General features: G+C 36.2%; 2 protein-coding genes across 2 annotated transcripts; one reads left to right on the top strand and one right to left on the bottom strand.

Annotated features, from left to right (window-relative positions):
• The first annotated feature begins 40,968 nt into the window (after positions 1–40,968).
• On the top strand, positions 40,969–47,699 carry LOC113287320 (UDP-N-acetylglucosamine diphosphorylase 1-like). The gene is made up of 15 exons (XM_026536037.1): positions 40,969–41,327; positions 41,554–41,608; positions 41,696–41,847; positions 42,454–42,493; positions 42,986–43,078; positions 43,146–43,258; positions 43,353–43,427; positions 43,710–43,749; positions 43,877–43,959; positions 44,051–44,128; positions 45,321–45,464; positions 46,242–46,309; positions 46,490–46,604; positions 46,748–46,907; positions 47,175–47,699. The coding sequence occupies exons 1-15, from the start codon at positions 41,154–41,156 to the stop codon at positions 47,270–47,272; spliced, it is 1,488 nt and encodes a 495-aa protein (XP_026391822.1). The 5' UTR covers positions 40,969–41,153; the 3' UTR covers positions 47,273–47,699.
• A 523-nt stretch (positions 47,700–48,222) lies between these two features.
• On the bottom strand, positions 48,223–51,613 carry LOC113287319 (urease accessory protein D-like). The gene is made up of 8 exons (XM_026536036.1): positions 51,428–51,613; positions 51,262–51,327; positions 51,098–51,172; positions 50,958–51,002; positions 50,042–50,275; positions 49,534–49,616; positions 49,253–49,412; positions 48,223–48,593 (listed from the first exon to the last, which is right to left on the bottom strand). Exons 1-8 carry the CDS (start codon positions 51,524–51,526, stop codon positions 48,480–48,482), a joined length of 876 nt encoding a protein of 291 aa, XP_026391821.1. The 5' UTR covers positions 51,527–51,613; the 3' UTR covers positions 48,223–48,479.
• Between the last annotated feature and the right edge of the window lie 20,476 nt (positions 51,614–72,089).

Genomic DNA, 72,089 nt, shown 5'->3' with positions numbered 1-72,089 from the left:
TGCAATTCCAAAAACGCTGAAGATCAGTTTTCACGTATCCTACTTGAGGCAAGTCTTGAAAAGGATGTTTTGGAAATTGAACATCGCTTGAATAAACCCTCTATTCAAGGTCGTGTCAAAAAGTCCACTATACCATCTACTTCTATTGAAACCAAAAGAGCTCCAGTTTCAGAAGTTAAACCGGAATCCCTTCCTATTAAAAAGGATGTGCCCGAAATCTCCATTAATCAAGGATGTTGCACATCAAATGAGAGGAAGAAATCTTCAAACGATGATGTTAAGACGAAACCTTCTAATCAACCTCATGATCAGAAAGTATGTCTCTTTTGTGATTCAAAAGGGCCTGTTAGGCTGAAGAGAAACTCTAATAACAATTATATTGTTCAACTTCAACACACCGCAGACTTAATTCTCAAAGGTGTAACTGACATTCGTATGTCTAAACCAATTGGTTTTTGTAATTAACCTGTGTATGCTACCAAGAAAGTCAGTTCAATGAGTTCCTCGAATGCTCAAAAGCAGAACAGACGTCTTAACAAAAATCATCTAAAGAAAGATCAAGTCGTTTCCTCTGGAGATAACATTACCTTTGATGGGAACGAAATCCCAGGAGAAAGGATAAAAAATGATGATATGAGAAATAACCTAAAGGAGATAATTGAAGGCTATAAAGAAATTGTCAACAGGTTGTCAACCTCCTCAAGTCAAAATTCTTCTGGTAAGAACTCAAACTATGTTTCATATTTTGATAAAAATAAGTTTTATGATAATTTTTCACATCAAAAGAGATTTTTTCCTAAACTTGAAAGGAAAAAGAAACTCAACCATGAACTTCGTTCATCTGATGAGATGAAAGCTCATTCTTGTGCTAATTAATCACAAGGATTGAGAACTTACTCATAAAAATCCTGTTGGGTAAGTTGTGTTAATAATCAAGTATACTTCTGTCAATTTTTTTTCTCTGTTTAGTTGAGTTATCTTCTTATCGTTTATGACTCAACTATTGTCTGCAGGCAACTTTGTGTAAAGTATTGGCTATGTCTAACGAGGTTCTTCGTTTTGCCTTCTCTTTTTCGAAGAAGTTTTTTTTCTTTGCAACTATGTTTCCTGCTACTTTTGTGCTCTAATATTATTTCTCAATGGAGATATAAAATTTATTGAGCCAAATTTCTTGTGATATTTCTCACATAGCAGAAATTCTGTCTTGTCGTAAAAATACGACCGATTGCGTACCTTTGTTGTTGGGTCAAGATTGTGTTCGTACGAGTACCCTTGTTATGGTCACGAATCAATTCTTAGAAACCCTAAAAGTTACCTTCCATAAGAAACCATTTAAATGCGAAAACCCCTGAGTCTCGTACGCATACTCTGGGATATCTTTTTTTTTTTGGTTTGTCAAGGATGTTTTCTTCTAACTCTAGAGGTTTTGCAAAAGGGTTTCTTGATAAAGGTATTGGTTTCGAGTCCAAGGGAAGGAAAAAAAGAACCCTAGTTGCAACACCCGTAAAAGTTAAACTTACGTTGTGGGCTTGAGCCCAACCTGCTCTTGCTGGGATTGTGCAATGTGGGTGTGCAATCTTAGTGTCGAATGCTTATGGTTGTGGTGAGTGCCCAAAACCAGTATGGGTGTTTTCTTTTTTTTTTCTTTTTCTTAAAGTAGTTATCCCTTAGCAGTGCTAGGGAGCATGATTAGTAGAATAATGGAGAATTTCAGAAAAATTCAAGCATGCTGGACATCTGGCGGACAATAGTAGATAAGGGCATTTTGGCATTTTTCGCTTCAAACAAAATTTAAGCAGAAACTAACCTTTTCTTTTTCCCATTTGTCTCCGACATTCATTTGTTTTCTTCATAACTTCTTTTACTGATTTTCAAGACCATCTTTGGCAAGATGAAAATACTAATTGATTTCCGAGCAAACTCATTCTCTAGTTTTGGCTAAGAAGTTGGATTTTGTTAAGGTAGGGTTTTCTTCCATTTCTTTTCCTTATTTACCAATTTTAATCTTAACTGATTTTGGGTTTCATTTAACTTTTCAGAAAAATCCTCACATGTTCTTACGAAAGTTGGTGCTTTGATTCTCAATGGATTGTGTTACTTTTTATTTCAAGGTAGGGGTTTTTTTCTCTTGAGTTTAATTTGGTGTATCAGTCTTTTCCTCCCTAATTTGATTTGAATAAATGTTTTCATCTCATTTCTATGTTGTTAATTCTACATCATTTCAATATCCTGATAATGCTTAACATTTTTTTTAGTTCAAGTCATTCATGCAAATCAAAGATTGCTTATTTAGAATGTTTTCTGAACCATGAATTTGAGAAATTTCATGCAAAAGTTCTCTCATAATTTATGAATTCTTTTGAAGCTATATATGGTATTGGACTTGGTTAATCCTTATTATTTTTGTATTACCCTTGCATATATTTCTAAATCATTTTGGGAAGATTCAAAAATGTTTTGCTCGACGTCATTCCATTCCCATTCTCTACCACTAATCTAAGACTTGTATTGGATTTTCAAACTAGTCTATCACCTAATTGTTTAAATGGTCCAGAGAACTATGTGTTTGAAACTCCACTAGTATTCAAAACGTGATTGGAATTATTTGTTATAGTTTCCTTACTTCATCCTTCTCATTACCGACTTAAAATTTAAAGGCCAAGTATGGGCTGTTACATTTTAGAACATTAGAAAATATGAGATTTGTTTTGCGGTATGTGAAACTTGCAATGAATGGCTTGCCGAGTTCACTCCTTGTCTTGTGTACTGTTTGGTATTTGTATCCTTAATTATTTACTGTTTCCAGTATCGTATTTTCTGGTAAGTGATCTTCTCTCTATATTGAGTTCATGTGTTTAATAAAAAAAAATCTAATTTTGCTTGCGATTGCTGCCGACGCATTGGTGTAAACTCTAGTTCTGGATTTGCGAGGTTTTCATGACTTGGTTTGTGGGGGTTTCCCTAATAACGACTGATTTGATTCATTTGATTTGGAAACTAGTGGACTTTACTTTAGGAATGTCAGGCCCACTGGGGCACCCCACCACTTCGGTGGCTACCCGGAAGATCGTTGCGGTAACGATGTCTGGTAACCAGAATTATCCTGACGTTGACACTGGCCTATGTAAGGAGTAGAGTAATTTTATCTAAAATTCAAATGAATGGCAGCTTACAAATGTTTGTGAACAAAAGCTTTACATTTACTTATGAAATTCAGATTCTAGTTTTATGCTTTATTGATGCTTTAAGATTTTGGCATTTTATTTGTTTATCTTTTGGCGCTCGATTATCGTTATATCTCTTACTGGGCAGTGAGCTCACCTCATTTTGTTTTGTTTTGTTTTGTTTTTCCACAGATTTTGGAGCTAGCTCGATGCAGTAAGCTGGAAAAGCTTACGATAATGGGGCTATGGACACAATATCGTGGTACATATTGTCGTCCTTGTATATATATATATATATATCATGCACTATTTGGGGGATTTATATTTGGGTAGTTTATGTTTGTTGTCGTGTCCTTTTACCATATTTTACTGTACATATGTTGGGATATAGTATAAAACCTTTAGGTGGTCTGTAAGTGGAAAACTGGTTGGTGTCGATGCTCGAAAGGTCTAACTTTTTTTCATTGTCTAAAGGATTACATTTGAAACTCATTTTGTCGTCAAATCTAAAAATGAATTGGCATGTCTTACTTGTACACATGTCTATTTTCTTGGAATATCTTTGTTATCGAAACTTGCGGCATTGGCACGTCATGTTTTAGTACATTTTTTCTTAGTTTATGTCTTTTAATTTAGAAGTGATTTATGGCTATTGGCTGTGTTTGTTTTTATGTCCAAACTATAAATTTAACTTGAGTCCGTTTGATTAGATTTTTGAAATAAATAAGCACACCCTTCACTCCTGAAATGACATGAATGTTTGATTAGATTTTTGAAATAAAGAAGCACACCCTTCACTCATGAAATGACATGAATGTTTACTGTTGCCTTATTAAATTATACTACTGGGCACTAATTTTTATTTTTATTTTGATCGGTAAAGAATTTGATGCTGGCGAGTTTCGAACTCAGGTCACTGCTATCATCAATTAATGACTTTACCGCTGTACTACAGTGGCACCTGCACCAAAATTTTTCTTTACATGTACTAAATAGTCGTGCATTCATTTTCTTTCGAAACTCCTACCTGCTTGAAAAAAGTTTATGTACTCGATATATGGTATGCCTCAATTCATTTAATCACCCTTATCATTTTGTTTTTGGCTCTTTATATTTTTCCGGAGTTTGAATTCTCGTCTATATCTTATAACTTTTCTTATTGTGTTCAATTTTTTTCTTTTGTTATCAATTTTTATTTATTTTCGAGTAACGTGATGGGAGGTTTGTGCTTGCCATCCGGGTCGGATCCCGATCCGGCGGAAGTCCAAATTTTCTGTCCGTTACAGTTTGGTATCAGAGCAGTTCCGATTTACTTTAGACTGTGAGTTTTGGACTTACTTGTTTTCCGGTGCCGTGTACTGAACGATTTCCTTTATGTGTTTCGGTTGTGACTATTCAAGCGTTTTTTTTTTGTAAGATGATTAGTCTTATCTATTTTCCATTGCTTTGGGGTTAGGGTTGAAAATTTCAAAGCCATGATATATATACAGCTTGTTAAGAGTCTTAGACTCTTAGTTTAGTAAGTATTGGATATTATAGGACATAACCCTTCTGAGTGTTGTATTTTAGAAATGTTTCGAATCGGAAATATGGACGAACCAACTCAGTCGGAAAGGAAATTATCCTAGTTTTAGAACCAAGCGCATCAAATATAGTTTGGAAAAAAGGAAGGCTTTATAAGTGATCTATGTGGTTGGAATCACATTTACTTGAAGTATTGGCACTAATTAGGTTTCATTGGATGCTCGGGATTAGCATGAACAATCTGGTTTGGTTTCTTTTCCCTGTTGATTTCCATTTTATTTTATAATACTGCTACAATTAGTGACTGCATTATCATTTTACGATTTATGCATAATCAAATTGGTTTTAGTACATCCTGTATGGCAATTTTAGTTTTGTTAGTTTCAATCTGTGCTATCAAACTTTCTTGCTACCTTATGGGTTAAAAGTTTGTTTCTGCTGTTGAAAGAAAAAAAATGAATCTTTGTTTTTGTTTGGCTTTCTTGGTCTGACCAGTTAATTTATGGATAAAAATGTCTTGAAGTGTCCCATGCTTCATTTTGTTGACCATATGCGTCACCTTAACTTGGTATTGTTCCTAGCACGGTATTATGCCCCTACTTAAAATCATTGCTTAAAAACCGTCATTGCAGCATTACCTTTTTATATAAATATCGATCATTTTATTGATCTATCATCCCATATATTTCCTAACATTGGTTTAGCTCCACTACCTAAACATGAAATCATTTGGTGATAAGAAAATATTAGGTTTTTATATCTTCTTTTGTATATGAATAGAGACGTCACTCTAAATGTATCGAGATGTCTTACATTTCAGTAAATAGAAGCGGAACATCAACAACCGACAGGACCGTCATAACCGTTGTCAACAGCCGATCGATAGTGGTATTTCATCGTTTTGAGGTTTTTGTATAGTATTTTGGCTAAGTCCTAACAAGGAAATAGCAGTGATGGTGTGACCATAAATCCATCAACTGAGTAGGCTTATTTTATTTCTGTAAAGCGACACATTTTCACTCATTTGCAACTGTACCGGAATTCTTTCGTCAACCGTTTGTACCACCGAGACACGTTGTTTACATACAAGTACTGCCAAATCCTCTCACAAGCTTTGAGAATCAAGCTGGATACAACTTTTGCTATCCATCTTCGGTAGATGGTCAATCAGAGTTAACTATCCACGTTTTGGAAGAAATGATTTAGAGAAAAAGAAAATCGACTTCAGAGAGAATGAAGTGCACATATAACATTTATAAAGTTTGCTTACGAAAACATTCTCCACTCTATCGTTTGGTTGGAGACATATGAAGTGGGCATGGTAGAACATGTGGTACACCACTTTGTTACGGAAGTTACTGAAGGAAGTATTATAGGCCTAAAATTTTGAAGACGACAACAAGACTCACAATCGAACCATAACGTGACTTATGTAGAGAAGTGAATGCGAATCATCGGCATGAAAGAGCCAAATCCCCGGGATAGAAACCTTTAATATGGTGATGGTGTTATCGCAATATCGTAGCTTGGAGGAGGCAACTTAGGAAATGGAATTCCATCGCGACAATAGTATCAAGAGCCGAATGGAGGTAATCTTCTCTATCCTTAGTTTTGTTTTGATTTTCGAGGACGGAAATATTTTTTTGCGGGTAATGATGTAACACCCGTAAAAATTTAACCTACGTTGTGGGCTTGAGCCCAACTTACTCTTGCTGGGATTGTGCAATGTGGGTTTGCAATCTTAGTGTCGAATGCTTATAGTCGTGGTGAGTGCCAAAAACCAGTATGGGTGTTTGTTTTTTTTTTCTTTTTCTTAAAGTAGTTATCCCTTAGCAGTGCTAGGGAGCATGATTAATAGAATAATGGAGAATTTCAGAAAAATTCAAGCATGTTGGACAACTGGCGGACAATAGTAGATAAGGGCATTTTGGCATTTTTCGCTTCAAACAAAATTTAAGCAGAAACTAACCTTTTCTTTTTCCCATTTGTCTCCGACATTCATTTGTTTTCTTCATAACTTCTTTTACTGATTTTCAAGACCATCTTTGGCAAGATGAAAATACTAACTGATTTCCGAGCAAACTCATTCTCTAGTTTTGGCTAAGAAGTTGGATTTTGTTAAGGTAGGGTTTTCTTCCATTTCTTTTTCTTATTTACCAATTTTAATCTTAACTGATTTTGGGTTTGATTTAACTTTTCAGAAAAATCCTCACATGTTCTTACAAAAGTTGGTGCTTTGATTCTCAATGGATTGTGTTACTTTTTATTTCAAGGTAGGGTTTTTTTTTCTCTTGAGTTTAATTTGGTGTATCAGTCTTTTCCTCCCTAATTTGATTTGAATAAATGTTTTCATCTCATTTCTATGTTATTAATTCTACATCATTTCAATGTCCTGATAATGCTTAACATTTTTTTAGTTCAAGTCATTCATGCAAATCAAAGATTGATTATTTAGAATGTTTTCTGAACCATGAATTTGAGAAATTTCATGCAAAAGTTCTCTCATAATTTATGAATTCTTTTGAAGCTATATATGGTATTGGACTTGGTTAATCCTTATTATTTTAGTATTACCCTTTCATATATTTCTAAATCATTTTGGGAAGATTCAAAAATGTTTTGCTCGACGTCATTCCATTCCCATTCTCTACCACAAATCTAAGACTTGTATTGGATTTTCAAACTAGTCTTTCACTTGTTTGTTTAAATGGTCCAGAGAACTATGTGTTTGAAACTCCACTAGTATTCAAAACGTGATTGGAATTATTTGTTATATTTTCCTTACTTCATCCTTCTCATTACCGACTTAAAATTTAAAAGCCAAGTATGGGATGTTACATTTTCAAACATTAGAAAATATGAGATTTGTTTTGCGGTATGTGAAACTTGTAATGAATGGCTTGCCGAGTTCACTCCTTGTCTTGTGTACTGTTTGGTATTTGTATCCTTAATTATTTAATGTTTCCAGTATCGTATTTTCTGGTAAGTGATCTTCTCTCTATATTGAGTTCATGTGTTTAATAAAAAAAAAATCTAATTTTGCTTGCGATTGCTGCCGACGCATTGGTGTAAGCTCTAGTTCTGGATTTGCGAGGTTTTCATGACTTGGTTTGTGGAGGTTTCCCTAATAACGACTGATTTGATTCATTTGATTCGGAAACTAGTGGACTCTATTTTAGGACTGTCAGGCCCACTGGGGCACCCCACCACCTCGGTGGCTACCCGGAAGATCGTTGCGGTAACGATGTCTGGTAACCAGAATTATCCTGACGTTGACACTGGCCTATGTAAGGAGTAGAGTAATTTTATCTAAAATTCAAATGAATGGCAGCTTACAAATGTTTGTGAACAAAAGCTTTACATTTACTTATGAAATTCAGATTCTAGTTTTATGCTCTATTGATGCTTTAAGATTTTGGCATTTTATTTGTTTATCTTTTGGCGCTCGATTATCGTTATATCTCCTACTGGGATGTGGGCTCACCCCGTTTTGTTTTGTTTTCCCACAGATTTTGGAGCTAGCTCGATGCAGTAAGCTGGAAAAGCTTACGATAATGGGGCTATGGACACAATATCGTGGTACATATTGTCGTCCTTGTATATATATATGTATATATATCATGCACTATTTTGGGGATTTAAATTTGGGTAGTTTATGTTTGTTGTTCCCGTGTCCTTTTACCATATTTTACTGTACATATGTTGGGATATGGTATAAAACCTTTAGGTGGTCTGTAAGTGGAAAACTGGTTGGTGTCGATGCTCGAAAGATCTAACTTTTTTTCATTGTCTAAAGGATTACATTTGAAACTCATTTTGTCGTCAAATCTAAGAATGAGTTGGCATGTCTTACTTGTACACATGTCTATTTTCTTGGAATATCTTTGTTATCGAAACTTGCGGCATTGGCACGTCATGTTTTAGTACATTTTTTCTTAGTTTATGTCTTTTAATTTAGAAGTGATTTATGGCTATTGGCTGTGTTTGTTTTTATGTCCAAACTATAAATTTAACTTAAGTCCGTTTGATTAGACTTTTGAAATAAATAAGCACACCCTTCACTCCTGAAATGACAGGAATGTTTGATTAGATTTTTGAAATAAAGAAGCACACCCTTCACTCCTGAAATGACATGAATGTTTACTATTGCCTTATTAAATTATACTACTGGGCACTAATTTTTATTTTTATATTGATCGGTAAAGAATTTGATGCTGGCGAGTTTCGAACTCAGGTCACTGCTATCATCAGTTAGTGACTTTACCGCTGTACTACAGTGGCACCTGCACCAAAATTTTTCTTTACATGTACTAAATAGTCGTGCATTCATTTTCTTTCGAAACTCCTTCCTGCTTGAAAAAAGTTTATGTACTCGGTACGTGGTATGCCTCAATTCATTTAATCACCCTTATCATTTTTTTTTTGGCTCTTTATATTTGGCCGGAGTTTGAATTCTCGTCTATATCTTATAACTTTTCTTATTGTGTTCAATTTAATTCTTTTGTTATGAATTTTTATTTATTTTCGAGTAACGTGATGGGAGGTTTGTGCGTGCCATCCGGGTCGGATCCCGATCCGGCGGAAGTCCAAATTTTATGTTCGTTACAGTTTGGTATCAGAGCAGTTCCGATTTACTTTGGACTGTGAGTTTTGGACTTGCTTGTTTTCCGGTGCCGTGTACTTGAACGATTTCCTTTCTGTGTTTTGGTTCTGACGATTCAAGCGTGTGTTTTTTTTTTATAAGATGATTAGTCTTATCTATTTTCCATTGTTTTGGGTTTGGGGTTGAAAATTTCAAAGCCATGATATATATATACAGCTTGTTAAGAGTCTTAGACTCTTAATTTAGTAAGTATTGGCTATTATAGGACATAACCCTTCTGAGTGTTGTATTTTAGAAATGTTTCGAAGCGGAAGTATGGACGAACCAACTCAGCCGGAAAGGAAATTATCCTAGTTTTAGAACCAAGCGCATCAAACATAGTTTGGATTAAGGAAAGGCTATAGAAGTCATCTATGTGGTTGGAATCACATCTACTTGAAGTATTGGCACTAATTAGGTTTCATTGGATGCTCGGGGTTAGCTTGAACAATCTGGTTTGGTTTCTTTTCCCTGTTGATTTCCATTTTGTTTTATAATACTGTTACAATTAGTGAATGCATTATCATTTTACGATTTATGCATAATTGAATTGGTTTTAGTACATCATGTATGGCAGTTTTAGTTTTGTGCTTTAGTTTTAACTTGTGCTATCAAACTTTCTTGCTACCTTATGGGTAAAAAGTTTGTTTTTGTTGTTGAAAGAAAGAAAATGAATCTTTGTTTTTGTTTGGCTTTCTTGGTCTGACCAGTTAGTTTATGGATAAAAATGTCTTGAAGTGTTCCACGCTTCATTTTGCTAACCATCTACGTCACCTTAACTTGGTATTGTTCCTAGCACGGCTTTATGTCCCTACTTAAAATCATTATTTAGAAATCATCATTGCAGCATTTCCTTTTTATATAAATATCGATCATTTTATTGATCTATCATCCCATGTTTTTCTAACATTGGTTTAGCTCCACTACCTAAACATGAAATCATTTGGTGATAAGAAAATATTAGGTTTTTATATCTTCTTTTGTATATGAATAGAGACGTAACTCTAAATGTATCGAGATGTCTTACATTTCCATAAATACAAGCGGAACATCAACAACTGACAGGACCGTCATAATCGTTGTCAACAGCTGATCGATAGTGGCATTTCATCGTTTTGAGGTTTTTTGTAAAGTATTTTGGCTAAGGCCTAACAAGGAAATGGCAGTGATAGTGTGATCATAAATCCATCAACTGAGTAGGCTTATTTTATTTCTGTAAAGCGACACATTTTCACTCATTTGCAACTGTACCAGAATTCTTTCGTCAACCGTTTGGACCACCGAGACACGTTGTTTACATACAAGTACTGCCAAATCTTCTCACAAGCTTTGGGAATCAAGATGGATGCAAGTTTTTCTATCCATCTTCGGTATACGGTCAGTCAGAGTTAACTATCCACGTTTTGGAAAAAATGATTCAGAGAAAAAAAATCGACTTCAGAGAGAATGAAGTGCACATATAACATTTATGAAGTTTCCTTACGAAAACATTCTCCACTCTATCGTTTGGTTGGAGACTTATGAAGTTGGGCATGGTAGAACATGTGGTACACCACTTTGTTACAGAAGTTACCGAAGGAAGTGTTATAGGCCTAAAATTTTGAAGACGACAACAAGACTTACAATCGAACCATAACTTGACTTATGTAGAGAGGTGAATGCGAATCATCGGCATGAAAGAGCCAAATCCTCGGGATAGAAACCTTTAATACGGTGATGGTGTTATCACAATATCGTAGCGTAGCTTGGATGAGGCAACTTGGGAAATGGAATTCCAACGAGACAATAGTATCAAGAGCCGAATGGAGGTAATCTTATCTATCCTTAGTTTTGTTTTGATTTTCGAGGACGAAAATCTTTTTTTTTGGTTAATGATGTAACACCCGTAAAAATTTAACCTACGTTGTGGGCTTGATCCCAACCTACTCTTGCTGGGATTGTGCAATGTGGGTTTGCAATCTTAGTGTCGAATGGTTATAGTCGTGGTGAGTTCCCAAAACCAGTATGGGTGTTTGTTTGTTTTTTGTTTTTCTTAAAGTAGTTATCCCTTAGCAGTGCTAGGGAGCATGATTAGTAGAATAATGGAGAATTTCAGAAAAATTCAAGCATGCTGGACATCTGCCGAACAATAGTAGATAAGAGCATTTTGGTATTTTTCACTTCAAACCAAATTTAAGCAGAAACTAACCTTTTCTTTTTCCCATTTGTCTCCGACATTCATTTGTTTTCTTCATAACTTCTTTTACTGATTTTCAAGACCATCTTTGGCAAGATGAAAATACTAATTGATTTCCGAGCAAACTCATTCTCTAGTTTTGGCTAAGAAGTTGGATTCTATTAAGGTAGGGTTTTCTTCCATTTCTTTTCCTTATTTACTAATTTTAATCTTAACTGATTTTGGGTTTGATTTAACTTTTCTTAAAAATCCTTACATGTTCTTACAAAAGTTGGTGCTTTGATTCTCAATGGATTGTGTTACTTTTTGTTTCAAGGTAGGGGGTTTTTCCTCTTGAGTTTAATTTGGTGTATCAGTCTTTTCTTCCCTAATTTGATTTGAATAAATGTTTTCATCTCATTTCTATGTTGTTAATTCTACATCATTTCAGTGTCTTGATAATGCGTAACATTTTTTTTAGTTCAAGTCATTCGTGCAAATCAAAGATTGATTATTAGAATGTTTTCTGGACCATGAATTTGAGAAGTTTCATGCAAAAGTTCTCTCATAATTTATGAATTCTTTTGAAGCTATATATGGAGTTGGACTTGGTTAATCCTTATTATTTTTGTATTACCCTTGCATATATTTCTAAATCATTTTGGGAAGATTCAAAAATGTTTTGCTCTACCTCATTCCATTCCCATTTTCTACCACTAATCTAAGACTTGTATTGGATTCTCAAACTAGTCTTTCACCTGTTTGTTTAAATGGTCCAGACAACTATGTGTTTGAAACTCCACTAGTATTCAAAATGTGGTTGGAATTATTTGTTATATTTTCCTTACTTCATCCTTCTCATTACCGACTTAAAATTTAAAGGCCAAGTATGGGCTGTTACATTTTCAAACATTAGAAAATATGAGATTTGTTCTGCGGTATGTGAAACTTGCAATGAATGGCTTGCCGAGTTCACTCCTTGTATTGTGTGTTTGGTATCCATATCCTCGATTACTTACTGTTTCTAGTATCATATTTTCTGGTAAGTGATTTTCTCTCTATGTTGAGTTCATGTGTTTAATAAAAAAAATCTAATTTTGCTTGCGATTGTTACCGACGCATTGGTGTAAGCTCTAGTTTTGGATTTGCGAGGTTTTCATGACTTGGTTTGTGGGGGTTTTCCTAATAACGACTGATTTGATTCATTTGATTCAGAAACTAGTGGACTCTATTTTAGGACTGTCAGGCCCACTGGGGAATCCCACCACCTCGATGGCTACCCGAAAGATCGTTGCGACAATGATGGCTGGTAATCAGAACTACCCTGACGTTAGCACTGGCCTATGCAAGGAGTAGAGTAATTTTATCTAAAATTTAAATGAATGGAAGCTTACAAATGTTTGTGAACAAAAGCTTTACATTTACTTATGAAATTCAGATTCTAGTTTTATGCTCTATTGATGCTTTAGGATTTTGGCATTTTATTTGTTTATCTTTTGGCGCTCGATTATCGTTATATCTCCTACTGGGTTGTGGGCTCACCCCGTTTTGTTTTGTTTTCCCACAGATTTTGGAGCTAGCTCGATGCAGTAAGCTGGAAAAGCTTACGATGATGGAGCTACAGACACAATATCGTGGTACATATTGTCGTCCTTGTATATATGTATATATATATATATATCATGCACTATTTGGGGGATTTATATTTGGGTAGTTTATGTTTGTTGTTCCAATGTCTTTTTACCATATTTTATTGTACATATGTTAGGATATGGTATAAAACTTTTAGGTGGTCTGTAAGTGGAAAACTGGTTGGTGTCGATGCTCGAAAGATCTGACTTTTTTTCATTGTCTAAAGGATTAAATTTGAAACTCATTTTGTCGTCAAATATAAAAATGAATTGGCATGTCTTACTTGTACACATGTCTATTTTCTTGGAATATCTTTGTTGTCGAAACTTGCGGCATTAGCACGTCATGTTTTAGTACATTTTTCCTTAGTTTATGTCTTTGAATTTAGAAGTGATTTATAGCTATTGGATGAGAGTTTGTTTTTATGTCCAAACTATAAATTTAACTAAGTCTGTTTGATTAGATTTTGAAATAAAGAAGCACACCCTTCACTTCTGAAATGACATGAATGTTTGATTAGATTTTTGAAAAAAAGCACACCCTTCACTCCTGAAATGACATGAATGTTTATTGTTGCCTAATTAAATTTTACTACGGGGCACTAAATCTTTTTTTTGATTGGTAAAGAATTTGATGCTGGCGAGTTTCAAACTCAGGTCACTGGTATCATCAACTAGTGACTTTACCGTTGTACTACAGTGGCACCTGCACTAAATTTTTCTTTTCATGTACTAAATAGTCGTGCATTCATTTTCTTTCAAAACTCCTACCTGCTTGAAAAAAGTTAATGTACTCAGTACATGGTATGCCTCAATTCCTTTAATCACCCTTATCATTTTGTTTATGGCTCATTTGTATTTGGCCGGAGTTTGAATTCTCGTCTATATCTTATATCTTTCCTTATTTTGTTCAATTTTTTCTTTTGTTATCAATTTTTATTTATTTCCGAGTAACGTGATGGGAGGTTTGTGCTTGCCAGCCGGGTCGGATCCCGATCCGATGGAAGTCCAAATTTTTTGTCCGTTACAGTTTGGTATCAGAGCAGTTCTGATTTACTTTGGACTGTGAGTTTTCGCTTACTTGTTTTCCGGTGCCGTGTACTTGAACGATTTTCTTTCGGTCTTTCGGTTCTGACGATTCAAGCGTGTTTTTTTTTTTTGTAAGATGATTAGTCTTATCTATTTTCCATTGCTTTGGGTTTGGGGTTGAAAATTTCAAATCCATGATATATATATACAGCTTGTTAAGAGTCTTAGACTCTTAATTTAGTAAGTATTGGCTATTATAGGACATAACCCTTCTGAGTGTTGTATTTTAGAAATGTTTCGAAGCGGAAGTATGGACGAACCAACTCAGCCGGAAAGGAAATTATCCTAGTTTTAGAACCAAGCGCATCAAACATAGTTTGGAATAAGGGAAGGCTATAGAAGTCATCTATGTGGTTGGAATCACATCTACTTGAAGTATTGGCACTAATTAGGTTTCATTGGATGCTCGGGGTTAGCATGAACAATCTGGTTTGGTTTCTTTTCCCTGTTGATTTCCATTTTGTTTTATAATACTGTTACAATTAGTGACTGCATTATCATTTTACGATTTATGCATAATTGAATTGTTTTTAGTACATCCTGTATGGCAGTTTTAGTTTTGTGCTTTAGTTTCAACTTGTGCTATCAAACTTTCTTGCTACCTTATGGGTAAAAAGTTTGTTTTTGTTGTTGAAAGAAAGAAAATGAATCTTTGTTTTTGTTTGGCTTTCTTGGTCTGACCAGTTAGTTTATGGATAAAAATATCTTGAAGTGTTCCACGCTTCATTTTGCTAACCATCTACGTCACCTTAACTTGGTATTGTTCCTAGCACGGCTTTATGCCCCTACTTAAAATCATTGTTTAGAAATCGTCATTGCAGCATTTCCTTTTTATATAAATATCGATCATTTTATTGATCTATCATCCCATGTTTTTCTAACATTGGTTTAGCTCCACTACCTAAACATGAAATCATTTGGTGATAAGAAAATATTAGGTTTTTATATCTTCTTTTGTATATGAATAGAGACGTAACTCTAAATGTATCGAGATGTCTTACATTTCCGTAAATACAAGCGGAACATCAACAACCTACAGGACCGTCATAACCGTTGTCAACAGCTGATCGATAGTGGCATTTCATCGTTTTGAGGTTTTTTGTAAAGTATTTTGGCTAAGGCCTAACAAGGAAATGGCAGTGATAGTGTGACCATAAATCCATCAACTGAGTAGGCTTATTTTATTTCTGTAAAGCGACACATTTTCACTCATTTGCAACTGTACCAGAATTCTTTGGTCAACCGTTTGGACCACCGAGACACTCTGTTTACATACAAGTACTGCCAAATCTTCTCACAAGCTTTGGGAATCAAGATGGATGCAAGTTTTTCTATCCATCTTCGGTATACGGTCAGTCAGAGTTAACTATCCATGTTTTGGAAGAAATGATTTAGAGAAAAAAAATCGACTTCAGAGAGAATGAAGTGCACATGTAACATTTATGAAGTTTGCTTACGAAAACATTCTCCACTCTATCGTTTGGTTGGAGACATATGAAGTTGGGCATACACCACTTTGTTACGGAAGTTACTGAAGGAAGTATTATAGGCCTAAAATTTTGAAGACGACAACAAGACTTACAATCGAACCATAACTTGACTTATGTAGAGAGGTGAATGCGAATCATCGGCATGAAAGAGCCAAAACCTCGGGATAGAAACCTTTAATACGGTGATGGTGTTATCACAATATCGTAGCGTAGCTTGGATGAGGCAACTTGGGAAATGGAATTCCAACGCGACAATAGTATCAAGAGCCGAATGGAGGTAATCTTCTCTATCCTTAGTTTTGTTTTGATTTTTGAGGACGAAAATCTTTTTTTTTTGGTTAATGATGTAACACCCGTAAAAATTTAACCTACGTTGTGGGCTTGATCCCAACCTACTCTTGCTGGGATTGTGCAATGTGGGTTTGGAATCTTAGTGTCGAATGGTCATAGTCGTGGTGAGTTCCCAAAACCAGTATGGGTGTTTGTTTGTTTTTTGTTTTTCTTAAAGTAGTTATCCCTTAGCAGTGCTAGGGAGCATGATTAGTAGAATAATGGAGAATTTCAGAAAAATTCAAGCATGCTGGACATCTGGCGAATAATAGTAGATAAGAGCATTTTGGTATTTTTCACTTCAAACCAAATTTAAGCAGAAACTAACCTTTTCTTTTTCCCATTTGTCTCCGACATTCATTTGTTTTCTTCGTAACTTCTTTTACTGATTTTCAAGACCATCTTTGGCAAGATTAAAATACTAATTGATTTCCGAGCAAACTCATTCTCTAGTTTTGGCTAAGAAGTTGGATTCTATTAAGGTAGGGTTTTCTTCCATTTCTTTTCCTTATTTACTAATTTTAATCTTAACTGATTTTGGGTTTGATTTAACTTTTCTTAAAAATCCTTACATGTTCTTACAAAATTTGGTGCTTTGATTCTCAATGGATTGTGTTACTTTTTGTTTCAAGGTAGGGGGTTTTTCCTCTTGAGTTTAGTTTGGTGTATCAGTCTTTTCTTCCCTAATTTGATTTGAATAAATGTTTTCATCTCATTTATATGTTATTAATTCTACATCATTTCAGTGTCTTGATAATGCGTAACATTTTTTTTAGTTCAAGTCATTCGTGCAAATCAAAGATTGATTATTAGAATGTTTTCTGGACCATGAATTTGAGAAGTTTCATGCAAAAGTTCTCTCATAATTTATGAATTCTTTTGAAGCTATATATGGAGTTGGACTTGGTTAATCCTTATTATTTTTGTATTACCCTTGCATATATTTCTAAACCATTTTGGGAAGATTCAAAAATGTTTTGCTCTACCTCATTCCATTCCCATTCTCTACCACTAATCTAAGACTTGTATTGGATTCTCAAACTAGTCTTTCACCTGTTTGTTTAAATGGTCCAGAGAACTATGTGTTTGAAACTCCACTAGTATTCAAAATGTGGTTGGAATTATTTGTTATATTTTCCTTACTTCATCCTTCTCATTACCGACTTAAAATTTAAAGGCCAAGTATGGGCTGTTACATTTTCAAACATTAGAAAATATGAGATTTGTTCCGCGGTATGTGAAACTTGCAATGAATGGCTTGCCGAGTTCACTCCTTGTCTTGTGTGTTTGGTATTCGTATCCTTTATTACTTACTGTTTCTAGTATCGTATTTTGTGGTAAGTGATTTTCTCTCTATGTTGAGTTCATGTGTTTAATAAAAAAAATCTAATTTTGCTTGCGATTGTTGCCGACGCATTGGTGTAAGCTCTAGTTTTGGATTTGCGAGGTTTTCATGACTTGGTTTGTGGGGGTTTCCCTAATAACGACTGATTTGATTCATTTGATTCAGAAACTAGTGGACTCTATTTTAGGACTGTCAGGCCCACTGGGGAATCCCACCACCTCGATGGCTACCCGGAAGATCGTTGCGACAATGATGGCTGGTAATCAGAACTACCCTGACGTTGGCACTGGCCTATGTAAGGAGTAGAGTAATTTTATCTAAAATTTAAATAAATGGCAGCTTACAAATGTTTGTAAACAAAAGCTTTACATTTACTTATGAAATTCAGATTCTAGTTTTATGCTCTATTGATGCTTTAAGATTTTGGCATTTTATTTGTTTATCTTTTGGCGCTCGATTATCATTATATCTCCTACTGGGATGTGGGTTCACCCCGTTTTGTTTTGTTTTTCCACAGATTTTGGAGCTAGCTCGATGCAGTAAGCTGGAAAATCTTACGATGATGGAGCTATGGGCACAATATCGTGGTACATATTGTCTTCCTTATATATATATATATATATATATATATATATATATATATATATCATGCACTATTTGGGGGATTTATATTTGGGTAGTTTATGTTTGTTGTTCCCATGTCTTTTTACCATATTTTACTGTACATATGTTGGGATATGGTATAAACCCGTTAGGTGGTCTGGAAGTGGAAAACTGGTTGGTGTTGATGCTCGAAAGATCTGACTTTTTTTCATTGTCTAAAGGATTAAATTTGAAACTCCGTCATGTTTTAGTACATTTTTCCTTAGTTTATGTCTTTTAATTTAGAAGTGATTTATAGCTATTGGCTGAGTGTTTGTTTTTATGTCCAAACTATAAATTTAACCAAGTCCGTTTGATTAGATTTTTGAAATAAAGAAGCACACCCTTCACTCCTGAAATGACATGAATGTTTATTCTTGCCTAATTAAATTTTACTATTGGGCACTATTTTTTTTTTGATCGGTAAAGAATTTGAAGCTGGTGAGTTTCGAACTCAGGTCACTGGTATCATCAACTAGTGACTTTACCGCTGTACTACAGTGGTACCTGCACTAAATTTTTCTTTACATGTACTAAATAGCTGTGCATTCATTTTCTTTCGAAACTCTCAAGGTTATTTCCCTCAACGATGGCATGCTTCTTAGAATCGTATCTAGATGGCAGCGATCTGAGAGTTTTCATCACAATGTCCTTTTCAGGAATAATCTTACCCAATGTAAAAGATGCATTAACAATTTCAGACACTTTGTGATTAAACTCATCAAATGAATCTTCATCTTCCATACGAAGGTTTTCCCAATCGGAATTAAGGTTTTGAAGCCTAGCTTCCTTTTCACTGGTATTACATTCGAATACGGTTTCTAAGATATTCCATGCATCTTTAGACCTAGTGCAGTTTGACACATGGTGCTGAAGATTTGGGGGTAATGGCATGTTTGATGGCATTCAAACCGTCGGAGTTTTGTTTTGCAGCAAGTATCTCAGCAACATCGTATTCGCCAATATTTTTTGGAACATTAATGTTACCTACTGCAACAACGGGAGCATCATAGCCATTAACAACATATACCCATGATTGAAAATCATGCGCTTGAAGAAAAGCTCGCATAGCAATTTCCACCATACGTAATTAGAGTCATTGAAGACTGGTGGTACGTTAATAGAGATAGCACATCTATCCATGGAGTCAGATCGCTACAAACACAGAATTTTTAGGTCTTGAACGTGTTTACCTGCTCTGATACCAATTGAAAAAGCGGGGGTGTAACAACCTCACCCAATATTTCGATTAGCAATCTGTATGGAAAAACTCCAATATACTTTTATGAGAATCAACTAGACAGTTAGACTCAATCAATAGAAAAGTATATCAAGGAGTTTTATATCTCTATCTCTTGATTTAATTCTTACTCAAGCAAATCTGCGAGTCTTGATTAAATACAAGAGATATAAACTTGGATGGTACCAAATACCAATATCCAAGGATCAATCAATTTCCAATCAACAACCAAAGGTTAGATTTTACAATTGATCGATACAACGCACAACCTGTGATATTTCAATTATATAACAAAATATAATGCGGAATAGAAATAACACAGACACCAGAAATTTTGTTAACGAGGAAACCGCAAATGCAGAAAACCTCCGGGACCTAGTCCAGATTGAACACCACACTGTATTAAGCTGCTACAGACACTAGCCTACTACAAACTAACTTCGGTATGGACTGTAGTTGAACCATAATCAATATCACACTGATTCAAGGTACAGTTGCGTTCCTTACGTCTCTGATCCCAGCATGATACTATGCACTTGATTCCCATATCTGATCTCACCCACAACTAAGAGTTGCTACGACCCAAAGTCGAAGACTTGATAGACAAATCTGTCTCACACAGAAAAGTCTATAGAATTGAATAAATATGTTTCCCACAGAAATACCCAAGAGTTTTTGTTCCGTCTTTTGATAAATCAAGGTGAACATGAACTAATTGATAAACCGGTCTTATATTACCGAAGAACAGCCTAGTATTATCAATCACCTCACAATAATCTAAATCGTATGGTAGCGAAACTAGATATTGTGGAATCATAAACGATGAGACGAAGATGTTTGTGATTTCTTTTTATCTTGCCCTATCGGAGATATAATCTCAAGCCAATTATTTAATTGAACTCGTACGATAGAAAATGGCAAGATCAGATCGCTCAACTACAAGAAAAGTAGTTTCGTCTGGCTTCACAATCCCAATGAAGTCTTTCAATCGTTAACCTACAGGGTCTCGAGAAGAAACCTAAGGTTAAAGGAGAATCGACTCTAGCAAACCAACTATTATCACACAGGAGTTGTGGGGATTAGTTTTTCCAGATGCTAGATGTCTCCTTTATATAGTTTTCAAATCAGGGTTTGCAATCTAAGTTACCTTGGTAACAAAGCATTCAATATTCACTGTTAGATGAAAAACCCGATTCAACCAAGATAATATCTTTCAACCGTTAGATCAAAACTTAGCTTGTCACACACACAAATGATATGCATTCATTTAGGTTTGAGTAACCGTACCTAAACGTGTACACTTAGTTGGTTCACAAATAGTTAACCAATGGTTAGCCATATATATGAGCACTTTCATATTAACCGTATCCATCTTTCTCATAACTAGTTCAAATGACTCATAAAAACTAGTTCAAGAGTTGTTCAATTGCTTAGGTCTTTATTCATAGACACAATTGAAACAAAATCGGTTTGATCCACTTGAATCAATTCATGAACAATATAGCCACAGTTTGCAAAGATTACATTCCTTATAATTTATTGTTTTAAGTTCATGAACTACCGATTTGAGATATCACCAGCTTGAGTACGCGTACGTGTATGCGGTACCTTAGCTACCAGATTTGAGTTTATAAACTCAGCAGAAATTTTCGGTTCGGAAACTTCCATGGGTGCGCGTACCTAAGGTGACTGGTTTACTAGTTTGCAAACTTACAAACTCTAGCAGAAATTTTCGGTATAAAAACTTCCGTGGGTACGCGTACGCGTACTCAACCTGTCTCCTTCACCAATACCGCATGCATACATATGCACGCACTTGGCTTCCGGTACATGTATTTATACACTAATATACGAACACACTATATATGCTTATAAGTTATATCCATAGATGGTAATCTCAACTCTACATTTCAATCATTGAAACATTCTTCTATAATGTTATAACAATTGTTATTCACGACTATCGTCATCAAAGATATTTTCAATATTGAAACGTCATCATGACTTTTGTCACGGGTAAATATGAAAATGGTTAAAGCGAAAGCTTACCAACATATATTTCGAGAAAAAGATAGGCGAGTAAACTCCGCTCGAAATAGCAAATGTGTATGTATGAAAACTATCGTACTTAAACGACTTTGTCTCAAGAGTAGGAGATACAATAGACTTTTGAGTGCTTATCAAGTCTCCACATACCTTTTAGTTGGATGAAGTTCCACCAGTTCCTCGAGTAGTTCTTCGTCTTCGTAGATGATCTCCATGGAGTCTGAAGCTTCAACTACACTTGACTATCATAGACCGATACTTAGTCATAAGTAAACTAAAAATCAAGACATATAGTTTTGATCAGTAATATTGACAAACATGCTTGAGATAGCAACGCATGCGAGTTCGACCGAGCAATACTCTAACAGTCTCGATAGAAACCTAAGGTTAAAGGAGACTCGACTCTAGTTGATGCAACTAGTAACACACATGAGGTGTGCGGATTAGGTTTCCAAGTTGCTAGAGTTGTCCTTTATATAGTTTTCAAATCAGAGTTTGCAATCCAAGTTACCTTGGTGACAAAGCATTCAATATTTACCGTTATATGAAAAACCTGATTCAACCAAGCTAATATCTTTCAACCGTTGGATCGAACTTAGCTTGTTACATACAAATGAAATATACCCTCATTTAGGTTTATGTAATCGTACCCAAACGTGTACACCATGTTGGCTCACAAATAGTTAACCGAAGTTAGCCATATGATTACTCTCATATCAACCTTATTCATCTTAACCATAACTAGTTCAAATGACTCAAATGAAACTAGTTAAAGAGTCGTTCAATTGCTATATTCTCATAGAAGTATACAAGAACACAATTGAAGCAAAATCGGTTTGATTCACTCGAATCAGTTCGTGAACATTATAGAAACGGTTTGAAAACATTGCATTCCTTATTTTATAAATGTTGAAGTTCATGTACAACCGATTTTAGAAAGTAACCAACTCAAGTATGCAAATGGGTACGCATACTTAAGTAGCCGGACCGAGTTTGGTTACGCCAGTACGCGTACGGGTGCGCATACCAATTCACACTTCGAAACTCCAGCAGAAATTCGGACGTGAGACTTCCGCCAGTATGCGTACAGGTACACATACTTTCTCAGACATCCAACAACTGCCAGTACGCGTACGTGTACACATACTTCAGGTTCCCGGTTTTGGACTTCCACATAAATGTGAGAACACATTATGTTTATATCCAAACATGGTTACATGATTCTAAACTCTTTATTTCAATCATTGAAACTTTCTTAGAGGATGACAATAGACGTTTTCACACACTATTAGCATTAAAGCAATTTTCAAGATATTGGAATAATCATAACGAAACATTCCAAGTATACACCAAATGATTGTATCACGCAAACCATATAAGATGTTACTCGACAATTTTCATATGGTCATATTCTGACATTCGTCAAGAATATAAGATGAACTTGGTCGAAGCGAAAGCTTGCCAACACATATTTCGAGAAATATGTAAGCGACATAAACTCAGCTTTAAATCTCAAATTTGCATAATACAAAACTATATCGTAATACAACTTATGTCTCAATATAGGAGATAAAGTAGAAATACACTTTCCAAGTGATAGATGAGTTTCAGTCTCCACACACCTTTTGTCGATGAAGTTCCACAAGCTCCCCTTAGTAGTTCTTCGTCTTCAAATTATGAACGTCGTGAAATCTAAGGCTCAACTACACTGTAGCGCCCCCTAAGCTAGCAGCTGATTAATCCAAGAGATTAACTAAATAAAGAGGCACTACGAATCTAAATCAAATACTTAAACTTTCAATTAAGAAATCTGCTACAAAAACTTAATCCAAAACTAACCTCCTTCAGAAATATATATATAAGAACTCCTCTCAATGATACATATACAATAGTCATTTGGTTTACTAATATAGTATACAACATAATAAAAATATCAGAATATAACCAACTAACGAAGTCAACTTCTCGGAGCTGAAAGTGGGAATGGGTGAGCACATCATCCCTAAAAGGGGTGCCCCGCAGGAATAACATTTAACTTTCAAGTAATCATAAGTAAGAGTTGCAAAACAATACATGTTCTTCCGAAACATTAAACAGTGACCAAGTCACTGAAACAAACAAACATGTATATGGACAAACTCCTTCTTCAAACAATGTATATTATGGATGTGCAATTCCGAACTCGCAAATCCATACCTAATCATATGTATGGATGTCGACAGTTCCGAACTTCCAAACTGCCGACCAATATATCATAAAAGCTCTAGGTATAAATGTGAAAGAGCATATCTTATATACCACAGGTGAAAATTCTTATTTCCCATAAAAATTCATATTGACAAAAAAACATTACAGGTCCTTTCCAAACCATGGAAAGATCAACAGAATCAACAGAATTATCGTAAAACAAGTTAAACAATGCATAGAATACACAAACAGAAATGCATGAGGTCGTTAAACACAAAACTTTGTAAAAAAAAAACATCAATGGTTACAAGAGAGTCAAATGTATTCCCAACTCTTTTGATGACAAGCCACGCCTACCTCGAGATCCACGATCCACTGGTTCATCCTTTGAATTGATCGTTGTTAACACTAACTGTTAATCACACAAGAACTCTAAGAATCTAGCCAAAATGGCTCACAAAAGAATCATACCAGTCTATCTAATGGTTCTAAGCCCAAGATTCACTAAACTCAGTTCATTAGCACAAGGCCTGGTCCATCTGGGTCAACTAACGGTCAACCTAACAGTCCACGTCAGTTACAAGTCAGGTCCATAGTCAAAGGTTAAGTCAAAGTACAACTAGTCAGCTGAGTCAATTAGGCAACTCAGTGGGTTAACTCAGTCTACAATACTGATTCAGGCACAACAATTTGATTCACCTAAACTGAATGATTCATACTTATTCAACGGCACAAGCCAATGATTCTATTACACCCTCATTCTTTATACAATAACATCACCTTTATCAATTCAGTTCTAGCAATTCACAATTATAATGCATATCTTCATATCAACATTCATTTCATGACATCTTTTAAAATTGATATACAAATATAAACTCAGCTTACCTGCAACCAGAAGTTGCAAGCCATGCCATCACAATTCCAGGGCTACAATCACTCTACTCATTACATCAGCACTACCATTTGTATTTCAGACTACATCTACCTTGAATTCACAACACTAACACAAAACACATTCAATCAATCACCACTCTAACATATCTTCATTTAACAAACCCACTGAAGTGAATAACAATCTCACCGTGATTGCAGTTCAACCTTACTCCCTGCAACTTCAACATCCACTGCATTACTAATCACAGTACAACATACTGAAACATTGTCTCAATCTTATTTCATAAAACAACCCATCTTCTTTACAGACATTGTCCTGTTAGAGCAACTAATACTCAATAACACCACTACTGCAGTTTATCACTACCATCTGTAGTTCAATTCCTTACTCAACAAAAATGCGTAACTTAACTAAGTATACTGAGAAGACAATTACCTCAAATACCAACTCATAAGTCTTCTTCTTCCGTTAATTATTCAACATCATTCTCATCTTTTTCATCTGCAACAGTTATACACTTTCCCTGGCAGTCTGAGCAACTTCAGCTTCATCATTATACATACCAACACCACACCCATTAACAACCAAAGCATTTCCACAAATGTCCATCGAATATACCCACATCTTTGTACCTCAAGTTCATTATCACCATCTCTACCAGCACAGTTAGTTCTATCATCACTATCACCATTTTTGAAGCCTGCTACTCATAAACTAACACCACCTGCAACAGTACATCACAGCCAATTCCCAATACTCTTCATGCAAACAGAATCAAACCCCAATTCTTCAATTCACTAACAAAACATCTTTACAACCCTAATTAAATAATAACCCTTTTGTTCTGTATCTATTTGTAACTCAATAAACTTATTAATTCCATTTAAACTCAGAATCAATCTGAAACCCTAAATTAAATTTACCTTTTCTTTTGATTCTGAATTCTCCCTCTTGAATCATCACCACAACAATACAACTTTTAAATTAAACATCAACCCCCTCGTTATTTAACCTTCAACAACACTATATCATCGTCAAATAAACACAAACCCTAACTTCAGAAACTCGATCTTCATATTCACAGCAGCATCAATTCCTTCTTCTCCAAATCCTAATAAACCCTAATCGACACCACCACCATCTCTTATAGAACTCGAATCCTCTGAATAGAAATCGATAGAGAAACTAAGAAGAACGGAAAAAAAAGCAGAGAACAGAAGATAAGAAGAGGAAAGAAGGATAAGAAAGAAGAAGAAGAGAAAATATGAGTTTATCTTCTCGGTCGATTGGGGATAAGGTCGAAAGACAAATGGTAAACGCAATCACCCAAATGATATTGGAAGCCCAGGTCAGCCTGTCTGAGAAAAGATTAATCCACTCTTCATACACATCCGGTAACATCTTCTTCGTCCGGTATCCTACTGACATGTTCGAGTAGTCTATTATGTATAACTTTTCGAGATCTATTCAATGGTACTAGTTTCGTATCTAAATCGTTGTTAGATTAATTCCTATTAATTAACGTTCGTGCTAAATTAAACGGGATATTATTGGCTAATACGTCTCTTGACTAGTCTAATAGCATTGACGAGCTCGTGGGTCCTTACATTCTCCACACCTTATACATTTCCGTCCTCGAAAATCAAACCATCCTTCTGGTCTTCGAAAACTCCCCACCTTATAGAAAAATCTTATCTCTTGTCTAAGCGTAAACAACAAGAAACAAAGCACAAACCTATACGTCTTTCCACTACTAGAATTTGCGGCTCTAGGTTCAGATGACTAGTTTCCATTTCAACGAGTCACTAGTTCTAATTACGAGAGAAAATATTTTATAAGCTTCTAATTAAATTTCGGGATCTATTAGTTCACTATCAGAAGCAAGTCTCACTTCCATGCCTAGTGATACAAGAATGTAGTTACCCTGTCTAGGTTCGCGGCGCCTGACAATGCCTACCTACGTAAAAGTATCACCCGAACACATCAGAATTACCAACCTCACTATTCCCCAGTGCTGGATTAACTAAGTATTAATTTACTAATATTAACTAATCTCTAAACTTTTATCTTAACCGACGTAATTTAAAATTTTACTTCATAAATATTTCACGTCAGTTCAAGCAATTTAATCATCAAAATTTATTTTATTTTATTTATTATTTTTATTATTTATTTAATTAATCAATATAAGTAATCCCGATTCGATTTTTCGTCAATTTATAATATCTGATATTCTTGACCTTACTGTAATAACATATACAAATTTTCCAAATATTATTACTATAGATTTGCTACTAGTTTAATTACTTAAATATTATTATCCACTATGTCATCATTCTCATTATTCTTAAGTTGATAGTCTAGTTTGTTCGTTAAGCCCTAACCTTCTAAATATAACTTTACGTTCACGTAAAGATTGATATACTAGATTTTATTTATTTATTCATATTGAATCCGTATTCTATAACTTGTTAAATATTGGCATTGGTAATATATTATGATTTAATGTTTTGAGTCTGCATAAATTTATAATATATCCTAATAGTCTTTAGATTCTGCAATTAGTGTAAAGTATCCTATTAATATACGAATTTACTTTATTTTAATTCTAATATTACACTAAGTATTCGATTAATATTATTATTTTTTCATGTATATTTGTTTCCTTTTAAAGATTTACTAATTCATTTGTTAGACTAAAGATAATTTCGATGCAAGGTTACTAAAAGTTGAGTCTTTTTATTTTATGCATTATATCCTCACCTTCTTACGTCTAAACCTGATAATATTATATTAATTATCTAGTTTAAACGCAAACCATTTATTTCTAATTTGTCATTAGTTTATTTACAAAATTTAATCATAGATAAGCGCTATTAATTTTCCATAGTTTATAATTTATTATTTTCATCGTTATATATTTTTATTGCAATTTTAGTTAAGCTAAGTTCAATATGACACTAATTGATAAATGTTAATCATTACTTTATTAAAATTATTATTACATTTATGATCATCTATAATTACTATTATAATATTTTTATTACTAATATTAGTGGTCAAACTATTATTCTAACTACTCTTACAAAAATCATTGAATCCCAAACATATTGTTAACATTTATGTGATTATAAATTGTTTACTCTTCATTTAAGTCAATGCGTTCAGTAAGTTTCTATGTGATTTACAAGATCTATCAACAATATCAATCTCACTATTTTTATAGTATTAGATTGTCTACGTGTTCATACTTTTTAGATTAATTATTCTCAAATCCCTATTAACTAAAGTTATTGGTGTACCCTACAATTTTTACTTCATTACACAAATAAACAACCAAACAAGCAAATCAATCAATCAAATAAATCTTTTAATTATTGGTAGCTTTTAGTTATTAAGATTTATCTCACAACCCAACCCAGTTCTAAACTAATCTAATTCTCTAACTGGCAGTGGCTATATCTATCTTTTCCCATATAAGATCTACTAGTGAGCTCTGATACCAATACTATAGCGCCCCCTAAGCTAGCAGCTGACTAATCCAAGAGATTAACTAAATAAAGAGGCACTACGAATCTAAATCAAATACTTAAACTTTCAATTAAGAAATCTGCTACAAAAACTTAACCCAAAACTAACCCCCTTCAGAAATATATATATATAAGAACTCCTCTCATATGATACATATACAATAGTCATTTGGTTTACAAATAGAATATACAACATAATAAACATATCAGAATATAACCAACTAACGAAGTCAACTTCTCGGAGCTGAAAGTGGGAATGGGTGAGCACATCATCCCTAAAAGGGGTGCCCCGCAGGAATAACATTTAACTTTCAAGTAATCATAAGCAAGAGTTGGAAAACAATACATGTTCTTCCGAAACATTAAACAACGACCAAGTCACTGAAACAAACTAACATGTATATGGACAAACTGCTTCTTCAAACAACGTATACAATGGTTGTGCAATTCCGAACTCGCAAATCCACACCTAATCGTATGTATGGATGTCGACAGTTCCGAACTCGCAAACTGCCGACCAATATATCATAAAAGCTCTATGTATAAATGTGAAGGAGCGTATCTTATATACCACAGGTGGAAATTCTTATTTCCCATAAAAATTCATATTGACAACAAAACATTACAGGTCCTTTCCAAACCATGGAAAGATCAACATAATTATCGTAAAACAAGTTAAACAATGCATAGAATGCACAAACAGAAATGCATGAGGTTGTTAAACACAAAACTTTGTAAAAAAAAACATCAATGGTTACAAGAGAGTCAAATGTATTCCCACCTCTTTTGATGACAAGCCACGACTGCCTCGAGATCCACGATCCACTGGTTCATCATTTGAATTGATCGTTGTTAACACTAACTGTTAATCACACAAGAACTCTAAGAATCTAGCCAAAATGGCTCACAAAAGAATCATACCAGTCTATCTAATGGTTCTAAGCCCAAGGTTCACTAAACTCAGTTCATTAGCACAGGGCCTGGTCCATCTGGGTCAACTAACGCTCAACCTAACAGTCCACGTCAGTTAAAAGTCAAATCCATAGTCAAAGGTTAAGTCAAAGTACAACTAGTCAACTGAGTCAATTAGGCAACTCAGTGGGTTAACTCAGTCTACAATACTGATTCAGGCACAACAATTTGATTCGCCTAAACTGAATGATTCATACTTATTCAACGGCACAAGCCAATGATTCTATTACACCCTCATTCTTTATACAATAACATCACCTTTATCAATTCAGTTCTAGCAATTCACAATTATAATGCATATCTTCATATCAACATTCATTTCATGACATCTTTTAAAATTGATATACAAATATAAACTCAGCTTACCTGCAACCAGAAGTTGCAAGCCATGCCATCACAATTCCAGGGCTACAATCACTCTACTCATTACATCAGCACTACCATTTGTATTTCAGACTACATCTACCTTGAATTCACAACACTAACACAAAACACATTCAATCAATCACCACTCTAACATATCTTCATTTAACAAACCCACTGAAGTGAATAACAATCTCACCGTGATTGCAGTTCAACCTTACTCCCTGCAACTTCAACATCCACTGCATTACTAATCACAGTACAACATACTGAAACATTGTCTCAATCTTATTTCATAAAACAACCCATCTTCTTTACAGACATTGTCCTGTTAGAGCAACTAATACTCAATAACACCACTACTGCAGTTTATCACTACCATCTGTAGTTCAATTCCTTACTCAACAAAAATGCGTAACTTAACTAAGTATACTGAGAAGACAATTACCTCAAATACCAACTCATACGTCTTCTTCTTCTTCCGTTAATTATTCAACATCATTCTCATCTTTTTCATCTGCAACAGTTATACCCTTTCCCTGGCAGTCTGAGCAACTTCAGCTTCATCATTATACATACCAACACCACACCCATTAACAACCAAAGCATTTCCATAAATGTTCATCGAATACACCCACATCTTTGTACCTCAAGTTCATTATCACCATCTCTACCAGCACAGTTAGTTCTATCATCGCTATCAACATTTCTGAAGCCCTGTTACTCATAACCTAACACCACCTGTAACAGTTCATCACAGCCAATTCCCAATACTCTTCATGCAAACAGAATCAAACCCCAATTCTTCAATTCACTACCAAAGCATCTTTACAACGCTAATTAAACAATAACCCTTTTGTTCTGTATCTATTTGTAACTCAATAAACTTATTAATTCCATTTAAACTCAGAATCAATCTGAAACCGTAAATTAAATTTACCTTTTCTTTTGATTCTGAATTCTCCCTCTTGAATCATCACCACAACAATACAACTGCTTAAATTAAACATCAACCCCCTCGTTATTTAACCTTCAACGACACTATATCATCGTCAAATCTCCACAAACCCTAGCTTCAGAAACTCGATCTTCATATTCACAGCAGCATCAATTCCTTCTTCTCCAAATCCTAATAAACCCTAATCGACACCACCACCACTCTTATAGAACTCGAATCCTCTGAATTGAAATCAATAGATAGAGAAACTAAGAAGAGCGGGAAAAAAAAGCAGAGAGCAGAAGATAAGAAGAGGAAAGAATGATAAGAAAGAAGAAGAAGAGAAAATATGAGTTTATCTTCTCGGTCGGTTGGGGATAAGGTCGAAAGACAAATGGTAAAAGCAACTGCCCAAATGATATGGGAAGCCCATGTCAGTCTGTCTGAGAAAAGACTAACCACCCTTCATACACATCCGATGACATCTTCTTCGTCCGGTATCCTACTGACACGTTCGAGTAGTCTATTCTGTATAACTTTTCGAGATCTATTCAACGGTACTAGTTTCGTATCTAAATCGTTGTTAGATTAATTCCTATTAATTAACGTTCGTGCTAAATTAAACGGGATATTATTGGCTAATATGTCTCTTGACTAGTCTAATAGCGTTGACGAGCTCGAGGGTCCTTACATACACAATCTATGTCCTAGTCCGAGACATCTATAAATAGGCTAGAAATCAAGATTTATAGTTTTGATGACTAACATTGACAAACATGGTTGAGATAGCAATGCATGTGAGTTCGACCGAGCAGTGGTCTAACAGTACTTATAACAGTTCTTTCTTTCCCGATTTTCTCTGACTATGCAGAATAAATATTCAAACCTGGTATAATACTGTTATTTCTCGTACCCTGTTCTCAAATAAATGCAATGCTCCTAGATAAATTGCTTACTAGTATATAACGACTCATAAATAGGTTTTAGTGCTATTATTCACAAGTTCAACTTCTAGAAAATATTCCATTTTCACCAAATAAATCACTAAATCAATTTATAACTTTTCTCAACATAATTTTACAAAAGTACAATGAATATTTGCTCTTTTAAAGATATATGTGCGCTAACACTGGGCAGCCATTTAGCCCGGGAGCCATTAAAAAATGGTTGCATATACATAACAATAATGGTCTGAAGAGCATATAAAATACAGTCTCAAGTACACTCTGCTGCTATAACTTGCAAGATGCACACCTTGAAAACTGTGCAACACATGGCCATGGCTTCCAAGTATTGGCCATCACTACCTTAGGTGAACTGAGTGAAGACACTATTTTATTCTAAAGCGATTGAGTAACTATGTTGCAAGATACGATGTCAATTATAAAATTGGAAGTTCTCTTTCCCATAGATTGGGTATTATTATTCAAAAAGGTGTAGGAGCCCAGCTTGTTGCTCAGTTACCTACCACCGACTTGTAAAGACCTTCTTTTTATTTTTCAATAAAATGCCTCTCTAGGTGCTCTTCTTATAAAAATAAAAATAATAATAACCGGTACCTATCTCACCTGGTCATCCCCATTCCACAAATGTTTCATGCGCTCTAGGAGGTCCCAGGTTCGAGTTCCAGATGGCACATTATTGCAGAATTTGACATGGAAGGTAGAGTGCGACATAATCAGCCCCTCTATCTGCTTCAGCTCCCTTGGTTGGTTCCTCATAAGGCTCGCTGGTAGGCTAGCATGGAAACCTGTTCAACTAATTTCTTGTTAGGCTTGTTTGTAGTATGTTGTTTGGAGCTTAGCTTGTTAGGCTTCCAACTAGTTTCTTGTAATAATATTATTTATCTAATAATATTATTACCAACTCGAGCTCTACGTACCAGCAAGCCTTAGCAGCATACATCCAAGTTTGTGGTTTTACTTCTTTTTCACATAGCTTTGACGATACAACCCCTCAATCAATGCAGTCCCTGGCTGTTTTATACTTCGAAGCGGTGAAGAAGCGGCTACCCACAACCTTTCATATGAGTGTACGTGATAGTGTGTTATGTTAGTATAATAAGCTTAAGTACGCCAAAGATTATTTACTTTCCATACCCATTGCTAGTTTGAATCAAACCATTGGACCCCGTCAGTGCAGAAGTGTACTCAGCAACCCCCTGGGCATTCCACTGTTTCCCGAAGGCAGTCATTTTTCAAGTTGTAATAAGGTGATGGAAACATTTGGAGACCATGCGATACATTGTGCTAGCGACGTCGGACTTAAATTCCGTCATGATCTGGTACATGACGTTTTTGCAGATATATGTACCAAAGACGGTGTTGCATCACGTAAAGAATCCTCCTTAGGTTTTCTTTCCAATGGGAATGCTGTTTTGAGGACTGCCGACCTATTGGTATACAACTAGGAAAATGGCAGAGATACATGCTTAGATGTCACAGGTGTTTCTTCCTTCACTGCGGATATTCATTCTTTCACTCTGTGTCAAGCTCTCTCCAGGGCGATTCTCCGTAAACGCAATAAATACTTAGAGAAGTTTGAGTCTCGTGGCTATGGCTTTCATATTCTTGCTTTCACTATATTAGGTGAACTAAGCGAGGACGCAGTGGTTTTTGTAAAGAGGTTGAAGAATTGTCTCGCTCAAATGACGCCAATTGTGGCACTGGCAGTTTCTTTTTCATTGCTTAGGTATTGTTATTCAAAAGGGTGTTGGTTCCCAGCTTGTAGCTAGATTACCAACAAACTCCTTGTAATGCTACTCTTTTCCCTATTTTCAATAATAATAATAATAATAATAATAATGGAAGTTTCGAAAGCACTCAACACCATACAACAAGAAGGTGTTTCAAGAGGACTGCATTTAAACATAAAAAAGACTGAATTTTTTTGGCCTTCTACTGACCCTAGAAGCCTGGAAGTCAGAGTGTTCCCTGCTAATATAGGTAGACCAGCTAGTGGAGTGAAATTACTGGGTGGACCAGTCATCTTGAGCACTAAATTCTGTAGTGACATGGTGATGTACAGAGTTGACAAGACTATATGTCTCATGGAAAATGTTAAGAAGTTGAAAGACCCACAGAGTGATCTCTTACTTCTACGCAGCTGTACATGTGTTTCAAGATTATATTTCACACTACGTACTACAAATCCTCAGGACCTCCAAGCAGCAACAAGCCACTTTGATCAACACTTATTCCAGTATCTGCGTCTCTTGATCACAGGGGATGATGCTGGTTTCAGGCCTCTTCAGCAAAGGCTAGAAACTCTACCTATGGAGGATGGTGGTTTAGGGGTATATACAATATCTGATACATATCAGTACTATTATCTGGCTTCATACATTCAGATTGAAAGCTTGCAACGCACAATTTTGAGTTTTATTGGTACGTCAGAGTCTAACCCCAACTTTCAGTTTGCACTCAACAAGTTCATGTAGACTTGTGGTCTTACTCATTCCCCTTTTAATATCAATAACACTTCCCCTCATCCCATGAAATCTTTGGAAGTTTGTTATTTTGATGTCATCAAGAAGAAGTTTCCCACTAAGTTCACTATGTCCGAAAGGGATGTAGCCTTATGGCAGAGCAACAAGACTGAGCTTACTATAGATTATTTAAAGGCAATACCGATTGCTGGAATACATCAAACTATTGGGACGAGACAGTTCCGTGATGTCACTCAATACATACTAGGAATCCCACTCTTCCCTGAGGAAAGCATTTGTAAAATCTGTAAGTGGCACATGGACGTTTTCGTGATCACACAGTCCATTACGCAAGTAAAGTTGGGGTTAAATTTCGTCATGATTTAGTGCGTGACGTGTTGATAGATATCTGCTACAAGGCAGGTGTTGTTGCCATGAAGGAAGTACTAATGGGCTTCTTGTCAGATCAGAATGCTCCTTTGAAACCCGCAGACATATTGGTGTACGACTGGGAGAATGGTCGTGATACATGTTTTGACGTCATGGGGACCTCGCCGTCTACCGGAAATGGGATTCAAATCTTCACTCCAGATCGTGCTATTTCTATAGTTGTAACTCGTAAAAATACTAAATATTTGGACAAATCCACCACACACGGTTATGGGTTTAGCGTTTTTGCTTTTACTACGTTGGGTGAATTGGGTGATGATATGATTATCTTCTTGAAGATATTGAAGAATTGCTTAGCTAGTTATGATGCTAATAGCAAATTAGGTAGTTCTCTTTTTCAAAGGGTAGGGTTGGCTATCCAGAAAGGTGTCGGGGAACAACTTGTTCCCCGGCTTCCAACCATTTCTATGTAATTACCTTTGTAGTTCATATTATCGTTATAATACCTTTGTAGTTTATTGCCCATATTATCGTATTATCATGAATGACACAGCAAAGTACTGCTACCTAACATCTCAGTTTCAGACTCGACAGGTTTAATAATGATTTTGATTGTTGTTGTAGTAATGAGGTTCAAACTCTCGGACTTGTGAAGATTAAATTTAAATATTTAATAAAATTATATACAAAAATATTAACAAAGTGGGCGAGAGGTAACCAAGACACTAGATTCCACTATTACACATGAATGATGTCAAATTTTTCATAACTCTAATTATCCTTTTAATCCTTTATTTCTTAATCCACAAATAATCAAACATATTCTCAAAAATTAATTGTATCCCTTAAGCATAGATTATCTCACCAAATCATAACCTATCTAATTGAATCACAACTAATGAAGAAAATTATGCAAACTTTTAAGAACTCTGCAAAAGAAGTGATTGAGTGAATTATAATTAAATATTAGAGAAAATGAAATAGTTACCCATTGTTCATGTGTGAATAGCTTCATCCATTGCCTTGGTTACGAGAGAATTAGCCGCTCATCATGTTGGAAACACGCTCAAAAGTTGATTTCATTTATGCTCAAAGGGTTACAAATGATGAATAAGGGAGAATTATAATAAAAATCGGGTTTGCAATGCTTATAACTATTGCAAAAGCCGTTACAAAGAGCCGTTACTGTACTGTTGCGTTTTTTAAGTCTGTCTCTGATCTGCGACCAACAGTATGAGTCGCTGACACTGTTTAAAAACGACGGTTATGGCGAGTCTGTTCTTCGTGTTCTTCAGTGTTCTTCAATGGCAGCAGCAGCAGGTGGTCTCTCTGCAAATTCGATTTTTTTGACTCTATGGTGCTCTAAACTTCTCCCAATCTCTCCCTCTCACTTCTCTATGATCCCCTCACCCTATATATACTCAACAACAACAAAATATCACGCCATAACTCTCACAAATTTTCATTAAACTCGGCAGTGAAGAAAAATATTCTAGGAATATTTTCTTCCCTGTTTTAGCTTCTCACGTGTTTCTACAGCTGCAAAATCTCCTCATTTATCTTCTTCACGGTCCAGAGTGTTGCTAGAGTCATCATACACGAGCAGAACACGCATAAATCTTCCAAAACCCGTGAACTATTCTTCTCATGCACGGGATGCCCTGATTCCTTGTCACGGATTTTCCAGCCAAATTTGATCGAAACAAACACCCATATCAGCTCTTTTATGACATATCACAAGTACCCATGAAGTTTCAGCCCTTTAGTCCACCTAGAACATCTTCCAATTTCGATCGAAACATTCTCAGAGAGATGCCACATTTTCCCCACCAATTTTTAAGTTTCAAATGAAGAAGATGGTGTCCCCCTAACCAGCTGTAGGGTGCGAATAAAAACTGCCTTTTCGGGTGCCCCTTAGTAATTGAGGTGCCCCTTAACCAAATCTGGGCTCCGTATAACAAGTGTCCTCCGGGGGTGTTCCGAGTGATTTTTCGAGCCGATTTTTCCAACAATATTTATTTTCCAAAAATACCTAAAAAATACACAAAGCACCATAATAAGGACGAAAACGAGTACCAACAATACGAAACATTGAGGACAAATTAAACACATAAATACGTCTATCAAGGTTCAGCAAACCATCTTACACAATAACTTCTCGGCAGATCCAAATCCAACATGTCAGCAGGCTTTGCTGATGAACAATCAGGTATGTGGGCTCACTACTTCTTCACTCAACTTCAATGTTACCGCCCCTTCTTCCATGCATTCTCTGGCAGTGACCTATTTTGAGGCTGTGATGAGGCAAATACCCACCAGGTTCAATATGACAGCACGAGATAGTGTGTTATAGCAGAGTAATAAGATGAAACATGCTCAAGATTATCTACTGGCGATACCTATATATGGTTTGAACCAAACTCTTGGCCGTGGAAAGTTTCAAAATGTGCTCTGCTATCGACTTGGCATTCCTCTTTTTCCAGAGAATAGTCATTGTACTATTTGTAAAAGGGATATGGACATTTTTGGGGACCATGTACTACACTGTGCCGGTGAAGTTGGAGTGAAATTCAGACACGATCTTGTATGTGATGTTTTGGTAGACATTTGATTCAGGGCCGGTGTTTCAGCTAGAAAGGAAGTGGCTCTTGGACTTCGGTCATATGGGAATAATACCTTGCTGCCGGCTGACTTACTGGTTTAGAATTGGACCCCCGTCAGTTCCGAATCTGATAGTTGTGAATCTAGATCTGATTATTTCTGATTTGGATTGATCTTACCTGACAAATGAGTTTACTAGTTTAAACGGAAGAGCCTTTGTCACTAACTCAACGACTCTTTTCTAAAAGTTTATTGGAGCAGTAACTAAACAGCTTTGTTGCTTTACTATTTGGAAGATGATCAAAAGGAGTTGAGTGCTTAAGGATTTAAATCGGTAAAGCAACTCAAGATATTGATTTCTGTCTTGGGATTCATGTCATTGGCCAGGAGGTTGTAGGCGCAGGGATACCGAGGTAACTAAGTAACTAAGGGTAGATTACTTGGTCTCAACTATACGAAGTTGGATTTGTTCTTTTTACAGCAGCTTAATTCTGAGAGCATTCAAAACTGGACTAGGTCCCGGAGGTTTTATGCATTTGCGTTTTCCTCGTCAACAAAATCTTGTTGTGTCATTTACTTTACTTCCGCATGATAACTGTTTTATCATAATAATATGTCGGTTTCATACCGTAACTATTATCAATTGTATACCTTGTTGTCGTATTGTCTCGACTTCGTCCGTAGACGATCACACTTGGTATCAGACTTATAGGTTGAAAAGAAAAGATTGTGGTGTACTTGGGTACCCTCGTCATTTCAATTGGTATCAGAGCGAGTAAACACGAAAAGATCTAACAATGTATGTTTGGTGCAATCCAACCTATAAGATATGGGTCAGATTAGATACAATAAAAACGAAGAAAAGACTCAGTTAACGTATAACAAGAGGTTGTTAAACCACTCTCAGAATCAGAGGCTACAAATAGTGATAAGGATTCTTCCTCATTTGAATCAAGTTCAAAATGTTCTTCTTATATTATCTTGAATGAGTCTAAAGGATCTCATGATGAGTTAAAACTAATTCATATAGGCATGTCCCATGACGCAATCAAAAATTCTTCTAGGGGTGATGCGAGTCGTGTGGATACAACAATCTTTATCTCTAATGAAAAATTACTTACTTACAAAAATCGCCTAAATATCTCTAGTGAGATAATAGAGAAACTTCAGGTTGGCTTAAAATCAAAGACTGTTAAATGTGAAAGGCTTCGTCTAGATCATGGAAATTTGAGGGAAAATTATTCTTAACAAATACAAAGTCTTCAAGACAAAGTAAGTGATAGTATTTCTCGAGCGGAACTATTAGAGAAAGATCGTGATGTCGCTCTTGAAAAAGTTTATTTGCTGGAAAAAAAACTTGTTGAATCTGAAGAAATGATTAACTCTCAACAAGTGAGCTTTGAAGAGAAAGAAGGTACATATATCTCTAGAGAAAAATGATTTGAGGCCGATCTAACTGGTACTCTTGATAAAATTAAAACGTTGGAAGAAGAAAATTTGAACGTGAAAAAACGCAATGTTAGCTCAAACAATTTAACCTCAATGCTAGAAGCAAGTAGAAATCATCATGATACACGAGGATTGGGCTATAAGGGAATAAATGCTTCAAATATTAGCAAAGAGGTAAAAATTTGTCAAAGCTACAAATTCTTCTCAACCAAAGGCTTCTACTGATATCAAAGACGCTCCTAGTTCTTGTAAAGAAGTAAAGTCTGCCAAGCCTAAGAATATCATGTTCAACTAGACTCTTTTTAAGTGCAACTATCAAAGAAAGAACTTCTACTAATATCAAGAAATCAAGGCCGTTAAACAAAGATGGGAAAACCAAAACTGTTCAAGCTTCAGTGCAAGAGGTTCCACAAAAAGGTAACACTAAAGCTCACATTCCTTATGTTACTAAGCATTGTTATTTTTGTGGTAATAAAGGATACTTGCAATGGGGATACATGGTTCGTAAGATGCAAGATGCACTCTCTTTTGTATCAAACGAATCGGCTAAGATTACTCCCCTAAAGAACTTAGATCACTATTGTTCAAAGTTTAGGCAAAATAAATTATTATCATAGTTCAATTTTTCCCTATCGCTCGACAAGGTCATCTCATAAAAGACACAATTATAGAAAGAGAGATGACTTTGCAAATGCGAAGACAAGATCTGATGATCCAAATTGGAGAACAGTTGTTTCTCAAAGTAACCAAAAGGGGAATAGTCCTAATGGTATGAAGGAGAAAGCTGCTCCTGCGAAACCTATCTATAATGGGTTCTGAAGTCCTCCATAGGCAAGGAGGGACCAAAATTTAGTCACAAGAATGACACTCAATTGATACATGTTGGTAACAATGTTTATGCGAGCTTTCTTAAAAGACTAAGGAAAGACATCTTGTAGGATAAAATCTTCACCATAATCCATTCACATAATCATAACATTGTATAAAAGATTATGTCAATGTCATATCTACGAAGTTCAAAAGATAACCTTTATACTTCGCAGTCTAATTCCTTAATACTATGATCATACTATTATGATCACGTCTCACTACTAGAGTATTATATACAATATGTACACTATATACAGCTTCGCAATTATGTTTTCAACATAGCACGACTTGAAAGATACGTTAGGAATGAAATAGTTCAAGTAAATATTACAAACCTCAAGTGGAAGGATGATGTCGTTGTTTTAGTTCGTTACTTCTACACATTCTTCAGGTCTTCAGAGTAATATTTGTATGTCTCAACATTCTTAGACTTTCTAGTCTAACCTAAACAAAGTTGAATCTAGTATTTAATCAAGCAACTCTAAATGAGTTTTGATACTAAAATATGACAACCAAACTTGACATACCAATGCGTGGTGAGTTCAACTGAGCTATGCTTTAACAGTCTAGTTTTTTTTGTTCTCCTAACCGAACTTTTCACTCAAAACATATGCAGTTCGGTTACGTCACAACTTTTTTCTGCTAACCGAACTTTTCTCTAAAATCCTATATATTGAGTTCGGTTACGTCGCAATTTTTTTCTCCTAACCGAAATTTTCTCTGAAAACTATATAGTGAGTTCGTTATGTCGCAATTTTTTCTCCTAACCGAACTCATGTTTTTTCTGCTTATTTTAAACTGAAAGTTCAGCTACAAAAATGGTGGACTGGATTAAACCGAACATTACTCTATATACCCCATAATAAAAGTTCAGTTGCCTGTCCTGAAAATCTGATATCCAAACAACGCAAAAACTCCATTAAAACTAAGTTCGACTACCCGTGCCTTCAAAAACATTAGCCGAACCACATTTGCAGATAAGTTCGACTACTTGTTATTTAGATCTTGTAGCCGAACATGTTTGACTTAGCCCAAATCAAGCTATAAAATTTCCAATTTTTAGGAAATTTTGGTCAATTCAAATAACAAAAAACTACATTTTAAGTATACAAGCCCGAGTAGTTAGAACGTTTGGATTTATTTTTTATTTTTTTTTTACAAAACTCTTCTTTGCTTCTTGTCCTTCTCTCTCAATAATTTAATTTTTTGAAAAAACCACGACTTATTGATTTAGTTTCACACTAATCATTAATTAGTTTAAGTGAGTGTTTCAACTAATTACTACACTAACTTATTTAGAAAGACTAATTCTACCGTTAAGATAATTATTTGGAAAAGGGTTGTTTCAATTTACTTCTAAAATGGAGTGGACCAGTTGAAACCTGTTAGACGGGCGATCTTTCGATTCTGGAGGCTCGATGATCAGTTGTTATCTGAGTTGGAGCAGATCTGGATCGGATGCAGCATTGTGTCGGTCAGTGTATGAGCATCTAACTTTTGATAACAGAATTGCACCGACGTGGGACCCATCAGATTAAAAGCCAAAGTACTAGAGCATGGGAAATGGAAGATTACAGGATGGGGCAAATAATACATATAACAATGTAGTAATTACGTGTTGCTAATTATGGCTTAGATCGGATATCCTACAACTTCACTGTTGCCACTAAAGTTTTTTTCATCATGGCTTAGCATAGTATATTGGACTGGACATTTCAAAGAATTGAAAAGGGCAACTTTGGAGCAAGACTCGAAACTAATTCATGAGATGGATCTTGTTCCGAAGATATGATTCATTCACTTAACAGGGAACACCTGTGTTACTGGCCCAAATTTAACTCCACATTGACATAGGACAAGAAGCGACCCGGACTATCTGTTCCAAACGATCCGATCAAGAAAGGGATATCTGGTTGGTATCCATAAAAGAAAGATGGTTAGTATCGGGTATATATCACAACAGATTCGTTATGTATGAGAAAAGCAAAGCAGGGTTCTTCAAAGTTGTTAAGTCTTGTCTTTCTATTAAATTAAAATCAAATTAAATTAAAATTAAAAAACAAATCCAATTCACAACCATATAAACAAAAATCACAGTTTCATATACAGTTGTTAAAATTGAACTACACCACTGTCCTTTATATAGATATAGATAGATATACAGTTGTTAAAAAACACTGATAGTTTCAGAGAGAAAACAAGAGAGTGAGAGAGGAGGAAGGAAGGAAGTAATGGGAGAAATAACATCAAGTTCCGATGGTTCAGTGACAAATTCATCATCCTCATCATCACCACCACCTCAAGGTTTACTAGAAAGGTTAAAAGATTATGGACAAGAAGATGTCTTCTCACTCTGGGATGAACTTTCTATTCAAGATAAAGATCTTCTTGTTCGTGATATTCAAGTATCAATTCCCACTTCACCTCTAATTAATTATTTTATCTTTCAATTATACGTATTTTATTGGATCTAAATCATGTCTACATTAATAATTTGGTTTCATTTTTTTTATAAAACACAATCATTACTTCATCATTCCAATTATGTCATTTCTTATTGTATACGTTTGAAATTGGCAAGTCTAATTTGAAGAATTAACGTAATGCAATGATTATATCTTACTTTTTCAGAACTTAGATCTTCCAAGGATAGATCGAATTATACGATGTTCATTGCGATCTCAAGGTAAAAATTACATAGTGTTTTTGTTTGTTTTCTGTAAAGATTTGCGATCTTAATAATTTGTATAATTCAATGTGAATGCATTTGCAGGGCTACCTGTACCGACAATTGAGCCTGTACCGGAGACAAGTGTTTCAAGTGTGGATGTTCGGGCACTTGAAGAAAGAGAGAGATGGTGGAAAATGGGTTTGAAAGCTATATGTGAAGGCAAATTGGCTGTGTTGCTTCTGGCTGGTGGTCAGGTATATATGTGATATAACTAAATTTATATCTTTGTTTTGAGTAAACCATGTATTCTATTGAGTTACCGCACAATTCAGGGTACCATAATTATTCACAGTGAAACAGTATATTGCTTACTAAGAAATTAGTGGAGCATTGTGAGTTTACTTAGGGTGGCTTGGATGAATTATAGGAACGACGCTTAGATCTCACAATGTTCATTGTTGAAGAGTCCGAATTATCTGTTAAAACAGATTTTTCCACAACTTCAACCTGTTTGATGGATTCATCTCTGCTCAAGGAGATTGTGGAAGTGTTGAGCAGCTCACAGATATTATGCTCACAGACATTATGCTAAGTTTAGACAGGAAAAGAAAACAGTCTACTTGAATTTAGATATATGGCATATACTGAATTGATTAGTACCTGATATTGGTATGTGTGTTTTAAAAAAAATAATCATATATTGGTATGTGTTACTTGGAAATAAGACGGTTTTTCCATTTTCTTGTACTTAGTTTGCTCTTTAGATATACTCTTATCTGTGATAGATTAATTTTAATAATGCCCTCTTTTGGGAGTTGGATTAATTTCGCTGAGTTTCCTAAATTCCATTCTTATTGCAGGGGTCCAGGCTTGGAAGTCCTGATCCCAAGGGATGTTTTAGTAAGTATAATCATGTATGTCTTATATTTTTTTCACATATGAAGGAAATAACCTCTAGTGTGGGTTTAGTACAAGACCAATTGTTATTGGTGTAGGTAACTGAAAGAGATGCTTGGTATCCGGTCAGCTATTAAGAAACATTCAAGATCACACTTTTAGCATGAATCTAATTTTTAAACTATTTAAATCTTGTCCAGGAAACGAAAATGATAGTCTTAGACTGAGAACAATTAGAAAGCATTGTTGTACTGTTTGACTTTATGCCAGGATAAAACTAAAAAAAAGTAGTTCCTACTTATGCTAGTTTCTTAGCATGATCCATTTTCATTTTATCCACTTCTTGTAATGTTCATTTTCAGTACATTTAGTTTAGTTCGATTTAATTAGGTTTGTAACTGAGCTGTGTGAGTACTTGATGGTTTCAGGTTCTAGTTGTTCCATGTTTTGTTAATTGCTGTCAACAGTCACTTATTGGTATTTGATGTATTTCAGACATTGGACTCCCGTCAGGAAAATCACTGTTTCAACTTCAAGCTGAACGAATTCTATGTGCTCAAAAACTTGCAGCTCAATCCGTAAATGAGGGTATGGTTATTTGCTTGTCGCCATTCATCCCAAGTTTGTGCTTTAACAATGATACATTTGTCTGCAGGCTCAGGTGGTTTTGTTGCAATTCATTGGTATATTATGACTAGCCCAATGACAGATGATGCTACAAGAAAATTCTTTGAGAGTCATAAATATTTTGGTCTAGAAGTATATCAAGTAAGTTTTTTGCTTCTTTTCTTGTTGCTAACAATTTACCTTTTGTTTTATTCATCATCACAGTGCGTATAAGGATACATATTTGTTAGTGCAGGTCACCTTCTTCCAGCAAGGTACCATACCATGTGTCTCAAAGGATGGCAGATTTATCATGGAATCTCCAAGCAAAGTAGGTTTTTTTTTTGTTTCCAATATTGTGTTACCTTTCCTGCTGAAAATTGCACCCTTATCCAAATAGACATATGACATCCTTGACCTGATTTATGAGACATCTTTATCATTACATGCATTGCATTGCATGGTGTGTTTTTGAGATGTCTAAGCATGTTTCTAACCTGGCTATTGCAAGAATTTTCGTCAAATTCTATTATTGTTCTTATTTATTAAAGTTCTCTTTATCATGTGTAAAACTAATCTAATGAATGTATTTAACTTTTTTCTGCAAAGCTAGGTGGCAAAGTCTCCAGATGGTAATGGAGGAGTATATTCAGGTATGATATCTTCATTTGTTATGGCATGTCATCCGCAAATGTTGACATCGAGTTTTCTGGTTACCTCTTAGTCTGAGTGATAGAGGTAAAGTTTACTTATATCATATTGAATTGAATTAATGTGCAGCTCTTAAGACTTCAAGGTTGTTGGAAGATATGGCCATGAGAGGTGTTAAATATGTGGATTGCTATGGAGTTGATAATGCACTGGTGAGACTCACCCTATTAATTTCTCTACATAATGTTAAGAAGATTGCCAGACTTATTATCCTGATCTGCTTACTGATCTCTCAAAAAACAGGTCCGTGTTGCTGATCCAACTTTCTTGGGATATTTTATTGATAAAGGTGTAGTTTCTGCTGCAAAAGTTGTTCGTAAGGTAACTTGTTTAACAATCTCAGTTATTTTGGAGCCTATATTGTTGGAATCCCTGCACAATGAGTAAAATGTGGTTGTCCATAGGTTTGCTAGTTTTCATACTCATGTAAAGTGTAATTGTCCTAAGCATAAAATGATCAAACTATACCCCAATACGGTGGACAATAGCTAAACAAGAAGAATAACAAAAGTAACAATTGTGCTATACATTAACTTTATTGCTTTAGTGAAAGACTTTTACAATGTCACACTTCTCTACCCTAGGTGTTGTATCTTTCTTCTTCAATTTTCCTCCCGAGTTCGGTTTCTAACGAACTCCCTATTTATAGATTAGCTAGGACTGCTTCTACACTAGTAATTATATGGAATAGAAACTCTCCTATGTTGGTAATCTTCCGCGAATAGAGCTCCAACCATTCCTTCTAGGAATACAATTCCACTCCCAGAATTACTCAAAGTAATTCTCTTGTATGTAAACCTGGGTATAGGGTCTTTTGATGGGCCTATGCCTAAAAATGGGTCACGAACTTGGGGAAGGTGCCAAATAAGGAAAGAATGTAACAATAAGCTGCAGGTTAATGACGATAAGTAAAAACCTTTCGTGGCTCTGAAGTCTTGTTTTAAAAAGCTTATTAGTATTTCTATGAAGATCATCCTACTTTACATTGTCCTAGCGATTTTCTCTGTTTCAAATCGGTCCGTCCTCCTTTTTTAAGTGTTTTTGTCCTATATTATTTTTTTAATTATCTAAGGAACATGAATTATAAATTTTTATTTACCAGATCCTCTTGTCAGCTAGGAAGTTAAGCAATTTATACTCTATGCTGAGTATGCAAATTGTTTGCATGCCAGTTTAATCATTAAAGATTGATAAATCATTTGCTTGTTATGCAAATTGTGCGCACTAAATTTAGTTACTGAACTCAGGGTTTTTTAAGTAGTTGGTATTTAAATGTGTCATCCGCTCGTGGTTAAACTCTCTAAGAACTCTTTTCTTTACAATGATCATTTGAATGAATCTCATTTTTATACATATGTTGGATTCAACTGATTATTTGTGCGATGTTTCATAAGTCTCTAATGCGTTACTTGTAGTTCTATATGCTACAACCTTAATTCTTTTTTGCTCACCACTATAATAGATCTGAGCTTTATACATCTTCATATGGTTTTTTATATAAACATGATTCCAGGCTTATCCGCAAGAAAAGGTTGGTGTATTTGTCCGACGAGGTAAAGGTGGGCCGCTGGCCGTTGTTGAATACAGTGAGATGGATCAATCGATGACTTCTGCTATCAATCAGGAGACTGGGCGCCTTCGCTATTGCTGGAGTAACGTATTAGCCTCTACCATTCCTTTCATCCTTTGTTGTACTGGTGGCCATAGTTGCTTATGCATTACTTTAGTTGGGCAATTCTCAGTTCTATTGTTGGCATTATATATTGGTGACGGTGGTCTTTGGTATAACGTTGTATTGGTATCATCAGAACCTACCGAGGGCTTGATGATGTCAATATTTGTATATCCTCTTGGTCTTACTGCACTAATGTGACTTTGTTTGCAGGTCTTCTAAGTAATTATTATAGTTTTACATCAGAGTTACAATTCTATAGCGCTTTGATACTTTTAATGAGCTTAGGGTATAACTTTTGAGCAGTTACCAAGAGCATGGAAAACTGAATAAGAGAATGAAGGAGAGGAATATAGACTCTTGCAGAATTCAATTCCCTCTCCATGCAGTGACTGGGTTGGACACAGTGACAGAGTAGAAAGTAGCCGAAAATTGGAAAACATGGAAAGTAGCTAGGAATGTAAATGGTTGTGCCCATGCACAGCTGTTGTATGATAAAAATTAATTGCTAGGTGCATCACATAGATCGAACTAGCCCAGTTCGAATAAAAGTCAATTGAACTGAACACAGAAAGGCTTGGTAGATATACTAACCTGCCCCCATCCAGACTTACAGAAAAGTAGACCCAGTATTCTTCATATTTCATAACATAGCATTCACTTGAATTTTTAGTATAATATTGATGATGCTTTTCCATTTATCTTTTTTTCCCTCTGCAAATGCCATACCTTTTATTAAAGTATATTACTCCTCGTTTTCAGGTTTGCTTACACATGTTCACTCTGGATTTTTTGAATCAAGTGGCTAACGGTCTCGAGAAAGATAGCATGTCAGTGTCTCTCTTCTGTTTTTACAGTTTTAATAATCCTTCACATTGTCAATGTGACCGGATCAAACTTATTTCTAGTGTCTTCAAATCTAGCTCATTAATTTCATTTGTGGTGCATAATAATCACATTATGCTGCATGAAAATCGTTTGACATGTTGCAAAGTACTATTTGTGGGCAGTTATCATCTCGCTGAGAAGACAATCGCCTCTATCCATGGGGACATTATGGGTTTAAAGTTGGAACAATTTATATTTGATGCATTTACATATGCTCCTTCTACCGCTCTCTTTGAGGTGAGTCATACTATTGCTGACCTATAGGCCTATACCATCAGTTAATTCTGTCTGCCCCAAGCATTAGTGTTTCTGCTAGCACGGCATTATATGCTTTTCATAACAATCTCAGCAGATTCACAATTCCTTGTTTAAATTTCCAGGTCATACGTGAGGAGGAGTTTGCACCAGTGAAAAATGCTAACGGGACATCCGCTGTTGACACCCCTGATAGTGCACGGCTGCTCGTTCTCCGTCTCCACAGTCGTTGGGTAGTTGCTGCTGGTGGTTTCTTAACTCATTCTATACCTCTATATGCAACAGGTAACTTTTCCTTCCTTTTCTTCTCATAGTAGATGTTCCAAAATAACAGGAATGAACTTTTCCTTCCTTTTCTTCTCATAGTAGATGTTCCAAAAAAACAGGAATGAAACACAACACCATTTGAAAAAATAAAAATAATCAAAAGCTAACAGTGTAAAAGTAGAAAGCATTTTTTTCATGGAATCAGTTTCTCGTCCTTCGTAGTCTCTTGTTCTTCTTGTTACTAATTCCATCTTGGCTTCCCTTGTACTAATTATATTGAGCCAGGAGTGGAAATCTCACCGCTATGCTCTTATGCTGGAGAAAACCTTGAAGCAATATGTCGTGGAAGAACATTCCATGCACCCTGTGAAATTACTTTCTAGTTTGAACAGTTTCATTAGATCTTGGTTTTGAGTGGTTCTTTGGCAATTAATCAAAAATCAAATTTCGGCTGTGGATAGATCATCTATGTCAATATGAGTATGTTTTTCAAGTCCGATGCAAACCACATAGTATGTGGTTTAGTTGAGAAGAGTTGATCGGAACGGCAGAATTTTGATCTGAAGCCTATATATGGCCCAATTCTATTTTCATTTAAAGCGTGTTCAAGTGTTCAGCTGATTTGTATCTTTATGTTTATTGTTATGGAAGTTGATTTGTATTTAGAACTTGTTTTGGTAAATGTTTTTTTCCCCATTTGTATGGGTTGCAGTAGGTCGTTAAATCGGGTGCAAGTTAAGAACCCACAGAGGCCTAAATGGGTACCAAACTTAAGAACTGAGATTTTATCAGAATTTTTGTTTCTAGTTCTGAACTTTCTTTTTCTACTATATACTCCGGATACTTTATTTAGAACATCAAATTTGCCTTACTCCAATATGTTTTGAAGTTCGAACCAAATTTAACAAATCCGATCTCCATTATGGATGCTCGAAGTGGCAATGAACCGGAACATACCAACATAGAAAGAAAGCGGAAAATAGGTGGGGTTTAAATTGAGGAAAAGAAGAGTAAAATCCATGCCGACATTAGCAGTTGCAAGGGTTCTCACTTTGCATTTTCCCCTACGGTTGCCCATCTTTGAGAGAGATGCCAATTGGCCCATTTTCCATTGCTTCTGATGATTATTTTATTTATTTATTTTTTTCTGAAGCAATTTATCTTGTTTGTGGTATCAAAGATGAGACGGCAAATATTAGGAAACTCTTCTCGATTCTGAACCTGTATTAACTGATGCAGAGAAGCAGCAAGTAGACTGCCTGTTAAATTGGGGGGGGGGGGGGGGGGGGGGGTGGTGGTGGTGGTGAGAACATCATCTACGACCCTGAAGAGATTTAGAGTGAAAAGGTTTTGCCTCGTAATTAATATACCACACATTTACAAGAAGTTTCCACACTTCATTACACCTATCAACCGATTCCACACCAAATAGTTCACTTAAGTTACTTTGAATAATCCACAGTGTGCGTGCGAAAATAGTCTATGTATCAATTTCCGGATATCTTAAGATCCAGATTCCCATAGATTATTAGTAGAAGAGCAATGAACTTAAATGCTCCCATCTTGTATGAAAGTGTGATTGGTTTCTGATCAGCAATAGGGAGACACCCCTAGTAGTGGCTCCATACTAGCCAACTGATGCTGTAAAAACTTGTAGACAGATTCAGTTGTCGTAGCAGCTATTCGAACAACTAAACCTATTCCCTGCATATAGAGATAGCAGAACAAGGTTAGAAAGAATAAGTAAATTTGACAGTGAGGGAATTATGGTTTTCATGGATCTTTTTGCAAAATCAAATCTATACCATCCGAAGAATTCAATAAATAGCTTATGGGAGACCGATAATGCCCTTTACTATGATTATTCAGATTGGAACACGTTCTTCTTGTTTATAAACACAAAAGACCAGACAGACAAGGAAAAGCCGGAACACACTGCTATATTTTTATTTAAATATTATTTTAAATTAAATGAACAAAAGCTAAATCGATATTCGAGTCAAGTTTATGAGTTTCTCTAAACCAGTGTTATTGGTAGTTTGAAGTAAAGTTCTGCGCAAAACTACATCAAGGTTAAAAGGATGGCCTAAACAGCTAAAGCCTAATTTTCCTAGGTTTTAGTTATTTTGCACTTCAGAGTTTCCCACATGACAATGAATGATGGGTAGAAGAGCCTAACAATCAACTTAGCCCAATCAATTTGGGGTTAGTTTGTATTACCCAAAAAGAAATATAAGAAAGAAAGGAAGAATGCAGAAATGCAAAATATTTTACTAGGACACGAAAGAGTCCAAAATCAAGGATATAAAGCACGTAGAAATATGACCCTTAATTTAGAGGCACAAAGACATGAAGAGACATACCTTAGGACCAAATGCACTACAAGAAGCAACAAAAGTTGGTTTTGTTGGACCTGATTTTGTATTACTATGTCGTCCCAAGGTTGAAGGCATGTAAAATTGCTCACCCATTATTCTCTTAAGTTCTTCCTGTAATTGGTTTTGAACATTCTTTAGCTTCGGCCTACATCCATACTTACATCTAAACTTGTTAGTTCCAATGATGAGGAAGCAATTATGGTTTCGAAAAGCAATTTACCAGAAACATAGACAGGGGAAGATTTGTTATCCAGCGGAAGACCTACCCCACAAGAATGAGCATTGCAATGACTTGGTAATTTTGCATGCGCTCCACAATGGTCGTAGTGCTTCCTTGTTCAAGTAATACCTGCTTCCATAAATAGAACCATTTGAGAAGACTACTTAAAATTAATTTTCTGCAGTTACTCCAAGTTGTTGAGGAAAAAAATAAGTTATGCTTAACACCTGGTATCTATAGAAAGAACTATCTGGAAACAAAAATTTCAAATTTATGTAACCTGTCCAGCTGAGGATATACCAATTTTTATTTTTATGAAATATGCCCTACTAGTATTACACGAACCAAGAGTACGGCATCCACTTATTCAAAAGGTGTTTACATTTTCAACAAAAAAACAAGAACAATTGTGGTCCAGATGGTTGGGAAGGCATGCTGTGCAGACTCAGATATGCATCAATACACAAGAGTTGTTTCAAAAGTTAAGTATACTAGTCTTTGCTACCATTAGATAGTATGTATTATCCACAAACACATTGGGAATAACAACTTACAGAATCAAGAAACAAAGGCTGATCATCTTCCAAGTAGATGTTGTTGGTGCTCTTGTAAAGTTTAAAATCCCACTTTTCTCCACTTTCATGGCGTCCACTGGTGATCCAATCAACAATCACTAGGTTGGAGTCTAAACCCATTCTGAAAATTTGCTTCTGCAAGTACCTTGCAGTAGAAAAACATGTCACGGGGTCCGGAATGAGAACCAGAAGAGCATCCTTTCCGACTCTTGCCTACTGCCACCATCAGTAAGAACCATTTATCACCAAAATTGAAACAGTGAATGCTCATTACAAAAAATAGAAGTTTTGTAAAACATCCTAGTAGTACTTTACAAATGCATTAGGTGTAGCTTATGCATTAGGCAGGGACTTTTCAAGAATATGTATTTAACGGATGTTTTCACATGAATCACATCTTCAAACAACTCCCTAATCTTGATTCCCAACGCAAAAACAGATCCACTTCAAAAACTCTTTTCGGTTAGATAGATTGTATTGGTCAAAGGGACAGTTAGATATGCCAGAACTCTTTCGAACCCATCCCATCACTGAACTCCAGATGCTACCTCAAATCACTTAAGATTATATCCGAAGCATTCAGGGATTCTTTTTTTTTTTTTTTTTTTTTGATATATAAATAAAAGCACCAGAGACGAAATGTAAGTGTGATGGAATGATCAACTTCCTCTAATTATTAACTAATTTATTAGTTCGTTCAAAATCTGAAATCAAATAATAGAAGCAGATACTATTCTCTGAGTATCTTTGGTCCCTGATTGCAAGTTTGCAACTGTTAGTTTGTAATTTCGTATTGGTTTAGCCTAATCATAGTTCACATAAGTGAAAAAAGCACAGGAATTCACAGCAATATCAAGCAAAAACCTATTTTAAAGAGGCTAGGGAAAGATCTTACCTCAAAGCATTGTTCAGAACACTTCAATCCCACAGATTTGTAAACCTAATTAAATGACAAACAATGTTTTCAGATAAACAAGTGTTATTTTAATAATACACAAAGAGGAAGAGTTGCCCTAAATTGAAGAGAAAACTAACCTTAGTGGAAGATTGAGTTGTTAATACTGCTGTACAACCTTCTCCAACTGTAACATCACAAGAAACACAATCTCCCTACAAACCCGAAAAATAACATATAAAATCATAAAAAACAGATAGCATCTTCATTTTAAAAGAAACAAGTGATTGAGGGATGCACATACACAGACAATGCCACCACCATAGGTAAGACTATAAACCCAAACCGCATCAGTTTTAGATGAACCCACCTGAAATCACGATAGATTACTTATTGTTTTTGATGATGATCATCAATTTTACTTGAGATTTTTTTATGTATGTAATATAGTAGTAGCTAATTATTAGTACCTTGTTGGGTACAATTAATTTGAGAGGGTATTTTGAGAAACATCGAGTGAGTGTTGACTTTCCTCTCAACTTCTCCACAACTAAAATTCCTGTTTCCATTTTCACAGAGTTTGTGTCGAAACTTGAAAACTAAGGTGGAGGTACAACTCTGGACAAGTGTTATTACCAAATCCTGTTTCTGGACGAAACGGTAAGAGCAACCACAGTCATGAGACGGACCAAATACCAAAAACCAGACTAAAAGCCAAAAAATTTTGGTATTCTGGGTGTTCAAGCGCAATGGGGGACGACCAAAATTTGGTGAAGCGTAACTTATACGAACGCTTGGTGCGAGACGGAACTTATACTCACGTTTCTTGACCGAGCGTCTTTATAATATGCGTCTGAACGAAACGGAGGTATTACGTGCGCCTGATTGAGGCGCAGGTATAGTTCACGCCTAACATGGGACGGCGATGGAAAGTGCGTCTACTGGGACGGAGATGTTATGTGCGTCTGATACATACGGAGATAGAAAGTGCGTATGACTCGGGCGGACATAGAAGGTGCGTCTGGGTAGCCAAAGAAAAAAATCAAAAATGTCCGTGAGAAGTAAATGATTTGAGCACTGCACATTCGTTTCTTGCTTCCTCCTCAAAGCGGGTAGTTTATGATGTTGATATGGATGGGGGGCGTAACTGCTTAGAGCAGCCACAGCCATGGTGAAAGAGGAAGTTAACTGGGTGCATATAATCAACGAAAATTAAAACTGGTATCAGGCACACACTATTCTTCTGCCCATCTCATACGTAACTTAAAGTTGCGTTTCATCCAGACGCACGTATAATCAACGCCCATATCATACATAACTTAAAGTTACGTTTCATCCAGACGCACAATAAAACTACGCCTGATATTGGGCGGATGTATTAGATGCGTTTGAAGGGGCGGAGTTTATACATGCGCCTGACTCATACGGTGTTTATATGCTCGCCTGATTGCATACGGTGATTAAACTTACGCCTGGTTTCATACGCTCCTAATACTTCCGTCCCACTATATCTTCTTTAGTCTGGACAGACGACCACATTTGGTCTCAAACCCTAAATTTGGCGACCAAATTTGGGTTTACTCCTCACCACTGCGGCACTCTCTAGGACCACATTTGGGTTTAGTACCCAAATTTGGTCGTGACTGTGGTTGCTCTAATGATCAGCAACAAAAGATTCCAGACTAATTTTTTTGGTACTAAAGAAATTATTTCATTTAACGGAAAATTTTACATTTGTCTTCCTCTACTAGAGTAGAGATATAATCTGGAAAATTTCCTGTAAAATGAAAGATAGCATAGTGTTCTCTAGCTTGTTTAGCTATGCTATGAGCTGCATTATTACATAGTCTATTTATAAACTTACAAAACCAAAGATTACTACTATTGAACTTGTTTTTGATAAATTGAAGTTTATTCTGGTTGAACCAATGCACCTGCAGTTCATTCCCGGCTATGGAATTCACTACTGATTCACAGTCCGTTTCAAAAATTACTTTTGTTGCTCTAAGATCCTCCATCCAATCAACAGCTACCTCCAAAGCCTTGCACTCAAAGTACTCAGCCCCATATTCTTCTTCCACCTCCTCTTGACAGCATAGTCCTTTCACTTCTAAGTAATTCCCTGCAAAATCACGGATTATCAGACATATGCTTCCTTTTTTGGTTCGAGGGATATAAGAACCATCTAAATTTACTTTCACAAACTCCTTATCTGGTGGTATCCAAATTTTTGTTTGGATGATATTGGTGACAGTATATTTTTGTGCAGTATTAAAAATGAACACATTGTGAATACAAATGATTTATTCTAGCAATCATAGTCTGCATATTAGGTTTCTTATTTTGAAAAATAACTGAACACCTCTCCTTCCAAGTATGCCAGATTACACACATAAACCTGCAAATTAAATTTCCTTCATTCAAACACAAAGCAGAGGTATTAGTATCTGTAGAATGAAACCAATTTATAATCCAGTTCTCAAAGTCCGCAATTTCATGTTTGATTGAATCAATGTTAATGTTCATAGCAAACCAAATGGCTGTAATAAAACTGCATTCAATAAACAGATGGTTCATTGTTTCATCATTAGAACTACAAAAACAACACTGAGTTTCAATGTCTGGTTTGTATTTAGAGATGGCACAATTCTTTTAATGCATTTCCAAACAAAGATCTGCACTCTGTGTGGAACTTTAAAGTTCCACAAGTTTTTCTAGACATCCCTTGGGATATTACTATTAGAAACAATTGTATTAACCTTACTTGTGCATATAGTATTATAGGCACTTTTAACAGAAAATTACCTGTTCTGTCAGGTTTCCAAATCATCAAATCTTCTCCTGTAGTTGGAATTATCATACTCAAAATTAAATTAGCACAGTCAAGAGAAAATATAGCAATAACCACGTCTGCATGCCATTGTCTAGTGCGTTCTAGGAACAAATCACAGACCAGAGAATATCTTACAAAGCTAGATGAACCTACAGTAGGTACCAGGTGGGCTATTTAATCCTATAACCCAACAGTCTAGCCATATGTTAACTTTAGTACCACTTCTAACTAACCATATTGTGTTTTGTTGCACAATTTCCAAACTAGAGTAAATACTTCTCCATAACCAAGAGCAATCATCCTTAAGCTTGTCTATATGAAGAAAATTTCCATTCCTAGAATACTTAGCTTTGAGGACTTGATAACAAAGAGAGTTATCATCATTACAGGCTCTCCAAGCTACTTTAGTGAGAAGGACAGTGTTAAAATTTTCAAGATTTCTAAATCCTAGTCCGCCCAAGGCTTTAGGAATCTCAAGTTTATCCCATCCTATAAAGTAAATACCTTTAGAATTACCTTCTTTTCCCCATCAGAACTTTTTTTGGATGGAGTCTAACTGATTTATGATATTCTTAGGAATTCTAAAAACTCCCATCTGATGAGTAGGTAGAGCATTGAGCACATGCTTCACCATAGTTGATCCAGCAGCATAGTTCATACTTTATTCTTTCCAAGGAATCAGTCTAGCATTGAAACTCTGCAAAATGGGTTTTAAAGCTTTAGATTTTTCCCTGCCTATCACCAAAGTAACACCTAAGTATTTTTCAGTATCCTTCATTTCAATCATACCAAGAGCATTACAAAGATCTATTTTGGCTGTAGGGATGATATTATGGCTGAAGTAAACACTAAATTTATTCAGATTAAGCATTTGACCAGAGAACTTACCAAAAAAATTGAGAGTATCAAGAATACCTGCAACATTGTGCATATCAGCTTTGGTGAATATAAGAATATCATCTGCAAATAAAAGATGAGTAATTGCAGGAGCATTCCTAGCAACTTTAACACCAGCAATGATATGGTTAGAAGAAGCATTAACAAGCAATCTAGATAAGTAATCCATGGCAATAATAAAAAGATAAGGGGATAAAGGATCCCCTTGTCTTAAACCTCTGGTAGGACAATACTCATCTGTGGTGAACCATTGAGTAAGATAGAGATATTTGTTGTGTAAATACATTGTTCAATGTACTTACAAAATTTCTCAGGAAAACCTATTTTTCTCAACATTCCTAAAAGAAAAGGACATTCAAGTCTATCAAAAGCCTTAGACAGGTCTAATTTCAGAGCCATAGTGCCATTAACTCCTTCTTTGTGTTTCATGGTGTGGATCATTTCATGAGATATGATTATGTTGTCCTGAATTGCTCTCTCAGGAACAAAAGCTGACTGATAAGGGGAAACAATTTTCTTAAGAAAAGGTTTCATCCTATTTGCTAAAATCTTAGAGATAATTTTATAGATTGTATTACACAACCCTATAGGTTTAAAATCAGCAGGATATTTAGCAATATCAACTTTAGTAATCAAAGTGAGAAAAGTTGTGTTAAACTCTCTAGGCATGTTACCAGTGACAAAGAAGTTTTGAACAGCTTGAACAACAGTATCCCCAATAATGCTCCAACTGGCTTTATAAAAGCCAGCTTGAAATCCATCAGGCCCCGGAGAGCTCCAAAAATCCATGGATTTAACCACAGTAAGAATATCTCAGTAGATGGTATTCTAGTAAAATTCTCAGACAAATCATTAGTGATAATTGTTGGAATAATATCAAAAATATCATCAGGAAGAAGCTGAAAATTGGTAGTACTGACAGAGCTAAAATGTTTGATTAGAATATTAGCCATATCATCTCTCTTATCATACCAGTTGATGTGATTTGTAGATAGTGGTAAAAAGTGATTCGATTCTCGAACTTGTGAAGGATAACTTTAGACTTAAATTCAAAACTAAATAGAAAACTCACTAATAATTATAACAAACACTGACAAAGTTGGATCAATATTAAAAGAACACTGAGGCTAAGATTCCACTATTTTCCAACTTCAAAGTGATTTGGTCCAAATATTTATATTCATGCAATTTTCTCGTTTAATTTGATTCTAAAATATTGCAACTAATAGATTTTCAAAAGTAATAATTGTAAATACCAAGTATGAAGCATCAAGAGTCTATAAACTAAGCATACTCCATCAAAATAGATCACAATCACTCAAATAAAAATCATATTCAATAATAGTTCAAGGAAAATAATCATAATAATAATTGCAATAAATTAAATAAAATAGAGTGTACCACTTTTTGTTGGAAAAATAGCTTCCTCTATCGGCTCAGCAATGGGGTTTAGCTCCTCATATTAATCATGATCTGAAAATAATTGTTTATGGATCAAAAGATGATTAAAAAGAAGAGAAGGTAATAACACAGAGATTTGCAACGCCGTAAGTGTGTCACAAACGTCACTGTTACAGGATTTTAAGACTGTTAAACAACGATAGTGATCTGTTGTAGTAATATAACGACTGTTATTGGGTGTAATATGTTCTTCGTGTTCTTCCTCTTCAGCAGCAGCAATAGAATAAGGTATTTTCCTGCAAATCGATCTCTGGAGCTCTGTGGTGTTCTAAACTTCTCTGAAAGGCTTGATATCTCCTGTTTCGGTCCCATCATCCTATTTATATACACAACAACCAAAAATACCGATTAAATCTCTGGTTTTCTTTTCCAAAAAGGTCACGGTTTTTCTTCCATGTTTTGATTAAAACTCTCATTAGTAAATATATGATATGATCCTATGCGTCCATATACTCTCTCAATCATGCACGTATCTTCCCAAATCATCAACATACTTGACAATGTTTCCACGTACTTTCCAAAAGCAAAGCCAATAAACCCGAGAATATATCCCTTCTCTGTTTTATTTGAGAACGAATGTTAATCTTCTCACACGTCTTCTGTGCTAATACAAAATCTCTTACCATCGCTGGTTTGTCGCCAATACTCATTATCAATCCAAGTTTATCCATTCCCGTGAGTATCTATCGTACTGTCTTGCTCCAACACGATGCTGCAACGAACTCTGATCGATCCTAAGGCATATACCAGCCATGTTATGCTTAAACAGGGCTATATCAATCCCCTTGAGTGAAAAACTCACTCTAAATCTCTTCCCATATCTTCACAGAAACCTTCCAGGCGTGAAGAAATAATTTCCCGCCAAAATCAGTTTCTTAAACCGTGAAGAAGGTGGAGTCCCCCTAACGACTGGTGGGTGTGCGAATAGCAGGTGGTGGTGAATAGTAAAGAGGGTGCCCCTTATCCATTCGTCCGGGTTCTATAGACAACTTTTCGAGCCGATTTTTCCAAAAATGTTTACTGGCCAAAAATACCTACAAATAAATAAAACACCATAATAAGTACAAAAAATGAGCCCTAACAATATATAGAATCGAGACAAATCAGAAACAAAAATATGTCTATCACTAGTCCCCATTCATATCATACAAGCAATCAATATTTTTCCTATGCATTCTTCTATTAGCAAGAGTATGAAAGTATCTAGAATTGTTGTCTAAATCAATGATAAACCTATCTCCAGATTTTTGTTTATAAAATTCAGTCTTGATCTCAAACCAGAATTTAAGTTTTTTGTAAACCTCAATAAGTTTATCATTTTGTATACTGGATATAGGTTCATTCTGAATAGAAAGTAACTGGTCTTGCAGAGTATTGATATTGTTGTCAATATCCCCAAATTCTATTTTGTTCCAATTGGAAAGTCTTTTCCTAGTTATCTTATGCCTTTCAGATAATTGGTGGGCAGGGGAACTTAAAATGTTTGAATTCCAAGCTGTTTCAATTTGTGTTTTAAAACCAGCATGCTTTATCCACATTACAAAAAATTTAAAAGGTTTCCACAAGTGTTGATTATGATGTTCAGTATTTAGCATAATGGGACAGTGATCAGAGCCAACTTGAACAAGATGATAAAGTTTAGCATTAGGGAATTCATTACACCACTGTTGATTCCCTAAAGCCATAATAATTCTATGCTTTCTAGTACCAGAACCTACATTGTTACTAGACCAAGTAAAATCTCTACCAATATAACCTAAATCCATGAGGCCACATTCATCAATTTGTTATTGAACAAATCTATCATCCTGAGAAAAATAAGAAGTGATATCTAGTCTATGTAGGTGCACATTAAGATCATCTATGACAAGCCAAGGCTGCATTATATTTTCACTTATTCTATTCATAAAATCCCATTGATCTTTTTAATATCAGAATAAGTGGACCCATACATGAAGGATATTAAAACATCTGATTTAGCAGGGTGAAGATTGGCCACAACTTGAATAATGTTATTAGAGGCTTCCTGAATTTCACATTTAATCATGTCCTTCCACATTAAAATAAGACCACCAGCAAGTCCTATTCTATCTATGCAGGCATGATTGCAGTAGTTCAAAGATTTTGCAAAATCAAGCATTTTATTTTTGTCTATTTTAGTTTCTGTTAAAAACAGAAAATCTGGGTGTGTTTTTTGATTAAGACAAAAAATTTGATCTTTGGTGAACTTTTTTGCTAAACCTTGAACATTCCAGGCAAGTATCTTCATATTTTGAAATGTAAATGTAGATGGGGAAAACGATTTGCTGGTTTTTACGGAATTGAAGAGACGTCCGTGTGGACACTCCTTGAACCGAGTGAAATGTTGAACCTCACACAGATGCACTGCAAAAAGGGAGTGCTTTAAGTTCGAGAGATCAATCTGTAGGACTCCGACCTAAACCAAGAACAATTATCGTTCCAGAGTCAATTCGGTCACAAGAGAGGATGGGTTGATCTGTAGGAGGGAAGCTGGGAAATGTGTAAGATCAATGGTGATCTGAGATTATAGGTGTGTTGTGAATTCAGCGTAAGAACACTTTGAATGATTGAATTTTACTCAATTGAGATTCATTGCTCAGACGATGAGTTCGTGTAGACGAAAGATTGTCTGTATGAACTTGCCGAGAAATTCCTTGTTTTAGACGAATGTTCGAGTATTCGAAACTTTTCCTTTCAATCAGGATTCAGAGACATTTTATAATGCCGGAGTTGAAAATACCATGATCCCATGAAGTGTGACAGTTGCTGGAATCAGAGAGTGGGGAAGTGGGAAATCATGTCAAAACTAGTTGCTCATCGTGCAGAGACTTGGTTAATTTTCCACACACTACTTTGCTGACTCTTCCAACTGATTGCACAACTTGCTCACATTCTCATCGTGTATATGAACACACGTGCCGTAGACCGCCAGACCAAAACTCTGGCAATATCCCTCCATGTGACACGATTGATGTCTCGCGATTGTGGAGTCAGTTGCTGAATTTATGGGACGATGAGTCCTTGTATTGCTGAGTTGAACATAATTTGCAAATGTTCTGAGACTCATGAATTAAACGCATGTCTTCTGAGATGAGGCATCATTGAATAAATGTTGATAATTTAAGACGAGCAAACTGTGTTGTTGAATCGATGAATATTGATGGTCGAACCAATATCTTTAATCTGGACAAATATTGCTAGTTCGAGCAAATATTGTTGGTTTGAGCAAATCCACCATCTACACTAAGTTCCCTGCTTAGTGAGGGAGAGTCATGTTCCTCAGTTAGCACTGAATGGTGATTTTCCAGTTACAGATAAAATAAGCAATTGAACTTAGTCATAAGATAAGACGTTCCCGGATTTCGACTGAATGAGCAAACCATGGTTTGAAAGAAAACCCCAGTGGCATAATAGAGCGTCATCCAACGAGCATAAATTGGTGTAGAACCGCTGATTTTATGGTGGAACGTTGGTTGGCCTAGGATTCACGGGTAGGGCCCGAAAGGAATCCGTTTTAGTGCGGACACTCGTTCGTTCGTTAGTTTACGAAACAAAAAAAATAGACCTGAGTCTAATGATAAAAATTTTGTCTATGAGCTTTCACGAAAAACAAAATTTCATTTTTTAAACATGTGAGATTTCACAAAGTGGAATAAACTCTCGTTTCAAAGGTGGATGCTCGTACGAGAGGATTTTTTTTTTGAACAGACGTGCGTCTGTTAGTAATAAAATTTTGTTTATGATCTTTCATGAAAATTTTATTTTCGAGCTTTCAGAAATCTTTGAAATTATACTCTCGCTTCAAAGACAGATGCTCGCGCGAGGGAGCAAATATATATATATATATGTTATTTTTCAAACTTACATGAGTTTCACGTTTAAATATATATTTTTTATAAAACCAATGTTTTGATTTTGAACAACTGCTGGAAGTAGACAATTATATATGGTGAAATAATGTCTGTATGTAATTTTTCACAATTGTAGAATGGACGTTTGTCCAATTTTTGAAAAACCAGTGGATGTTAAAATTCACGTGGGTTGTTCATGGTTTTATGAAAATCAAGTCATGATTTTTAATAACGAATCTTGCTCGTCTTTGCATATTTGAAGGAACGAGCAAGTTTTTCGAAATTCTGATGTTATAATCACTACAGCTAGTGAAATTGTAAATAGGTAAGAGTTGGATTGTTATCATTTTTGTTGCGTGTTTGTTATTGGTATATCCATGAGTCCATGTCTTTCGCCTCAGGTAGTGGTGACTTCCGGTTACAACCACTCTTCTGGCTCTTCCGGAGAATGCTCCAGAAATATCAAGTCAAAGATGAAGACTTCTGCAGATGTTCATGCCGAGGTGAATCAACTTTTCAAAGACGCTGGAAAGCTGGTACTTTGTATGTCTCTCGATCATCTGGGAGTCATCCTTTATCAGTAGAAGCACCGCCGACTTCAGCAAATGAGACTATCGGCTGAAGATGAAGTCAGGATTTGCGTTGATGGTGTAGATTCTGATTCAGATGTGGATGAACGATGAAATTTCGTCATAATTCGTCATCAGAAAATTCAGAAGTCGGTCTTTCAGTAAAAACGCTGTAGAATCTTCGTCCGATGTCGGATTTCCGCGGTCTACCTATGTTTTTCATCCTCAGAAGATTTCCAAGCTTTTTCAAAGAAGAGTTTCGAGTTTTGAGCATGTTTAGGGCCTGAAAAAGTCGAAACAGTAAACTTCCAGGAGACTTTCAGAACTTTTTCAGACTGTACGTTGCCCAATTTTTCGGCCACATCTCCTTGCTTGTTTCTTCAATTACTGTTAATTTTGGATATGCTGTAGAGGACATCCATACGAAAGAATGGTATATGACCCATCCCTATATTCTTCACCAATTTCTCCCAGCTCGTCGGTTTGTACAAGACAGTGTAAAATCATCTCAGACGAGCTTGCTGTAAAATACCCCTGTTGTGTCTTTAGACCAATTGCTTGTGTCTTGAACACTTGATGAAGGATTTAAATACCATTTATTAATTTTAAATCTGAACCCCTTGGTTGATACACAAGCATGTTGCTTGCAGTGCCATCATGCTTATGTAAGTCGTAGAAACATCACTTCTGAAACCCTGGTCACGGGACCATAGCTGAGGTTGCTCTCGAGAGGGGATGATGTAATGACCATGGTTTCATGTACCGGTGGTAGCATTCCTTTTATGATGAATGATTAGCACATGAGACTCTGGTGCCACGGGTCTTGGACTGTGAAACTGATCGTCATGATCAGTGGACCGTCAGTCCCCAGTATATTGTTGAATCTCTCCTTTTCATTTTCTCTTCTTCTGGCAAGACTTGGATAGAGGACCCGGGTAGAAAAATTGATGTAAAGACCTAGTAGGTCGAAGTTGGAGGTACCTTGATGAAGTACTTGGTGGAAAGACCCGGTGGACACCGATCGACTATCGAAGTTATGAATCCCGTCTAAGAATTGCTACTTGCATGTTGTACGCTCTGGAAGCTGTAGAAACCTCATACGACGTCGGAGTTCGACGTTTGACCTAAACATTTGAAGCTAAGAGGCTGAGTTATCACATGAGAAAAGAATCACTCAATTTGGAGTTGTATAGGTCAGCCAACGAAGGATGCACATTTGTAATTTGTAATCCCGTACAAAGTTTTCAGATTTCGTAGACCTGACGGTAGAGGCCATATCTTTCAGCTCGTATGTCCGATTGATGCGCCCTTTTGGTATGTTGTAGCAGAGACATAGAGGAACATCTTACGTTCAGGAAGTATGGCCCCATTCCTCACCCATTGGTACGTTTTGTAAACCCATGGGCTGAAGTATGTTGTATCTCATTTGTAGAGGTGATGAGATCATCTTGTAGAAGACTTTGGCTTGTTCCCGTCCGTCGTGCAAGCTTTGGAAATGTGAACATGTTTTCATGTCTACATATTGATATGAATCATTAGTGCTTGGAAAAGCCCGCTTCATTGAGTAACACTTCAGGGAATGGTTAGTTGATGAAGCCCTGTCATGAGGATGTTGCTCCTGAGACCATTGTTGATGCTCAGATCACTATTGATCTTTCTCCAGACATCCTTGTTGATGCTGATACTATAGATGGAGTTCCTACAAATATCCTTGTTGATGAAGATACTACGGTCGGAGTTTCCCCAGAGACCAAAAAAGCTAGAACCATGATTGTCGACATAGTCTTGCTCCTCCATCCAGTGAGCCGCGAAGTGGCTTTGTCAGGGAATTGATGTTGTTTCGGATGATAGCAGCAGCGGTCTTCATTCATTAAGATCAATTCCCCAGTGTGTTGAAGGATTTTGTGCCATCCATGGATAAATGATGTTGCATCTGCTTTAGAAGCCTTATCATGGGATAATGAAGACTTATCGATTGTAGTTCAGTTACACTTTGATAGTGCTGGTGTTGAATCAGTGTATCATATTCGAGATATTTGTGCTGAAGCTAGAGGCGTCATTATATAAGGTGTAATCTTTGATTGGGAGTACAATTTGAAGGCTTCTTAGATGCTTGAGCGTTGAAGCGTCATATCCCTTAAGCATCGAATGTCTTAGGTTTGATCTTCTTGGCCCTGAGTATATGGACACTCCTGCAAGGCTATGGAGAATCGCCCAAAATATTCTTTGACATGCTTGGATATCGTCTCAGTGAGATGTTCGATTCAGAGAGTCGTAATATTTAACCACTTGGTAAGATATTAATGTGGTGAAGCTATCCAATCATAACGTCTTGCAGAGTTGCTAGTAGAATTGAGTCCCCATGCTAGGATATCATGTGAGGAAGTAAACGACATTGACATGTAAGGAATGAGACTTTCCTGAGTGCGGAACCTCTTGATAAATGTCTATGCATCTTTTGAAGGTTATTGCTTCAACCCCGTCAAAGTTCGAAATTTATCCAAGTGCTCTGATGTTGGAATGTACGTCAAGTCTTCTGGATCAAAATTTTCTTCGTTGGAGAGATATGCAACCAAAGGCGCTTTGTCAGCATCCATCTTTTCAGCATGGATCCACGCTCGTCTGAAAAACATGTCATATCCTGGATCTTCCTGATTATGTGAAACTTGGTTTCTGTCCAGGTTGAACTTATGTTCACTTTGAGAGTGATGTAGCCATAAGTGTTTCCGAGCATTTCTTTAAGGTCTCTGATAGAGATAGGATCACGAGTAACTTCTTGTCGAGTGATGCCTGCGGCTCCGAGAGTTTTCAGTGGAATGATGTTGATACTGGCGTCAACATCGATCAACATTCTTCCGAATTCATTTCCTTTCAGATGGAATATGGTAAGCAGTTCCCGGTCGTGCATCTCCTTGTCTGTGGATGAAGGTTCAAGGAGTATTTTTGGAATGGACAGACTCTGACACAATGCAATTCGGTGCTGCGAGCATGTCTTTCCTTTGTGCCTTAGACAGATAGAGCAATTTCACAGACATGCTCGATCAACGATTGAACTACTTCTTTGACTGGTTGTTCGGAGATGAAGGAAGTCCTGACTGGAAGAGGTTCCCTGTGTACTCCTTCAGTCCCCAAGTTAAGTTCCCCTGATTCGACCTTTTCGTTGAATATGCACTTCAAGACCCTGCAGTCGCTGGTGGGATGATTGACGAACCTATGGAAACGGCAGTAGCGAAAGTTCTCTATTTCCTCTTCAGTTGGTTCTTTTCTGACATATGGAAGCTTGATTATACCGTCTTATATCCAAGCATCCATTAATTCAATGACCTATTCAATAGAGATAGGGAAGTCAGGTTCAGCTGGATCTGCATTTTGAGTTGGAGCTTGTGCATCACGGGTTTGATTACCCTTTCTTGGTGCCTTTGGAGGAGATGAAGATGCAGGCTTGCGCTGTTGTTCGGCTTTCCGTTTGCTCACTTATGCAACAACATATTTGGAAGGCTGGAGGTTGTACTGCTTGTTGGTCAGATACCTGCTACCTCGAGTCTCTCACGGTTCCCCAGCTTTGTAGCTTTTGTTCTTTCCAGTAAAGCGGCTGCAGTAGTTGCCGATATCTTCGCCGTTTCATGAAGTTCTGAGAAGGTCTGGAAACGGAGATTATCCAATAAAGATCTGTAGACCGGGATCATGCCGTTGATACACAGATCTACCAGTTGTTGCTATGTGACGTTTGGGTCATGACAGTCCAGGGACTGGACTCTGAATCTTTTCACGTAGTCATTGGGATGTTCATTGCTCCTCTGAAACATTCTTCCAAGATCAGAAAGAGTGATTTGCTCTGACACAAATAAGTACTTTTTGTAGAAAGCGTTAATCATTTCTCCCCAATTGTTGATAGTTCCTGGTGCGATGTTGTATGCCCTGCCCTTCAAAGATTTTGAAAATTCCTTGAGGCGAACAAGATGATTGTGTTCATGTTCTCCCAAGGCTTCCAGAAAACGAGAGACATGTTCTCGAGCATTGCCTGTTCTATCATACAAAGTGAAGGTTGGAGAGGTATAACCTTTTGGAAAAGGAATCCTTTGCGTAGAAGCAGGGTATGAAGGCTGGTGATGATGGACATGTGATGTCTTGTCTTTTCCACGGTTCTCCAAGAGGCGTTCCAAATCTTCCCGAGTAATGAAATTTGATGATTCCTTTGGATGGGTCGTCTGCAGCTTTGCGGACTTCGTTTTCATCCACTGTATGAATTGGAAATACTTCGGGATCAGCATCTGGGGATGTCTCTTTTTATTTTCCCTTTCCTTGAGACTTCTCTGATATCTTGTCAGTAAGAGTTTTGAGATAATTGCACAGCTCTTTCTGTGTAGCAGACATGTCAGTTTTATTCTTGGCAAGAGTTTCATGCACATTCATAAGATCGCCAATGGTAGGCGGATTTTCTCTGACTTCTTCGGGATGCCGCCCGAAGAGTGAATGATTTCTGGGCGGAGTAACATCTCCACCATTGTCAGAAGCAGGAATTGTTTCTGGAATACCATTATTGGTGTCGTCGCTAGTGATAGCATTATTTCTATTAGGATCTGCGATCATGCGTGACCTAAGATCAATCATCTTGTGAAACCTTGAGATTGCAACCGATAGATTAATCTCCCACTGTGGTCGCTAATCTGTAGATGGGGGAAAACGATTTGCTGGATTTTACGGAATTGAAGAGACGTCCGTGTGGAGACTCCTTGAACCGAGCGAAATGTTGAACCTCACACAGATGCACTGCAAAAAGGGAGTGCTTTAAGTTCGAGAGATCAATCTGTAGGACTCCGGCCTAAACCAAGAACAATGGCCATTCCAGAGTCAATTCGGTCACAAGAGAGGATGGGTTGATCTGTAGGAGGGAAGCTGAGAAATGTGTGAGATCAATGGTGATCTGAGACTGTAGGTGTGTTTTGAATTCATCGTAAGAACGCTCTGAATGATTTAATCGTACTCAATTAAGAGTGATTGCTCAGACGATGAGTTCATGTAAACGAAAGATTGTCTGTATGAACTTGCCGAGAAATTCCTTGTTTTAGACGAATGTTCGAGTATTCGAATCTTGTCCTTTCAATCAGGATTCAGAGACATCTTATAATGCCGAAGTTGAAAACACCATGATCCAATGAAGTGTGACAGTTATTGGAATCGGACAGTGGGGAAGTGGGAAATCATGTCAAAACCAGTTGCTCATCGTGCGGAGACTTGGTTAATTTTCCACCCACTACTTTGCTGACTCTTCCAACTGATTGAACAACTTGCTCACATTCTCATCGTGTGTATGAACACACGTTCCGTAGACCGCCAGACCAAAACCCTAGTTACTATCCCCCCATGTGACACGATTGATGTCTCGTGATTGTGGAGTCAGTTGCTGAATTTATGGGACGATGAGTCCTTGTATTGCTGAGTTGAACATAATTTACAAATGTTCTAAGACTCATAAATTAAACGCATGTCTGCTGAGACGAGGCATCATTGAATAAATGTTGATAATTTAAGACGAGCAAACTGTGTTGCTGAATTGATGAATATTGATGGTCGAACCAATATCTTTAATCTGGAAAAATATTGCTAGTTCGAGCAAATATTGCCGGTTTGAGCAAATATTGCTCGATGAGTTGTTGGTAGCAGGACCAAATATAATATTAATTAAGATGCTGACTGCTGGGTCGAGTATAATAAACAAAAGTTTTGATCGTAGGATCGACATAAAATTATCAGCATTTGAATCTGCTCAGAATTATGTTTTTGCAGAGCTCTGGATTCAAAACCCTAATTTTAATGAATTAACGATTTATTGAAAATCAGCGAAGCAGGGATCGGTTACAAGGGATAATGAGTCGACCATGTAACGCCCAGATGCTCGAATGATCAAAATATCAAAGTCTCTTGAAGACCAGTCGGTGAAAGAATGATTAAATGCTGGTTTAATCATTTACTCAAATAATGCCCGTGTGAGCGTCAGATAATAAAACCCAGTCATTAGAAGATGAGGGACCGACCAAGAGGTCATGAGACCGGCTCTCGGTGGCCATGGGACCAATTGATGGTTGTTTTAGCAAACCCTCAATTGTCTGAAAAGAGTTTGAACCTAATATGAGCAATTGAGCAAATTAGGTTAAAATCATTAAAACGTGTGGGACCGGCTGTTTGCAAGCCTTAGGGCCACCCTTGGTCGGTCAAGGAGATGTGATCGTGTCACCATAGTGTCCATGTCCCAGTCCTGAGAGTTTCAATATTTTCTGATGCGCGTTTGAGCAACATTTTGAGAAAATATGCAGAATTCAGGGTTTTGCTGAAACTAGGAAAAATGCATGAGATGATGAAAAATAATAAATAAAACAGGGAATTGCAAGGCGTGGGACCGGCCACGGCTAGGGAATGGCCGGCTGACAAGCACGGTACCACACATTTTTCCCATTTTTATGTAATTTTATGTATTTTCTCTGAATTGAGGGAAATTCTATGAAACTAGAGAGTTTTATGAAATTAGGGAACTTCCATCAGATGAGAGAAATAAAATAATAATAAAATAGGGAATGATGGAGTGTGGGACCGGCAATGGCTAAGGGCATGGCCTGCCGTCCAATGGGCATGGTCCCAGGGCACTCTTCCCAAATTTATGTAATTTTCATGATTTTAGGGAATTTTCATAAAATTAAAGAGATTTGTTGAAACCAAGGTATTTTGTTGAAATCAGGAAGTTTTCATGGAATGAGGAAAACAAAACAAGTAATAATAATAAAATAAGGGGCGTGTGGGACTGGCTAGGGCATGACCGGCCGGCTAGATCCCGGTCCCACGGTTTCCCTAATTTTACAATAATTTTCATGGGTTTAGGGAAAATTCATGAAATCAGGAAATTTTCATGGGATGAGGTAAATAATAAAATAATAAGGAACTGTGAGGTGTGGGACCGGCCACGGTCAGGGCATGGCCGGCCGGCTAATGGGATTGGTCCCGCGACACCTTTCCTAATTTTATTATTTCTTTGACATAAGGAAATATCATGAGATTAGGGAATTTCCTTGAAACGAAGGAGATTTTCTCAAATGAAAGGATTTTCATGAGATCAGAGAAAAATAATAAAATATAAAATTGGGCGCTGGACTGGTCATGGCATGACTGGCCGGCTGGTGAGCCCAGTCTCTTGGCGCCTTTGTAAATATTTTATTATTATTATTATTATTATTATTATTATTATTCCTATTTTGCATAGGTTCATCATTCCTTCATGTTCTGAAATGCTCGTTCGTGCATTGAGATGCCGGTCTGTGCATTATTGCTAAACACACTTGCACCATTTTGGTCAGGGCTTATTCGATGCTCAGATGCATGTACGTTGAATATCTATTACTAACCCATGTAATTCTGCTGGGAAAACCACGAATTGAAGTGACGAAATATTACAAAGAATCGTAGAATATTGCCGAATATTCAGACGATTAGAGATAATTAACTTTATGGCTCTATACTAGCAGGCATGCTGTCTATGAGCATTAATTATCTGAGGGTGGAGTAATATGAGCTTGATGGAGCGTCATATTTCTCTTATATAGTCAGGGAAAACTAGGTTGCATCCTGAAGACGTTATCGCTCTATACTAGCAGGCAATCTGTCTAGGAGCCGTCCAATCTTTCGATTCTATATAAAATAATTACTGAAATTGATCAGTATTTATGAGATGTGTCGTGGTCTCAGCTGAGAGAGTACACATCTACATATACTCTGAGAGACAGCCTTCTCAGTCAGAGATTTATGGCATGAGCTTTCATGCTTTGAGGAGAGACATGAGTCTCAATACTCATCCGATTGCCGGATCCGGAGTATGTATAATTATGGGTTTTACGATTTTAATCCTTATCGAAAATCCACCATCTACAGTAAATTTAGGAAAACTTGAAAGATATAAGAAGAGTTGGGTTGTTGTGTATACCTTAGAAGGGTCTCTGACACAATCCTCCATGGGAGCATTATTCATTGCAGGTGGTTCATACGATTCCACTATTGTATCATGTTGTTGGTCCAAATTAGTAGTATCCTGGCCTTGTATAAGAGCTGGTGGTTGGATGTGGATGTTGTGCGGATTCATTGCAGGCTCAGAGATGAGGTTGGAGTTTCTCATCCGTTTAACATTCCTTGATTCTTCTATATCACCTTCTTCAGTTACTTCTTCGTCCAGGTAGTTGATTGAACTACTTTGTGCTTCATTTTTCTGATTTTCACTGTCTTTCTTGAGAAGAACGTCATATTCAGCAGCAGATAGTGAGTCTAAATAGAGCAAGTGTGAGGTGTACTCACAATTTTCATCATTGTGATCAATCACAAATCATTTTGGGCATATTTTCTTAGGTTACAGTTCCCAGTGATATCTAATCCAAGCATCTTCTTCAGTTAAAGTCTTCCACCAACCCCCTATGTAAAGAGGTTTGCTTAAATCCATTTCAATTCTCGCTTTGACAGTGTTTCCTGCTCTGGGTCTGCAGTTACTTGGCTTAGTCGAAATCTTTTTACCTATAAAGGAAATGGATTCATCTATTACAGCTACATTCATGTGCTCCAACTTCAAATATTTGAACTGTGCTGTGAAAACTTGTTTATCAAAAACATAGTCTTTCAACGGAATGTTGTTGTAGTATTTCTGAACATGGAAAAGAACTCCATCAACTAGACAGGCACTGTTTGCTATTACTTCATCTCTTTCAGCTTTATTGTTTAGTCTCACCAACATCAAGTTATGACCCATAATTCTAATCTCCTTATTTTGATATTTCACCCACCGAGAATTGATTTCTGCTCTTATGACTCTCATCTTCATTTTGGATTTTTCCTTCAGCTTTCCTGAAATTTCAAAAGTCCATTGATCTGCAGCTTGATTGACTAATTGGGTTGAACCCACTGTTCTTCTTTGATTAGCAGTTAAATCAATATTCGCATTCCTTAGTTGTCTAGATAACTGATTGATTCAATCTCCCTGAGTAGAGGACATGTTGTTTCTAGGGAGATTTACGTTTTGGCATTGTCTAGAGAGATTGTTTTTGATTTGTGAATTTCTGTTCTTTTTCTTCGGATATATATTCCAGTGAGAATTGGGGTAGGGTTTGTTGATCTTTGGTAAATAAGTCAAGGATACTTGATTCTGGGAACCCTAAATCTAATTGGATATGGGAATAAAACTGCATTCAGTTTGTAACCAAAATTAGCTGGATAATATTGATGAGAATATTTTCCTAATTTTGAAAATTTTGGTAACAAAACAATTGACTGAAATTCTCTATAATGGATGCTAGAATCACAGAGGATAATTGACTGAGATTTGAGAGCCAATTTTTTATGAATTTTCTGGTTGGTTTTATTGAGTTGAATCAAAGATTGAAAATGGTACTTTTCCAATTGAAGAATTGTTTGGAAATCTTCATCATACTAGGTAGGCATATGCTTACTTGAAATCTGGAACTGTTTTGTTGAAGAATCCTGTTTCAATGAATGAAAATGTTCTTCTGTACTACTAATTTGGACCATCATCACAAAAAAGATGGTTAGAACCACTGCTGGCCACATCACTGTTGTTTTTCCAACTGCAATCATGCTTTTCCACCACTGGTATTCCCACGAAATGATTGATCAGAGATCTGAAAAATTCACAAACGCATAAAGAAAGTTAGGTTAAAACAAATTGAAAAATAAAAATTTTAAAACCAGAGATGGGATTAGAGGTGATTAGGGAATATGGATTCCACAACCATCAATCAAATAAGATGAAAAGAGAGTTATTAATCATATATTAAAGAAAATAAACATATTAAAGATCAGTAGAACATGAATTTTCAAAACCGATTTATGGCATGAATTTTCAAAACTGAACTAATTAAGGTCGGCAATGTTGGACTGATCGAGTAAAAGAACGTGATGAGAGAGAAATAGCGAGGTAATGTGGATTGTGGATAGGTATTACCGACCCAATCAGGGAAGCGCCATCATTAATATTCAGGCGCTGCCATGAAGCACATTGCTCGACAGAATGAAGTTTCATTGGTAAAGACAAGATATGTCATACGATGAATATAACATGCAATGTTGGCACTGATGCATATTTGAGGATTTAAGTTTGCTCATGTACGGAAAAATTTGGCTTATGCATTGGTCTAAGGCCTGATCAAAGTTTGGACAGTGTACACAAGCTAGTGATGCAAGCGAGTGCATCATTATAGTTTATTACTTATATAAATGAAGCTTATGACGCATAGGGTATATGATGCATTGCGTACCATTGGCATCAGCTGAGAAGCATTTTGATGTGAGTTTTTTGTAGCTTAAGCGTCCAAGCAAGCACAACTCAAGGCCACATCGTAGTGACGCGCAATGGTGGCGTAACATTGGACCAAGTGACGGTCACGAGTTTGTTATTGGCTTTACACATATGCCAAAATTGAGAGACAAGTTGGAACGATTATAAAGTGAGTTTATAACCATATTAGAGTATCCACAACTGTTGGAACATGTGTGGCATCCACTAACATAATTTAAAGAAGATGGTCAGTTATGAACAAAGGTTATGGGATCTACCCCATAGACACTTAGCTGCCCAAGGCTTGTGCATCAGTTATGCACGGTTTTTGGTCATGTTGCTAAGATAAAAATATTTAGAAAGTCATTGTAAATCAGGAAGAGGAGAGTTAGCAGAAATGTAGTCTCATGCTTGATAGAATAAGCCATCACTAAGAGAAGTGATGGCATGTTTAATCCATGTGCTGGACGAGTTTTGTAATCTTCTTTTGATCTAACAAAATTAGATTGTTGTATTATGTCTTTGTGTTCATTGAGTTGTTTATGTTATGAGTTTGTTTGAACAAATTGATGCATACCTCTATATACCTACGGGGGCATAAAGAGTTAGAGAGAAAAAATAAAAACTTTTGTCGCATAAGTCCTTAAGAGTGAACGCATGTGCATGCTTTGATGCAAGTGTGCAAGGATGAGTATTTGTGGGTGAAGTTGATTCACTAAACTACATAGTATTGCAGGTCATATCCCAAAGTTATTGAATGCTGCAGTTTGGATGTGTGACGGCTAGTAACGGAGCTATGTTTGGGGACACAGTTCTTGATTTTTCTCTCTTTTACTTATGTTGGTATCATTTTTTTTATCGGATTCAGTATCATATTGTTTTTTAGTGTTGAGACTAGAAGAAGTTGGTCATGTGTGAGATGATCAATTAGAATGAACTTTGAAGATTGAGGTAGCAACATGCTATGAAAGTTCTTGATAAAGGTGTCAAGTTTTCTTCCCAAAAGTGCTAGGAAAACGTGGTAGAATCATAGGAAACATGGTTTTCAAGTGATTACATAATAAAACTCAAAAATATGTTGACTTCTATGATGCAAGTCAGATGTTAATTCCATGTTTCTCACAAGTATGTGGATTTTAAACATTTGGAATGCATGTCTTTTTAGTATTATCAGTATCG

Source organism: Papaver somniferum, chromosome 6, assembly GCF_003573695.1.
Source record: "Papaver somniferum cultivar HN1 chromosome 6, ASM357369v1, whole genome shotgun sequence".
In the NCBI taxonomy this organism is placed as follows: domain Eukaryota; kingdom Viridiplantae; phylum Streptophyta; class Magnoliopsida; order Ranunculales; family Papaveraceae; genus Papaver; species Papaver somniferum.
The sequence above is the reverse complement of the archived record's forward strand: the minus strand, read 5'-3'. Positions and strand labels throughout refer to the sequence as shown.

Coding starts and splice junctions, on each gene's coding strand:
- LOC113287319 (XM_026536036.1), bottom strand. CDS start 51,526: ATGGAAACAGGAATTTTAGTTGTGGAGAAGTTGAGAGGAAAGTCAACA. Junction 51,003..51,097: donor CAACTCAATCTTCCACTAAG/GTTAGTTTTCTC, acceptor TCATTTAATTAG/GTTTACAAATCTGTGGGATT. Junction 49,413..49,533: donor GCAATGCTCATTCTTGTGGG/GTAGGTCTTCCG, acceptor GTATGGATGTAG/GCCGAAGCTAAAGAATGTTC.
- LOC113287320 (XM_026536037.1), top strand. CDS start 41,154: ATGGGAGAAATAACATCAAGTTCCGATGGTTCAGTGACAAATTCATCA. Junction 45,465..46,241: donor TTCGCTATTGCTGGAGTAAC/GTATTAGCCTCT, acceptor CCTCGTTTTCAG/GTTTGCTTACACATGTTCAC. Junction 46,310..46,489: donor GGTCTCGAGAAAGATAGCAT/GTCAGTGTCTCT, acceptor ATTTGTGGGCAG/TTATCATCTCGCTGAGAAGA.